Below are 59,591 nucleotides of genomic sequence, written 5' to 3' on the forward strand. Positions count from 1 at the left end.
TCATTTAAAAGGCATGTGTATAATTTTCCTTGATTTTATTTTATGTAGCCTAAAACGTTACCTAACCTTCAAATTCATACCAGCAGAAGTAACACGGTGCTGCCAATAACACAGGTGACGATGTCTTTATTATATGACTCATTCAGACTCCCATTAATATTCGTAGTGCAGCAGATGTTCGATTGCCTGCATGATAAAAGTCAAGTCAGGAATGTCTCGTGGGGATCTCTCTCTTCTCAAAGTGTGACATAACTTTTTTTCTGACAGCCAGCAATGTAACCGCCAGGCAAGACAGTTTGAAATATGGAGGAGAGCTGTTAATGCATTCTGGAGGCGTGATTCAAAAAGCTGGTCCATTCGTGCGGCTCTGACATGCTTCATGGGCAACATTAGGGCTCATCTGGTAATGAGAACTTTACAGAACAAAACAAGAAGAAGAAAAACAAACAAACTCCCATGAGGAGTGCTGTAGTTTAAGAGAAATGAATGAATCCATTGTCTTGTTGCCTTGGCTTCATCGCTCATGTACCCTTTGCCCGCTGGGTAAGAGGGAAATCTTTTGAAAATCAAGAAGATGTTAAAGATGAGTACACAGTGACTCCAGCTGGGTGGCTCAGCTGAAGCTTTATTTAGTCTTTATTTGTGTTGTATGTTTTGTGAGGAACATTATAGCAAACACAGCCAGGCTTGCTTTTGTCCACAGTCCTGCAATAAACTGACGGCACATTAAGTGTTAAGAAGTATGCTTTTTTTATTATTATTATTATTCTCACAATGCAAATAATTGCAGACAAACAATAGTCACACCGAAAGAGTAATAATGCAATCAGTAATTGTGTGAATCATGGCAGTAAGTGCAATCAAAGCAATAAAGTGAAGTAAAGCACACATGCACCAGTGCTTAATGTGCACAGTCTTTTGTGTGGCTATTGATTATGGGGCCGTGATACTGTGTGGGAACAGGGTACTTAATGGTCTGACAGCTTGGGAAAGAATCTGTTAAGGGCTTTGATACCTTAGATGGGAAAGCGATAAACAAACTGTGTTGTGAGGTGAGAGGGGACCTTTGTCATAGCTGAAGCTCTCTGTATGCAGCGTGTCTGGTAGACGTCCTGAGTGGGAGCAGCGTGACCCTCAGTGATCAGCTGTCCTCACGTTTTCAGGGACTAAAATCCAACTCTTCACAGATCCTAAAGCACATGGTGATGCAGCTGGTCTGGATACTCTCCACCACTCATGTGGTGAGGATTGGTGGTGGGACACGGGCTCTCTTCCGTTTCTGCAAGGAGTGAAGGGTTGTTGAGTCTTCTTTACTGATAGGGTAAGGTCATCAAACACTTGCACACTTGCACACACATAAACTTGATGTCTCCCTCAACCTCAGGGCCACTGATGACTAAAAATCCACAAAACAGCACCACTGTTAGTCTTTGTAGTGACATTGTAGTCCGTCAGCCTACTATATGCCCTGCCACATCTGGGGTTGTGGACCTTCTGGCCATACAGGTTTTTTTGCTTTCCTTAAGGCCTTGGAAAGATGAGTTCTTGCTGATGTGATCACCCATGACACTAGGTTGGTGCATCTGGATACAGTTTTCTCCATGTATCCTATAAAAAAGTCTGTATATTCTTCCAGGTACAGTAGCTGCTTCTCTCAGCACACTCCATTCTGTGCACTTGAAGCAGACCTGCAGGGCTGAAGTGGCTCCTTCTGGCCATGTAGACACTTTTTTACCCACATTTACAAACAACATGTTATTTGACATTCTCCGACCTAGAGGGAGTTAATTATCTAATTATACCAAAGATGTTTTGCCATTCACACATCTGCCGGCTTCCTCAGCACAGTATTTAAAGTAACTGTCATCAAAATTCTAGTCACGGCCACAGTTGCTTATGAGTTAAGAGGCTCATGTGCAGCAAAGTTGAACTGCTTAGAGTGACTGCAGAGAGAGACTTATAAAGGACACACTATATCCCCTTACAGAAAGGTGTGGCAAGACACTCAGTATGCATGGGAAAGATTTAATCTTACCCTCCGATTATCATATTTATCGGCAATACGTTTCACTTTTAACTTGTCAAAACAAAATTCACGAGCTTGTAAATCTTGATAAATAAACTATGTGAATGAAATTTAAGATTTGAGCACCCAGAGCTGGTGAGTAATCGTTGTTGGGATTTTAATGTCTGCTTAGTGGTGTGCCCAAAGACAGCAGACCTGCAATAATTGTAATACATGTGACTCTGGATGTGTACATTGAATGTGCAGAGTGTCAAACGCTCAGGATATAAAGTGAGATGCAACCAGCAGAAAATTAGCATGCAAATCAGTGTGCAGCAGGGGATTGTTAACAAAATCCAATATTCATTCATGACGTAAGAAGCTGTGAAACTTGTGTATTTGGTTTTCCTGCCATGTACATTTCCCTAAATCTGGATTTGTATATTAGTATGGTAATGCAACACTATCTCCATTGTCAGTCATTTTAAGAAAGATCTTTAGAGCTATTATTTAATCTCCCTGTGGTGGCTATGGCACATAAAGAAGTGTGTGTGCGTGTGAAATGTTTTAGTACCTAGCCTTAGATAAAGTATTTAATTTGGTTTTCTTATCAATGTGGAAAAACATGATTACCTGCGCTGGATTTGGAAGAATTTAAAGTGAAATAAAGTTAAACTTTACTGATTTCTTCCTGTGTAACTGTCCTTAGTGCTTTCGTTGTCAGCCCATCTTAGTTTTATTATTTATAAATATCTGTTTTGGGAAATGTTTAGTTGACACTTGACAGAATGAGGACTGCAGATATTTTGAAGGGAAAACAAGTTTTTTGAATCTTAGAAAAAAACTAATTATCAAAAAAGTTGTCATTCAAATAAAAGTGTAAAACCTTCACACTCAAAAACATAACTTTGTATTGAAGACCATAACAAATCCCCCACAGACATATTCAGTTTTATGCCAGAAAAGTGTTGTTGCTTTGTTTCCTGTCATTAAAGCGACTGGTATTTTTATTTTTCTATCTTTTTCAAGAGTGACCTGGCCAAGATGGCAGCACTACCGCAGAATGTTACTCCAAACGCACAAGACACAAGTAAAATACAAACACACACTGGTGATTGTGTTGTTCTACAGGTACAATGTGTTATACAACATACAGTATAAACAAAAACCTCTTGGAGACAAATAGGAACAGCTCTAATGATGGTCTAGGTCATCCATTCTCTTCACTATGAGTTTGTCCTTGCAATTTTCTTTTTTTAATCTGATTCTGAAATGTAACACTTGTCAGTCGTGTAAGCTACTTGAATGTTTCTTTCACCCTGACCATCATATTTTCTTTGATTACATGAAAAAGCAATTACTTTTATGGCTTCTTTTTCCTTACTTGACATGCCTTGTTTGACTCTGCATATTCTTTGCCTCAGTTCACCTTTCCTGAGAATCTCAAACATCTAGCCAACGTCTGCTGTTATATCAGAACAATTCACTAAACAGATTTTCTTTAGTATGTGTTTTCTAAATCTTTTTCTGTGAATAACAAGAAAGTTACTGTGGAAAAAAAGATGTTTTTAGCAGAAAGAAGTATGGCAGAACTCTGGCAGCCAAAGAAAGTATGAACAAATACAGGGTTTACTGAGGGAGAATTAAGTGTGGCCTGTTGTTAAACAAAGTCTAAATCAGAATATATTTACAGAAATCCAGTACTCAGTTCATTACAGGTGTAATGGAGCTGTGTGGTGCACTATCACCCACTATGCCAGTTTGTGTGGGGACTGCAGAGAGGAAAGCAGTGCCAAATAACAAGATCTGAGAGTCTGAACTGCCAACAGATATATCAGGTAGCTGACCTTATATTTAAGTAGCACAACTGCAGTGGCCATCAGCCATCTACTGCACTTAGTAAGATGACAATGATCATGTCTCTGCATCTCCAACTCCTCTTTATCACAAGGTGCATTTGATTATCAGCAACAAAGGGGCAAATAAGGTAACTTTAACTTTAGGGAATGTGAGGGTGAAAACTACATTATTGGGACACATGTTATGACCGGATATTATTTATGATTTCATAAGATCTAGAATTTCATAGAAGAAAGGGCTGATATAATATATAACAAACACGTTGTGGCATATCTTTTTATTTTATTTGTTGTTGTATTTAATTGATGGTATGTACATATATATCTATATATATATATAGATATATATATCTATATATATATAGATATATATACATATATATTCATGCCATTTCTGCTGATATTTTGAACATAATAGTAGAACCTTTTTAGTTTTTTTATTGTCACTCTTTTTACAAAACAAGCAGATTCAAATATTCATTGCACATGCAGTTACAAATGAGAATGAATTGTTTATTCGACTTAGTGATTTTCAAGTTGTGATTGGGGTTCATTTTTCAAGTGAAAATGTATCAAGAAACGGGAGTGTCACTTATGGAACCTTGTTACGATAGGATTTGTTCCCATACGGGAATCTTTGTAGAGACACAATTTCACTTCCTGTAAGAATTCACAACAGAGCCGAGAAGCTAGTTAATTTTAGCAGCTTTTTTTTATCAACAAACGTGAATGTAGCATAAATACTTACAAACAACAATGATTCCTTACACCGTCAACATCAAACTCGCGGCTCGAACGTTGACTGGCACTCTCAATTTGCAGAATAAAACCGCGGTGGACTGGTGAGTAGTGCACTGTTGCCGCTAGCAAAATAAAGCAGGATAATTCAGATGCAAGACTAATACAGAATGTAAACGAACTGTTAATCGCATTATTTGCGTTTCATTGTGTGCTTTCCCTTTGTTGTTTCCTAAAACGATGACAGTGTTAATTTGAGCAGGTAGTGTGTATTTTTTCCGAACAATACAGAGATCTGCAGGATATCTTGTGTCATGTGATGTGATGTGATGTGACATTTCTGGGCCTGATGTATTTCACAAGGCTAATCTTCCAGCAGCAATCCGGCAGAGATTGTGGCTTCATCTAAGAATTTAAAGAGAGTTTAAAATCGACTAACGATGGTTGCATACACGACTTTATCCCACACACAATGCTAGGATTCTTATGATGGTAAGCACATAAATGTTAACTAGTGTGACCGCCTGCATGAATACGTTTTAAGAGGAATAATAACCCCCTATCTTCCAGTGGGATTTCAAATTTTTATGTGGATTATAATAATGATTCCTGTGAAGTTGGGATTGTACTGAAGTCACTACTTTTATTAAGCACAATATAAATAGGGTGTTGTAAATAAACTAGTACCAGGACATATGATTGCTTTATTTCTGCTATCGTATTGTGTTCTGTTGGTGCTATGGACCACTCTCTTGTTGTGTGTCTAATAAAGAATTTATTTGAATTATTTGATGTTGTCTCACTATATCCATAAAATTAACTTTGTGTTTTTGCTCATGGTATGCTGCTTACGGACACTATATTTAATGTGCTGTCGAAGTAGTTCTTGGCTCCCCCACGTACCTTATTCAGATTTTTGACTGTTGTACTCCTCTTCTTCCATGTGACCTTCATTGTTGTAGGGGTTGGCAGGGGCTGATAGCTCAGGGATGTCACTCAAGTATTCTCATCATTGATCCGAAAACAGCTCAGACCATCCAGGTTCTGGAAAGGCACAAAGCCAACGTGGTCAAGGTGAGTTTCCGAACCTAACTATAGTAGCGTGATTGTTTAGCTCTGTTGTAGGTTGCAACTAACAGCAATTTAATTTTTTTTATCTTATCTTATTATTATTTTCTCAATTCTGTGAACATTCTGTGAACATTCCCATTCCAATTTCCCACAGCCTATAGCAATTTTACTAATTCTCACAGATAAAAGAATATAAAAACACAAACAAAATCATCCAATTTAAAAAGGAACTAATAAAAATGTGGCCCGCAAATGGTGTACAAAAACGAGTTCATTATAAAAGTTTGTTTTTTCAACTACTGGTAGCAGCTCTGCTCTGTTGGCTGCAAAATATAATTTAAAGATGTCAATAAGTTAAAAATTTGGATAAAAGCAAACAACCCACAGAATATACACAGTATATCCTGTATACTATACATAAATGAATTTTGGTGAATGTCTTTCACCAAAATGAATTTATGTTGAATGAAGAGTGATTAATTCAATTAAATTTTTTTGATATCATAGTGATATTTTCCACAAGTGTTGCACAAATCATTATGTTTTGGTGTTTTAGTACGTAGGCTTTCTTTTGTATTCTTAATTCTTTTTGCCTCTTTATATTCAGATTATTGATGCTTTTGGAATTTCCAGGTGAAATTCAAACACATGGTTGCTGATGGAGAATTATTGCACACATTAATGTTAATTGTGTCACCTTGAGATAAGTTATTGACATATTTAGCTCTGCTTCAACTCAAGTAACACGTATAATGGTTGTACTGATAGAGAATCCTTTTGTTTCATTGTTTTTTTTGTGAGTGTGTATGCCCACACGCGTGTGTGTTTTGTGGAAGGGTAAATAATGGGCAATAAATTCTACAGTGATTATCAGTGCCTGTGCTCAATCCAAGGCTCCTATTCCTCACTCCAAAGCACACTTTAATCTTGTGAAGCACCACTGCCACAGCAGCAGGTCATTCCTCACCCTGCAGCCTGACACAAGAAAGCTCACTTAAAAAAAATAATTAACCGCAGTAAAGGACACGTCTATTCGGGAACAGTTTCAGAAAGATAATTCATTATTTAAACTAAAGCTTGTTTGTGGAGTTGTAGTGTAGACCTTGCATTAGCCTGATTTCAGTGTTGCTTGTTTGGGTCTTTCTCCATTAAGCCCACATTGCATTTGCAGTTACCTAAAATATTACCTGAATTTATTTCAGAAAAAGCTGAAATAGACACTTTAGACATGGACATGCTCTGTTGCCACTTGGAGAGGTAGCAAGAAGACTACTGTAAAATGCATCATCTTCTGCAAAAAAGATACATTATGCCACATAGTTACATTTGTTTTGTGTTTGGTAGGTGAAATGGTCTAGAGAAAACTACTATCACAACTTGAGCTCACCGTACTGTCTGCGGCTTGCTTCTGGAGATGCCTCAGGGAAGATAATAGTGTGGGATGTGGTCAGTGGTACTGCCCATTGTGAGATCCAGGAGCACTCCAAACCTATCCAAGGTAAACCAGGCTTGAATTTATTTATTTTTTCATACCCATCTCCACACAGGAATGGGACAAATGGGACTTGCCACTGCTGCCAAGAGGAATTTTCGAGTTGTTGCTCTGCTGTTAGCCATTTATTTTCATTAGGATGCTCTTACCGTCACTCACTGTCCTTCCTTCTGCTGCATTGCACAATCATTTTCTATCCTCTTCATTACCTCTTTCTCTTCTGTTTTTCTCCCTGTCAGATTTGGAATGGCTGTGGAATCAGGATGCGTCTCGTGATCTGCTGTTGGCCGTTCACCCTCCCAACTACATTGTCCTGTGGAATGGAGACACTGGAACAAAGCTGTGGAAGAAGAGCTATGCTGAAAACATCCTCTCCTTTTCTTTTGACCCATTTGACCCATCCAACATGGCATGTAGGTGAAAGGCATACTGACCAAAAATGTGGCTGAAGCTATTAAAGCCTAAAGCTTGTTGAAGCCTAGAATTCTTTAAACTCATGCAAATTTCGATGCAATATCAGATCATATGTCTACAAATATATATGACATTCCATTATTCTAACAACTAAACTGTTATTGTGTTATTTTCTATATTTAAGACAAACATTTAAATATTTTTTCATGTGACAGGTCAAAGTTTTTTGTAGAATACAGACAGTAGCCACCTGTGATATGTAAAAAGTCTTTACCGTCTTTTCTCTCCTGTAGTGTTGACCAGTGAAGGAATAGTCTTCATCACAGACTTTTCCTTCTCCAAACCCCCGGGCAGCACTGGCAAAAAGGTCTACATTGCCAGCCCCCATGCGAGCCCTGCCCACACCAAACCTGCTCCTGCCACTGCCCCAGTTCCCACTGGTGCCAAGAAGGCCCTCAACAAGGTCAAAGTACTCATCACCAATGAAAAGCCCACGTAAGAGCAACTAAGTTATACTCTATTTCACTGGCTGGGTTCATAATATTTTTACCAGGGCAAACTGAGATGCTCTTTATTAATGCATACCCAGAAGACTGGTATTGTTGAGCATTTCCCCTGTTTTGTTTCATATTCAGTCACACACATGTTGCAATTCTTGTATATATCCCTGTTGGTCCAGATGTTTTGTCACTGACACTAAAATGAGTAAATTTGACTAATGACAACAATAGTCTCTAGTATTTAGAATATCACATATATTATATTCATGTAAATGTTTACATCAAATAATATATTATTTCCTGTTTCTATTTCCTAAATTCTTAAATATACATTTTAGACTAACCATTGGTGGTGGGTTTTTAATTCTATCTATTTCTTATAAGATAGAGCGCAGAAACGAAGTTTCTATTGTAGGATAAAATAACAGGCTGTGTGTGAGTTTATGGTGAATTGAATTATTAGGGTTCGAGCAACAAGGTTGAAACTGGAAGGATTATTATTTGTGATTGAACTGCATAGAATGACTTGTCTGTCTGTGGTGTGCAACTGACTGATTAAGTGATAATTAAAAAAAACCCACAAAAAAACCCACAAAACTGACATATCTTTTGCACAAAAATCTTGTGATAAATGAAGTATCAGGAAAGGAAGGTAAAGACGTATTGCTTGTGCTAGTGCTTTGTTGTCCTGAAATGCATACAGCGTATGAGCCAGCTTAATTTTATAACATTAAAAAGGTGAAAGATCTTGTGAAAAACTACACAAGGCATTACTTACAAAAAGTAGCAATGGATAAGGAAACAAAGACTTATTTGATGTGCTGGTAGCTTCCTGCCTGAGCAGTTGTGACTGTCAAACAGGCATATTTATAGCAGCAGCACTCCGGCCTCTCTGTCCACCCACCCAAGTATCTCTAATAACACACACTTCACTTTATTTATTTTTGTATTTCTTTATTTATTTGATTTGTACCCAAATGTTTAAATGCATTTATTGTAAGTCGCTTTGGATAAAAGTGACTGCTAAATGACATGTAATGTAATTTATTTCTCTTGCCATGTCCATCCAGTCTGTGGCTTCTAATACTAGTATGTGAAACCCTTTAACCTTACCTTGGTTTTTATGTTTCTTCAAGCCTGCTTTGTCTAAATATCAAGTTGGGTTTCAAGTGTTCATCGTGTTGGGTGCGACAGTATCGCTCCTCTCCTGTTCTGTCTGGCTCAGGTTAATCATTGTGCTCTTCCAGACTGTCAGAAACTCAATGAATGCACTACTATATCATATACATTAGTGTCTGATTGGGCAGCTATTAATCTTGTTGTTAGCCAGTACAGATTTGGGCCCTTGTTCAAGATGACAGAAAGACATTGGGGGCTGTTAATACTTCTTGAGTGGCTGCTATGTTAAGAATGATTTATAGTTCTTTAAAAATAATTCTTGAGAGCCAGGGAATTATCTCTTGATTATGTCCACTTGATTGGATCAACATTGTGTCATGGCACATGAGATAAATGGCATGCCCAACCTTTGAACTTGGATAATAATTTAATAATTTACATAAGTGATAATGTTGTTGATGAAATGAGAATCTGGTTTTGAGTAGCCTGCCCTCGACAAAGGACTTTCTTTGTCGACTGTTGGTCGTCATTTTAGGCCATTGGTAATTAATCGACGACCTTGAAGATTTTAATGTAAATATTTAAATATATCTATATATATCTATATATATATCTACATATATAAATATATGTATACTTTTGGCAACACAAAAGTTTGAGCTCCAGGTCCGAGAAGGGATCTTATCAGTAACATTTAAATCAACCTTAAAATTAACCCTTAATTAATTAATAGCCAACATTAAACAGATGCACCATGCACGGAGTGAGCTGTTTATCAACAGCTCTGTAATGATTTGGAACAATCAGCAAAGAGGATCTGAACATTTTGTCGAATTTAAATATATTAGAGCATCATACTTAGAACTTTTAACAATTTATAATAATGAGCTTTTGAATGATTAATTTTAAGCAAGCGTAGTAGCGCACACCCATGACGCACACCGCAGCAAATGTAAGATCAACCAGCTAGTAGACTGAACATTTAGTTGATTTTCAACACAGTACTTAATCAAACTGTAACACCACCACAATAAATTATAAATAGTTTCTTAATGATGAATCTTACAACAGTAGAGCACGAAGCCTGCGGCTCGTTAACACAGACGAAGCAATTAAAGAAGTAACATTCTGATTCTGAAAGTGTCGGGGAAACACTGTATTTATGCAACATTTTATGAATTTATTAGACTTCAACTGAATAACATTACCATCAGTCATCACACAACTTAGAACTTGCAAAAATGTTATTGCAAATATCTGCTTGCAGAACTTGCACATCACCTTCTTGGGATCATCCTTCACTCTCTCAAAATGTTCCCAGACTGTGAACTTCATTCGATATACTAATTATTATTCTGGGTGACCATAAGGGGACAGTCTTACTGTTAAGTTAAAGTAGAGAAAAGGATTAGTGTTTGTTTACTTAACTTGATTAAACAACAGAGGCTGGGTGATTCTTTGACACTTCAGTCCAGTGAGGTTGTTTTCTGTGCTGTCCAACTGTTTGCACTTGTATGCATTGCATATAGCTGTGTATAATTATGTATGATTCACTGACTGCTCTATCCTTCAGCAGAGAGAAAGATGGGAGTCTGTGATGTTTTTAAAAATGGAAATTGGACAGCTGCATGTTTTGGAAGGGTGTGGGTTGTATAAATATTTTTTTTTTTACTTTTTCTCTCTGAAGATCCTTTGCTTGCATCTAAGTCTTTGACAGTTTCATATTGCCACTTTGGCTTTGCTGGCTCAGTCATCACAGCCTCTCTCCCTCCCTTGCCTGACTTCAGTGAGCTGGTGATTCAGCTCAGCAACTCCTAAAGGTTTCCCTACTGAGTCCATTTTTCTGCTACCCCCCTTAGATGATAATGATCTCCATAGTGATTTGAAGTTAGTCTTCTCTTTTACTGTATTTGATCTCACTGTGACCTAGTGGAATGGATGTGTAGGAATGAGTTATGGCTATGAACCCTGCTCATGGATTCTGAGAAAATCAGCCACTTATTCCTTTTCAACGGAGCTACTATGTTTTGAGAAATCAGGCAGCTGCCATGGATAATAATAGTTATTTAATTAAATACATAACAATGAAGCAGCAAACAGATTTGGCTAAACAGTTTTTTTGGTCTCTACAAATTATGATTTTTGTCTTCAATCTACTGCCTGCTACTGGCCTCCTTAATTAACCAGCTTCCCACTGTTAGCCCAGATTCACTTCTCCCTTATTTGCTTATGACACACATATACCACAACAATAATACTTAGATTTATTCAGTCTTCTGTTTGGAAAGGCACAAGTAAAGATTTCTGTCTTTATACTGATGTCAATCATTTCATTTTCATGTTGTTGTTGACAAGGTGTTGTCATTATATGTTAGATGATGTGTCCATGTGTGATGATGTGTTTTAGTCAATACACATTTTTGTACTAGCTTCAACATACTTAATTACTATGCTAAATCTCTGGAATTTACCTTTCACATACAAGTTCAACTACCTACTGATTACTTTTAGAGATGCAGCTGATGCCCTGCTAAAGCCTCTGTAGAAACGGTGCTTCATTTCAAAACCTGAGATGAATTAAAATGGCTTACCCTCTCTGTTTCACAAACCAATTATTTTTCACCAACACTGACTTGAATTTTCTTTTTCTTTTTGTGTGCCTTGTCATCTCTGTTTCTCTTTGTGGAACTGTAGTGCAGAAGCGGTGACACTGAATGACTGTCTGCAGCTGTCGTACCTGCCCTCTAAGAGGAACCACATGCTGCTGCTCTATCCCAGAGAGATCCTCATCCTGGACCTGGAGCTCAGCCAGACAGTGGGTGTGGTGGCCATTGAGCGCTCTGGGGTCCCTTTCATTCAGGTAAGACATAGTTATGTGTACAACTAATTTTGCATTGTAACAATCACCGCAAACCTTAAAAAAAGTGTTCTCTGAACTGAAAGAGGTGGACCTTAGCTTGGAATGTGAAGGATGAATGCAAAATGTTTGCACTGATGTCTTAGTTGATCTACAATAGGTGAGATGAGATGAATGAAAAGACAGCTGTGCTGTCTCACTGTCATGCTTTCTATATCACTATCATGCCTCCCTCTCAAATGAGGGCTGTGCATATTTGCTGAATTCATTGCAACCCCTGATTCATTTTTAATCTCCATCTACCATTGATCACAAAGTTTTCATTCCTGTTGATCACCTCATCAAGGTCTGATAACTGAACAGCAGGGCCATGAAGTCCTTGGTTATAGCAAAAAAAAAAAGCATGCTAACCTACATATTGCTCTACCTCTGCTCCTCTTTATAGTGATATTCAGCAGCATTGGTGGCCTTTAGGTGTCAGTCCACCTCTTTTGGAGTCTGGATTTCTAATCAAAAATTGATAAATGGTGTGGGTGTATTACATAGATAATTTGTCACAGTTCCAGAGCCAGTAATGGAACATACAATAAATATACAAGTAAAGGACACTTTGTTCACTTTACTTTCATTCTTAACTCTCTGTGAAGTTCTATTTTGCCGGCTTGTTTGTACTAAGAAGATCTCATAGTTTTCACTGTGGTTGTTCTACTGTATTTGAGCCATGGTATTCTCCCCTGAATATAACGTGTTTAAGTTTGTGTCTTTATACTAGTATGCTGTTCCTCAGTATATTAAAAATAGACATTTTCCTTTCTGTGATTTGTATATTCTATTTCCATAAATCATTCCTTGTTCGGGTTGTCATTGATCCTGTATTATCCATGATTACATTGTACAAATGTTAAGAACAAGACTTTGTAAGTGAGAAGTAAGTTAGCAGGAGAACAGGAGTATTATACAGCCTCCCAGGGTCTGTTCGACCATTGCCTGTCTTCCCTAAGTGTTATGAAGTGCTTGTCACACAGCCAATTTGCATGACTGATGACACAGGTTTAACAAAAAAAATCCAAGCTGCAGTCTGGAAGCTCCAGTAGCCGAGGAAAGACGGGGACCTATATAGACAGACGCACATCTGTACTACACACTTTCCGAACGAGAGGTGCAAGTTTTGCACCTCAAGGTTATGTAGTCTGCGTGAAAACCATCAAGCACTGGTCTGAAACTAGCGAGGACACTTGTGCTGTGATTTCTTACTTTACTTAGGGCACTGTCAATGATAGGGCCTGTCAAAAAGACAGCTGGCAAACTTGATTACAAACATGTGTAGTCACCCGTTTCCCCGACTCTCCTTTTGTTAAGGTTATTCCTTGTGCTCAGCGGGATGCTCTCTACTGTCTCCATGAGAATGGTTGTATCACCCTCAGAGTTTGTCGCTCCACTACCACCACAGAGGAGGCAGCAGGTATGAAACACACACATACAGCACATACCAGAATGTACTGTACTCATTCACAAACCACTGCTACCGCTGTCAACATTTATTCAGTCAAATTATAGTATTGTCAGAGCTTGTATTTTCCACGCTCCACTGGCCAATTGCCCTTTTATAGTCTCCCTTATCTTATGTATAGTGTTATAGTCCAATGGGAGTCCATTGTCTCACCCGAATCTCTTTCTCTATCTCACGTAATCTTTTTATCATCTTGCTTGTCTTTTTTGTATGCATTATCCTTTTGTGAGTCTGTAGTACTCTCATTCATTCTTGTATGGTCTTTCTTCTTCTCTTATCTCTTTAAATCCTTTCTTGTATCTCTTGACTCTGCTGTAGCTTGTACTTACAAATTGTATACACTGGTCTCTCAGTTGCACTTTCTATAAGTCTTGTCATCTGCCCTTTCTCTTTCTTATCCTCTTCCCTTTTAATGTTAACATCTACCCAATGTTCTCTTCCATATATTCTCCTTCTTTTTGTCCCATGTCTTGACCTATTTGCTCCGATTTCATCTAACCCATTTTTATCTCGCAATGTTCTGTTTTCCCACCCTCCCTCAATGTCAGCCAACCAACCTCTCTATAACTTTTATCTCAGTTCCTCAGGTTATTTCTCCATCTCCGCTTCTTTCTCTCAGACCCAGAACAGAGTGTACAGGAGCTTGTGTATGACCTTCGCTCTCAGTGCGATGCAATCCGAGTCACCAAGACAGTCCGGCCTTACCGAATGGTTATCTGCCCTGTCAATGAAAACAGCGCTGGGCTGATGGTCAGCGACGGCAGAGTCATGATGTGGGAGCTCAAAGCCCACACTGGCAAAGCTGCTGCCAATCCTAGGTATACGCAAACACACATGTGCAAATGTTTCTGTCAAGCTACAATTAAATTCTCTAGGTGTTAGCTAATGGTAAAACACTTGACTACTCTGTAAGGTGACTTTAAACTACATAATCCTCTGACCTTAGTTTGGTCCTGTTATGGACAAGTCCATGTCGGGGTGCAGAGAGTTCATTAGGTTTATGAGCCCTGCTTTGCTTTGATGGGACACTCCCCATGTGTAAGGCTATGTGAGGCTTTTCTGCCTGGGAGCAAATAAGTTTGATTTGGGAAAACAGGTCTTAATAGAATTTATTTGTTTGAAGTTTCAGACTGGTGGGATTTCTGTGTCTGAACTACTCAGATGATAGCAGTTGTTTTTCACACTACATTACACTGATATTTGAACACTTTCTTGCACTCTGGTGCACAGTGTTCCTACCAAAGTTATTGTACCCGTTTTAAGTCAAACTGCCAGCATGTCAAGCTGTGTCAGTGGCCATGAAACTATTTATTTTAGGAAACCTCTCTTTTCTTTTGTCCCCCTCTTTTGTTTAATGAATTATATCTATTCAATACAACAAATCAGTACTCACCTTATTTTCTGCATTTGCTGCTCTTTCCCTTTTGGGTCAGTAAAATTGATTGAAAAAGCACATCACATTCATCATTTGAACAAGCAATATCAGTTTATCACTCCTCATAACACTTGCTTTCAATAATGCATGTTTGCCATTTCATTTGAGTAAAAAAGAAAAAAAAAAAAAAAAAGAAGCATTTTTAATTACTATTCCCTCTCCCTCTCTCTGTCAGTGCGGGTCTATCACCACTCTACTCTCCTGTGTCATTCTGTGGAGCTCCACTGGGTCCAAACCAAAAAAGTATTCAGGATCTCTCTCTCAACAGCATGATCGGTACGACTATACGCATCTCACTCAACACCATCAACGAGTAAATGAAAATGTCACAAAATATACATGTCTCACATCAATTATTTCTTAAAGAAAAGTGAAGAAGAAACCAACTTTTTTGCCTGAAGAACAGCAATGCTTCTTCAGGATGTAGCCAGACATGTTGCTTTGTCAGAGATCAAAAGAAAACTTCATGGTGGCAGCGTTAGAGGATTTAACACAAGATGCAAACCTCTGATAAACATCAAAAACAGAAAACTTGTGACTTAAAACCATCTACTGACCTGTCAGGCTTGGCAGTGGGACTGTAATGGCTCCATGGAGGCCATTTTAACTAGCACATTGGTATTCAGTGATGATGGTGCTGATTGAAGCACCATGTTGAATGCAGAGGTCTACAGCATCATTGTGTGTTGGTATTCAGCCAAATTAGGAAAATAGATATTAAAGCATTGCACATGATTGGATTCTAGTGAGATTGACGGCTGGCTCAATAAGAGCCCGGTTGCAGGTCTGTCAATTTCTGCTTTCAAAAGCTGATATTACAATGGTCAAGAAAATGTCCAGTTTTATATAGAGTCTATGGTCCTAAGAGACTTGATCAAATGTGGACACAGCTAAGTACATATGAATGCACCCAGTTTGCAAAGAACAAATCAATGAGCGTAAAGAACAAATCGGTGAGTGAAAAAAACAAGTGTATTTTCAAACAATAAAATACAATATTTTGAATGATGAAATCGATATTTTATTTGCTTCTTAAAAAGTGTTGTTTGCTTCATGAAAAGTGTGTTTGAAAATATTGACACTAATCTAATACCATAATCCCTTTGCTTACTCTCTGTCTCTCTCCCTCTCTCTCTCCCTCTCTCTCTCTCTCTCTCTCCCGCTCTCCCCCTCTCTCCCTCCCTCCCTCCCTCCTGCCGATCAAAAGATCAATGTGGGTGTGCAGTAGAAATGGCTTTCTAGAAATACATGTTCTGCAGTTCTCAGGGAGAGTAAAGCTACCAGTGATTGGAATGCCTTGGAGAGGTGGAGCACTAGTACTTATCCTGGCACTAGAGTGGGGTTTAGCTCTTTAACATACAGCCTACAGCAATATGTCTGTCTGACAGTTGGCAAATTGAGTTCTGTGTCACTGACCTTCAGAATGTTTAAATGAAAAAAAAGCCTTGTTATTATGACCTGACTGGTTGACATAAAGAGAGCATCCTTGTTGCTACCTCCTAGAAGAATATTTTCCACTTAATCTCTTATTTCCATTTGCTCCACATGGTCTATGGTTTGTTTTGTAGTAATACTGCATAATGGCTATTTTTTGTAATTATGTCCTCATCTTATTTAGTTATATTTTTTAAGCTGTAATGAAGCTCATTTAAAAAGACAACACATATAAATGTTATGCTATTATGAGGCGTGAAATTATAGCAAAATTACGGCTACTAATAATGTCAAGGATTTTGCACCCTCACAGAATGTTCCATACTTCTGCAGCAAATATGCAAAAGCAAAAAAGGTGTTGACAACCACAAATGGGTAAATGTCAAACAGTCTAATTATGAAGAGCATGGTTACCAAACCTAAGCTCCGCTAAAAAAAATAGGGTGGCATCATTTATTTTAAACATTTCGGGACCTGTGGGGGCATTTTTAAGTTCATACTGCTGTTAATTTTTGACTGCCTGATATTAGAAATGTAATCAAATTATGAAGGTACATTTACCTGAATGAAATCTGTAGATACTCCTGTGTAAAACCTGGTCTCTGGCATAGTTGTCTCAACACACTACTACATCATTGAGTAGTATAATTAGAGCTGGGAAACCTGATAAGAGGCTGCAGCTTAATGAAACAAACAACTGGTTGTTTTCTGCTCGCTTCAGGCTGCAGTAAAAATCACTAAGTTGCTGTGTTGAAAGTTTCATTAATTAATGAGCTCTGCAACAAATATCTACAATTGAAATAAATAACTGCACACTTAGCTCTGTGCTGAAACTTATAAGATCTATTCCTCAGCCTATGTCTCAGCTACATGAAAGTACCAATAACACACCAATTTTAAGATTTGCATTATAAAATAAATCATGTCAAGTCAACACTTTTATTTAAATACTCTTATTTTCAAAGTCAGATGCCGCTGTGGCATCAACGAAGGGGAAAAAAAAGACAGCTTGCGCACTCACTGCATGGCTCCATTGGTATGTGCAATGAATGTGGAATACTGGAGCGGTACAATCATTGTGTGTGAGGCATTCCTTTAACTTTTTCATTTTAATGTCTTTTTTATATTTTGTGTGTATACATATATTTATTTTTTTCAATTTGTGTTTTTTATTGTCGGCTGTAGTTAATTGAAATTTGGATTGTCGGCTGTAGTTAATTGAAATTTGGATTACAAATGTGCAAGTACAAGAAGCACGTTAATATAAGAGGCTGTGTGTTTGTAATCACAGATATGGGTCGGGTCGCAGGGCTTTTATTCATTGGTGTGGGCGGTATTGAATTAGACATGATGACAGTTAGCGGGTCGGTTGCGTTTACGGAGCTTCAGTGGACTGTGGACTGGTGTGGTCAACTAATAACATTATTCATGTGGGGTGAGTTGTACTATTATGTATAATATTCACCTAAAATGTTGTTGTTTCACCTCTAGGCCAGACCATGATAGCTGGAGAGGCTTTTCCTCCATCATTCAACCAGCAAGAGGTCCAGTTGAAGTTCCTTCTGACTGGCCTGCTGTCTGGTCTGCCGCTGCCACCATTTGCCATTCGTATGTGCCCACCACTTACTACCAAAAACATCAACCACTACCAACCACTTCTGGCTGTAGGTAGGTAACAATGCACCGCTCACATGCTTCCCACACACACACATACAGCTACTAAACTTACTAATGAGCAAGGCATTGCAACTGTATGGGTTTAGGAATCTGTATTAAAGCTGTGGTCTGTATTATAAGAGAGTTCTGGGTGATATCTTGAAACATGACAAACTGTGTGGATCCCATAATGTGCCAGCATTCTCATCAGACTTTGGAGCTTCTCAGTGTGTGGAACAAGGAATGGTTTTAAATGTAGTTTCTGTGTTGTCACTTAAATCTGCCAGAAATGTTTGCACTTATCTTAAGTTTTTTTTGTGTGTTTTTTTGAGAAAACGTGAATACAATGGGGGTTTTTTTGTAGGTCAACAAATACAAAAGTTAGATAAATTCTGGCTGTAAGTCTTAAACACTGGACCTGAACATAATGTAACACACTGCTAATTATGCAAAGTCTATGTAAACTTTTTGGTTGCAGTTAAAAAAGGGTTTTCAAACCTGCTGATATGTTTGGCAAAACCCCTTGATATATTTGAAATTGTCTTCTTCTGCATTGTCTTTGGAAATTGAATTGATTCTTACTGTGTGGTCCCAACAAATGATGCAAAAGGCATTGACTTAATCTGAAATATCACCCTCTGTTATTACTCCCCCTAGACAGCTGCTAGGCAACAGCAAGAGGCAGTGAAAGTTTGGATTTATTTGATTCAGATCAGCCAAGCAATTTTCCTCAGAAGCTGTTCCCTTATCTTCACACAGTAATGATGCATAACATTATGAAAGTCTGAATTGTATAAAGTGTGTGTGAGAGAGAGAGAGAGAGAGAGAGAGAGAGAGTGAGTGAGAGAGAGAGAGTGTGCGTGCGTGTGTGTGCAATCACACAGAGACATTAAATTCCATTTAAGGCCCTGTCATACTGCTGTTCTCTCCCCAATGTAGCAAACCTCCAGTTTAGATGTCAAGCTGAAAAATAGGGTGCGCTCACTCCCCTTGACATAGACCACGTAAATTAATCATACCTTGGATTCATTGCCTCCTTTAGACTCACATAAAAGCAGTTGAATAATTACTCCTTCACCAGACACATCTTGCAACCATTTTCTCGATTAACAGAGATCTCTTAAATTATCTTCACAGTATTCTTTCATAACTGCAATGTCTTCAAAAGTCCTTAAGGGGTGACCACCACCGTTATTCATCACTTGTTTCAAATTAGCCCTGTCAAAGATTGAAGTACATCTGTAAAAATAAATCGAAAAAGGACAATTCTGCCATTAGAGCTGTGGTTGTGAGGATGTTTAAGGGTGAAGAGATAATAAGTTAACCTAACTGTTTTGTTAATTATTATGTTAAGGACCAGTGTGATTTGTTCTGATAGTTTTGGGTCCGAAATCTAACCAAACCAAAAAATAATAAGATAATAATGAAAATGATAAAGTGACAATAAATAAAAGGGGATTTGAACCACAGTCTCTGGAGCAGGTAGGTAGTAGGAGCACATACTGCTGCATATGGTGTGGGGATCACTTGGCACTGCTGGTTCCCAGTGGCCTTCTGAATCTAAGTAGAACATGACATCCCCACTGTAGTCTTGCAGAGTCAAGTAGTTTAACAGTCTCTAGCAGCTTTATTGAAATATCCCTTTTGTTGAATGTTCTTTATGCCTTCCTGTGAATGTTTGGTTTGGAGAACTGTCTTAAGATAAAATGTGCCTTTTATGTTGAAAAGGGAAGAGTATGTCTTGGCATTTCAAAAGGCGAAGTGTGTTTAACTAAGCTGGCATCTCAAGGGTTGTATATTTCTTATCCAGTCAATGTCTTAATGTTGTTGGTTATGAGTAAGGCCTGCATCACAGCAAGACAGTGGAGTTACAATAACATGTAAGGTACAGTTTAAAACAGCCATATTTAGAACCTTAAAATGTTACACTTTGCATTGCAAAGTGCATAAATTGGATATGTTCCTTGGTTACAATGGCAAGTGACACCTCCACAGTAATGATGCCTGGGTTGGTACCGTGACAGGTGCAATTGATGACACCTCTCTATCATAACCTCTCCTGTATATCAAGGCCCAGATCATACACATTTTCAGTAAATCCAGATCAATCCATGTCCAATCCCTCACAGTTGCAGCTCAGTCACTTCCTTGGCCCCGGAAACACACTGCATTAGGTTTTTACCTAATCCTTAGGTTTTTACCTAATCCTTAGGTTTTTACCTAATGCAGGTTGAAAGTGTCTGCACCAGGAAGAAACTTAGTTAGAAAAGGGATCTATTGAGTCTCGGTGATGCAATGCCAGTCAGAGGAACAGCCATGGGAAACCAAGCTTTAACACCTTCTACTAGGTGCAAATAAAGCAAGACATGAGCTCAATGCTGAAAGTGTAAAAGCACTGGGGGTTGAAATTGCCATCCACCGTTTCATTACAATTAGAGCGAGAGGGCTGGGATTCTTGTCTCAGTTGTCTCCATTTCTGTTTTCCACACTTCCCTTTCCTTGGCTCAAGCAGAGAGGTTACAGAAACTGAGAAACCTTCCCATCTGCCTACTAACACTGCTATCTGGCCTCCTCTCTGAATATCTGCACGAGATAATCTGTACTCTGTATGAGACCTGACAGCACTATTACAGATCTGCACCCAGACCAAGACCCAGAGCTTTCTTATTCAGTGACCTGCACATATTCAGTGATTAACCAACATGCATTTCTAATATTCTGATGGTAATATGCGAAATTCTTTCATTCATGCTTGCTTGACAGCTATTCTTTGCTCCATTGATATGTGGGGAATAAGTTACAGCAAAACGTATATATCCAAAAATATACAGTGCATACGTGTGTGTGCGTGTGCATGTGAGTAAATTATGTCATTTGCCAAATGTGGGAAATAAAAACAGTGTGCTGATTTGATTTTCTAATAGCCAGCCGAAGCATGCACTGCAATAAACAAAACAACAAACACATGGACTGATTATAACAGCTTTGTGACAGCTCCAGTAGGCTGTCAGTGGAAATTTTAATTGTATTTTTAGACCACAAAATAATATATTCAAAGCTTCCCTTTTAAGATGCACTTTATGATTGCTAACTCACACTTACCTGTGTTGCTGGGTTCAACTGATTGTGTTATCAGCTGTGGTTGTCTGTATCAGCTTGGTTATTTTAACCAATCAGTTACTTGTCTAGGTTCCGATTTAAATGTAATTCAGTAAATGATGCAATTTAATGTTTCTTATACTTTGTAGTGATTTCTGACTGCAGTCTTAACATTAGGCTAACTTTAAGGATGAAAACATCAGTATCACTCTTAACACTAATTGTGAAGCCATCTTAATTCAGCATATAACGGGTTAAACCTGGGGCACAAGAAAAGGGAAAAAAAACAGACTAGTTATTTCTGACTAAATAAGTAGATATATCTGACTACTAAATATTACCGTTCTAGTCACATAAGCTTTCAGGCCATATGAAGCGGCGTCTTCTTGATCATCTTCACAACAAATGTTTAGGGAGAGGATTATGTGCTTTGTTATCTATCTTTCTGTTTGTCTAACTCCTGCGGAAATATTCAGACTGCATGCCATCCATTGGTTACACAGGGTGCAGGAGAACAAACACACACACAGACAGACATGCATACACATAAATAATCCATGCCCATGTGGCATTGCCTGTGGGCATTGGCTATCACCACCTCCAGATGTGGTGTCAGCATGTGGTTGTAATGCTTTAGCCAAGAGCAGACTGAGCAATGTGTTGCATAGAGTAATATTTCTGCACCTGCTCTTAATCATCACAGAAATAAAAAAGAATCCCCAAAAACGCTTGAAACCTTACGAACATTATGAAAATGAACATATGAGTTGCTTCCACAGCTGTGCAGTTTACTGCAACAATTATTATCACTGTCATTTTTGCATTTTTCAGCTTCCATTATAAAGTTGTAACTTCAGCTGTTGTATTTACACGTGCTTGCTTTTCCCATTAATGGAAAGAAATGATTGTGGCATTCTACAGAATCATAAATAATAAAATCCTTCCTAATCATTTAAGGGATTTATTCAGGGAGATTTCTGTGCTTAAGTGCTGGAAGATAGTAAGCAAGTACTTTTTTTTTAGCATTTTCTTAAAAAGTGGACCTCCTGAGCTCCTTAGTAAGGATTTGATATGACTGAATTTAAACCAGGCCAATGGATAAAACCATCCCCAGCATATTTTTAGTTTTTATAGTTACAGTATAGTTATCTAAATTATAGATATACAAATCAAAATTTAGGTTTTGCTCACATTTTCTCTGCTACAGTATGAACAAATCTGTATAAACATCACTGCAAAACAGGATGAGATTCTGATCTATGTCATATGTCGCCTGCATCATGTCTTCTTCTTTTTTTGCTGTTTCCTCAGCATTATATGAAATGTTGTTATATTCTGTGGCTGTGAATTGTCGTATGATGTGCTGTCTCTCCGCCTACTGTGTTTCTCTACAGTGCAGGATCTAAATGTGTGGTGCAAGTGCATTTTTTTTGCTAGTTATACTGTATGTCACGTAATCTCTGCAATAAGTGAGGCACACGGTAGTATTTAGTGTTTGAATTAGTCGTAGTTGTGTTTTGGGTATAACATCAATTAAGCCAATCAGAATTCCGCTTGTCATTCTCTTTAAAAGCTTGTTGCACCTGTCTCTGGCACGTGCAAGAGTGAATCATTCTCTGCTGTGGAGAATGCTTGTGTGCCTTCCGTGTGGCTGAGGCTGGTTGGACAGCAAGCTATTGGGACAAATTCAGCAGAATAAGAAGTGTTTAAAACAGAAAACTCAAGGAACTTTAAAGAAATGTGCTAAAGTCAGGTTTGAAGTTAAGAACAAGGGCCAGAAGTTAATGATACAGGTGATGATACAGGAGTGCACAGAGCATCCCTGTTTGTTTAGTGCATGCATTGCATTGTAAACCCGCTTTTGTTGGCACATCTAACGCACCGTTTAATTAAGCATGAAAACACGGCACCATTGACTGTAGACCGTGTTTTTGTTGGTCAGTGGCTTACTGCTGCCTCAAGATAGCAATCCTCCAACAGTGTCCTGTGCAATGCTTTGTGCCAGGTGTAAGATAAAGCCAGTTTTTTTTTTTTTCTGATGCTGCTGGAGGTGAGATGCTGCAAGGATAATTGAACATTTATGGCTTGTGACCTCTCGTCTCTCTCTTTCAGGCACCAGTAATGGGTCTGTACTGGTCTATAACCTGACCAGTGGTCTCCTCCACAAGGAACTCAGCGTTCACTCTTGTGAAGTCAGGTAAGGCCTGGGTTCAACAATGCAGGACATTTCCATTCTTCCCACTTCACTTCTTACCAGGTGAAATATTTATCACATGACATGTTAGATTAAACAGGTCAGTCAGCTCAAGGCAAATTAGTGTTGGTGGAGGCAAGTGGCACTTACATAATTAGAGTTGCATTCACATCAGCCCTTGTGTGTTTAAGTGCAATAATTCCCTGGCTTGATTTATAGGGGTTGTATCTGAATATTTTAGTGCTTCAGCTGAGTAAGCTGCCTTGACTTGAATAATTATAGAAGAATCACAAGAGCTAATGAAAACAAAAATCTAGACTAATATCAAGATTGTTGTTAAATATTTATATATAGTGATATATGTTGGCAAGGGTCACAGAAAAATCTCAGCACCATTTTCAAATTGATCAATTTCAGAGGGTGGTTTTAAAAGACATGTAGGAGCCAAAGAAAATACTGCATAGTTGCCTTGATGTGTTTACCCCAACAAGAAGAGTTTAGCGAGTTTAGATGCAGTAGAAAATGTGACCTTCTTTGCCTACAGTGCAGAACATTGTGTGTGTGTGTGTGTGTGTGTGTGTGTGTGTGTGTGTGTGTGTGTGTGTGTGTGTGTGTGTGTGTGTGTGTGTGTGTGTGTGTGTGTGTGTTTTATGTACTTGGATTAGAGAGAGGAAGACAGTGTCCTAGATAAGTGATATTCAACCTAATGTGTGATATCTCCCCAAATATGCTGATGTAAAACTGACGATGCAGTAAGTGGTGTAATATTTTCCCAGTTTGCAGTCGCAAACATACTGTTATTGCCAGATTTGCCAATTCACAAATAACTGAGAAGAAATCAACTGCAAACACAAGCATAGTTTATAATGTAGCATGCTTTCTCACAGTAAACATGTCAGACATGTGACTAATGTGACATTACATCAGTGTCGTGCTCTGGTGTTGAGCATGCTACTTCACTGTAACAGCGCAGCAGAACAGCATCAATGCTATTAGTTACACTTGTGTACTTGTACTTGTTTCCTGCCATGACAAATCAAAATGTCTTCAGGGATGAAAGTCTATTTATTTCTCTGTGAAATGCGTGCTATATATACATTTCATTTCTATTTTCACTTGAAATAAATTACTTACTTGGTTTGTTTGTAGAAATTAAGCCAAATGTCTTGTAATATTCTAATAACCTCTGATTACTCCACTATTCTCCCAAGCCTAATTGGCTAATTAATGAACCTGTCAGTCACAGATCAAATAGACCATTCAGTGAAGAGCAATATACTATATTAGGAAGGGTTTTCCTTCTGTTTGAGCCAACACAAAGAGTATTATTGAACAGTTTTTGATGGCATTTCTAGGAATCAATGAGAGGACTGCCACTACAATTAAGAGCCGTTTAGTTTGGAAAGTCTATCTGATACAAATTGAAGCAAAAAAATAATTATGGGATTTGTGCTCAGTACTGCATATTAATGGATCATGAATAGATCAATGCCATGACCTATGAAAACTCCCCAGTGTTTCTCCTGCTGCCCTTGATGTCAGCTGGCAACATCGACAGTGACTGTGATTTTTATTAACCACGATCACAACAGAAAGTGTCAGAACGAGGGATAACTCAGAAATTCAGATGGGACGAGACAATATATCTTGTCTAATTCAATTAGTCTACATGTGTGCTCCTTCATTTTTAAGTTGTAAGTATTTTTTGTAATTTTTTTGTTATCGTTGTTTAAAGTTTAATTAAGCTTACACGATTAATGTCAAGAATGTGTACTTTCCTAATGAAACAGGTTCAAAAAAATTAATTGCATTGGTGTGCTCACGGTTCGTTTCAGGGCTGTTTTGTTAGTAGATTCCTTCGTCTCATTTGGCCTCTGCTCAATGTACTGGTAAATTATGGTGGTAAAGGTGGATCACACTGAAGGGGCATGAAGTTAGAATGCAGTCTCCCACAATGCAACAACAAAACAGCAGCAAACAACAGGCTGTGCTTCATTAGTTAGTATTCTCTAATGAGCAGCAAAAGTATTTCACCATGATTAATTAGGCACGAGATTGAATCAATTAATGTTGTTCAGAGATTGATTGGAAGCAAACATCATCTGTTCGAGCAGAGTTATGCTTTTTTAATGAGTGAAGTTGGTATACACAAATGTGAAGCTGCAACAAACTTAAATGAGCTGTGCAACATGAGATACTTGAAGTCTCACTGCATACAGTTTTCTGTATGTGTGGATTAAAGTGAGTGATTAAGTCTGGTTTCTGAGGTCACTGTAGATTTGCTTTGCGGTCATGATGCGGAACGGCTGCATCTTCCTCAGCTTGTCATCTTTCACTCGATGCTGCAGAGCGGTGGAACCTTGTGCTCACACTTGTTAACGCGTGCAAGTATTTACACATGGTGTAATTGCTTGGTGTCGCAAGCTGCTTTTGTTTACTTGACCCTTCATGTTTAAGTATATGCAATCGTCAAAAGTGGAGCACTAGGACAACATTTTACAATAGATGAATAACACAATCATATAATACATGAACCCACCAGACATTCATATCGTTACCATTAGTGCTGTAATATCAAAAATATCTCTGTAGAGTGCTGTTATTTCCAGTGTCGTGTGAAATAGTTCAAAGCTGTGTGTTGGGTAGAGCAGAGGTGCTTATGGAAATTAGCCCAGCAGACCTTGCCCAAGCACAGCGATGCCAAAAAAGAACTGGCTTTCAGCATCTCATTTACTTTTAGCGGTGAAATTGACTAATTAATCATGTGGCTATTTACCCTCTCATTACAGAGAGTTAGTGGGTGGGGTCTCCCTGAGCTGTACCCACTTTAAAAAAATATTAATATCTCATTCTCATATTTGCTGACATGATTTTCTATGTATTAGTATACCATTATATAGAAGTAGTCTCAGATGTACTTTGCTAGGATGTAGATTATTTATTGAAGTAATACATATCTCTCTCTTGCTCTCTCTCTCGCTTTGTGCGCTCTCTCATTCCTTAGGGGGATTGAATGGGTGAGTCTCACCAGTTTCCTGTCCTTTGCGACTTCTGCCCCCAATAACATGGGCCTGGTACGAAATGAACTGCAGCATGTCGACCTGCCCACTGGTGAGATGCTCTCTCACACACACACACGCACGCACATATGGCCTGTAATCGCTTGGAGGGGATAACTTCAGCTACAAAGGAATAAAATAAACAATAATGCACACAGAACAGTGCATCTGCTTTTAATCTACCACTTCCTCCTTTTAACTGTCTTCCTGTGTCTATGTGGTTCACTGAAGTACTGGTGGCATTGTTGTTCCACCTTCTTGCCAGCGCTGGGGTAGCCATAGAGCTGAATGGATGTCTGTGTATAAGGGTGACCAGACATGTGTGACGGACATCGGTGCTGTTGTGAAAGTTTCTCTAAATCACACACTGGCATAGCAATATGTCATCTTATTTGGTTCACTGTAAATAAGCAAAGGCGGCATAATAAGAGGGTCTTCTTAACAACAGTATAGTTAGATTGCTGGTTAAGAAAAGGGCTTAACATACTCTTTTTGTTTTCCCCAAGGGCATACTTACACACAACTCCAAATTAGGTCCAAGCTAAATAGTGTTTGGGTACCACCAAGGGACAGCAAGCTCTGCAAATGAGATTCTATGCTGAGTTCCTGCAGAGTGACTTACAGTATACCTTGCCAGAGCCTCTTGATGGGTCTATAGAATAACTGCACCAACATGAAAGTGTCTCTGCCTCCTCCAGGGATTAGAAATATACAGTGTTACATGTTATACTATATACATGCTATACAGGGGACTAGAGTTGGAGAGTAACTTTATTGTAATCAGGCAGAGTTGGTTAAAGGATTTTCTTGAAAACATGTTTTTGCATACAAATAATTAATGAGCACTTTCTCAAAGCTATGTAGTATGAACATTTTCTACCGGCACAGTAAAAACCATGGTCATTGTAATAACTGGTCACAAAGCCTTTATACCCAGTTCTTTCAAGACAGTTGTGAGGAGAAGTCACTTCTTCAAAGAGTCTCTGTAGCAGTCATCAAAATTAACAGCCCACGGTAATAGCCTTGGTTACAGACACACATTCCTTCAAACACACATCTACCTAATTGTTTTTCGTTTTAGGTTGAAGTAATTGAGATCCTCTCAGGCAGTGATTCTCAACCTGGGGTTAATAATAATTTCTGGGGTTGCAAAGAAAACAATGAAACCAAGTATTAAATTAGACAGGGAAATGGCACTTACTAAGTTACCTAAACTTACCTAAAAACAAAGTTTGTTTGTGAGTTTCCGTACAGAAATAAAACTGTTGACACGTGCTTTTGTTCATCATCATGTTTAAAGCTACATTGTGTAATTGCTGATGATTTTTGCTTATGTTGCTGTTAATATTATAATGCCTCCATATAATATAAAACTAACATTATATATAGGCAGTGTCCCTCATCTGAACAACAGGCTCTGGCAAACAATGCTATTATATGAGGAAATGGTTGTGCATGCATCAGTAGTGCAGGGGCTAACAGGGGCAAGAAACTTTTATCCCATCTAACAGCTGAACAACTGGTTTTTTTTGTGCAATTGTACTCAGTTCTGAAACTTCTGTGTTTCAACTATACTTCAACTTGTTTGCAGCTGTCTGTTTTCATTGGCCATTGTTTCTGTTCCCCCTCTCTGTCTTCAAATTAAACAAATCAGTTCCAGTGTGCGGCGCAGGAATGTTGAGATCTACTGAGAGAGAGAGAGAGAGAGAGTGTTGTGTGAAGCTGAAAGGCTTAATCAACATTGTGTGAACTCATTTTACAATGGTGTGAATCTCATGGACTTTTGTTTATATTTTAAAGTTACACACGGTAGTATTTCACATAAACTGACACTATCTTCAGCATGTATTATGCAAACCAAGGGGATCTTAAAACGAAGTGTGTTGTTCTGGTGGGTCAGGTGTCTCTCTCTAACACCCCCAGTCCTCCCATCTCTCCACTGTGTGTCCCTTGACTTCCCTTTTGCCTGTGGATCTACTGCAGAATAAGATTAAAATTAAATTAGGACAGAAAGTTCTATTATAGTCTTGACAAGCAAACAAGCTGAAACCCCGACATGTTCTGTCTGTTTATCAATCTTCTCTCCTTTGTTTCAGCACTAGGAACAGTATCAAATCTCAACATGTCCTATTAATAGGTGGCTATTTATACCACATGGAGAAATAAAAACAAGATTGAATTCTGATTGAACAAGCTACATGTTGAGGCTTTTCATAGATGAAATCAGCTTGACACATGTACAGAGCCTTAGTTGATCGAGAGTCTGAAGAGTTACATGCCATAATTAGCACTTTGTAATCAGGGCATACAACCCCATCCACTGTGTATGACTGTGAAAACACAGGAGGGTTGTAAAGAATTAGCCTCTTATAAGCCACAGGTCTCCAAAGTTTTTCACGCACCATATGCTACCTTATGCCCCACTGGTACACACACCAACTGTCTTCTCAACTCAACTGTTGGAGGTCACCCCCCTTTCCCAAATCATGACAGACTGCTCTTTTACTTGGACATTTAAAACAGACCACCTTTCCTAACTAAATGTGCAACACAAAATCAGATCAGCATTTTCCAAGGCAAACATGGTACAATACACCTGAAGGGCATTCTTGTTTTGTTAAAAGGGGCACCTTGACACTCTGCATATATTGTGCTTCAGTGGGTGAAAAGCTTTCTCCCTCTGGAGAAAAAAGGTGAAATCATGATGCACCATGAACTTAAAGGAGATGAGAAGAATCAGTCTTTTCACAGGTGTAAAGAAAGATAGTGTCATCTGCTTTCCATCACCACCTCCTCTGTCACCTTTTCTCTCTCCGTGTCTGTTGTGTTTTCTAGGCAGATGCTTTGCATTCAGAGGCGAGAGAGGAAACGACGAGCCACCCATTGAGATGATTAAAGTGTCCCATCTCAAGTGAGTTGTGCCCCCACCTCCACAAAAAAAACAAAAACAAATACGAACATCACAGCCTGTCTGAAGCTCTCTGCTCTTACCTTAGAAATGCGCTTATGAAATGCACCTCTGAATGCACATTCTGTATGAAGTATTTGCACCCACATAGAGCATTTCTTACCTGCCTCAAGCCACCACACTGCTTACCTTCATTTGTCTGTATACATTTAATTCGATACCTTTTAAAGTTTAAAGATTCCCTGTTTTTTCCCCTTTTGTTCTGGAAATATGGTTATACCCTGATCTGAAATTTTATTGGTAGTCTGCTAAAAGACCGAAAGCACATGTCCACTATTACAGTTAGGTTGTTTATTCATGATTATCCCTAAAAACCTTTATATATTCATCCTTGGTATGCAGTGTTCCTGCTCATTAATTTTCTATTAATACTGTGTATCCTAACCAGTTTGTGATATTAATGAGAATAAAATAGCATTTTTTTTTCTGCTAATATTTGCTTGCTATTGATATGATAATATGTTTTGTTTTATGTTGAAGGGCAACATATTCTAACAACAATCAATCCGTCTCTCTCGCTCCTCTCTCACTCTCTCTCTCTTTCTCTCTCTCTCTCGACCATATCTTAGTTTTGCTCGTGGGCATTTTTTTTAACTTCGAGTCGCAAGACTGAATAAATGATTCAGATGTGCAAGAAAATGCTCGTTTTTACTTCAGTACAAATGAGATAATCAAAAACAAATAAATGATTGTTGCAAATATTAATTCTTGGTGCATTTAGGTTCTTGTGAAAAGGCGCAAATAATGAATCAGTGTACCAAACATATTGTACTATATAAACACAAGGTTGGCAGTTAATGTTGACAGACATGTACGTTTGTGGTGTCCATCCTCAGACAGTATTTGGTGGTGGTCTTCAGAGACAAACCCCTGGAGCTATGGGACATCAGGACAGGGACACTTCTCCGGGAAATGGCGAAGAACTTCCCCACTGTTACTGCACTGGTAATGATAAATTTACCTACCAATAACCTTCACTTGTCCTTAAACCAAAGGTGCCGTGCACTGTATTAAATGAATATATATAACAGAAATTGCATTTTCCAGCCGGTGTTTTTGTGTGAATCCACAGCTGGATATCTACATATCTCCATTTTACATTATTACTTCAACAAAACACAATGTTGGTGTTGCTGACTTCTTCCCATTGGTTATAGTCCCTTATACTTGTTGACTCCCTCCCCTATCTTGTGTTTGTGTGGACCATTTGAAAGATTAGTCTGATGTTTTTTTCCTAAGCTCAGCAAAGAACAGTGGCTTCATTAGGCCAGAGGAATACTCATAAAAAGAGAGTTATGCTAGGCAAACCTACCATTGGGCTGTAAAACCCTGCACAGTATGAATAAAAATGCCAGGAACCTTAATAATACATGCCATCTCCTCCAGCCCCATGTTGCTGTTCATTTCCATATTGATTACAACCTTGAGTTAACTAGACCACAGCCACAGTGCTCCAGCAGTTAAGAAGGCTTAGGGAAAACCGCTGTTTTGCATGCTAAAGTTTAACTTATGTACGCATCTACTGTAAATGCTGTACATTTGTGTGATTTTTGTATCTCTCTGTATAGGTGTGTTGTTATGTCAACAACTGAAAATGTGTCTGATACTTCATGGGTGTTTATCACCGTAAACGCCCACACATCATACAACCGTAACCTTGCGTGTTTTTCTGCGTAAAACAGGAGTGGTCTCCGTCGCACAACCTGAAGAGCCTAAAGAAAAAGCAAATGGCAGCAAGGGAGGCCATGGCTCGGCAGACTGTGTCAGATGCTGAGCAGTGCAGTGTTGAATCCTCAGTCATCAGGTCAGCATCATAACCTATAAGAATTTAGTTCTTGGTTTTGTTTTTGCAAGACATTTTGCATTTGTTATACTTTGAAGTGAAGACATCAATAAAATCATCAGCAGTTTTACACCCATGTAATATAAACTCAAGTGTTCTTTACCCTCCATATAAATTAATATATATTAAGGGAACAATGTGGCTGTAAACATTTTCATAATGTTGGACAGTGTCTCAGTTTGCATTTGTACTGTTGTACACAAGTTGCTGTTTCTGTTATGTATCTATTATTGTAAGCTTTTTTGGACATGTATCCATCGTCTTTCCATCTTTTTTCAAATGATACCTTTCTGTTATCTATTCTGTTATATATTTTTCACAAACTGATTTGTAACACAGAGTTACAATCAGACAGCTAACACTATATGTGGATATATTGTTTTGATGAAGTCATAATTTACATTTTCCAAATTAATTTAAACAATCTTTGGTGTATAGCAGAAGACAAAGATATCTAGCCAAAACCACTTTGAAAAGGGTGTAAAAAAAAAAAGAAGACAAACGTCTATTTGTTCGGTTTCTTTGCTACAGTCTCCTACAGGATGCCGAGAGCAAGTCAGAGACCAGCCAAGCCATCTCAGCCAGGGAGCATTTTGTATTCACTGACACAGACGGACAAGTCTACCACATCACTGTAGAGGGCAACACAGTCAAGGATGGTGCTCGAATTCCCCCTGATGTGAGTCTCGAGACTTCGTATCTTTTTTTATGTCTCTCTAACTGATCCTTGCGTAGAGCTATTCCTTCCCGCTTCTCTCTCCTTTCAGTTTAATGTTGGGTAGTTTCTCTCCGCACATGAGCTCTAAACCTTGTCTTCTTTTTCCTGTTCACCTTCTGCATATCAATACTTTGACCTTTTATCCTCTTGTCTCTCTGTACATGTTATCAGTCAAATCTATTAATCAATACTTTGTCTCAGAATCGTGATGTACACTATCACCTTTACACACCATCATCAATCTTTTTCCCGTTTTTCGTCATTTACTTTGCTTTCTTTTTGTTCATACCCATTTTGTGCTTGCATCTTTCCACCTGTCGTCTTTTTATAGTATTTACTAGACTTTTTTACTCTCAAAGAGGATGCAGGATAAGATCCTGTGCTGTTTGTTAGATCAAGCATCTGCATTCAAAGTTCTACTTCTGAAACACTGCTTCCTGTTTGCTAGCCACTCTTTCTCCTCTATATAATAAACATCTTTGTGTGTGTGGTTATGGCTTCCTAACAAATTGTGGTAAAATTCTCTGCAGTAGCAAAGTGCATTGAATCAAGGTGAAGTTTCATCTAAATCCTGCTGCTTTATGTTTTTTTTATGAGAGTGGGAGTGCTTCTTTGGCCATCAGTTTGTCCCAGATAGTGTTTTTCATGTGTTTTCTGTACAAGTTAAGAGCATGACTCGGGCTCAGCGAAAGAGAAACAGGTACTACATCTCAAATGTACTTTTACGACCCGGCTCGTTTTGGAGAGCAGTAACATGTGATTGGAATTAGAAATAAGGTGGAATACGACAACTGGAGCGGTTTAGGGGAAAGTCAGGAGTTTAATTAAACAAGGAGTGTGCACTTGCACGAGGAAATATAACAAAAGGAGGCTGTACAGGTGCTGACAAATGACTAATACACAAAGTAAAGTCGAATAAATGAACGCTATTTAGCTCTTGGCTAAAAAAAAAAAAAACACTAAAGAACAAAAGCACATCAGCACCCATAAGCATACAAAAACAAGAGAGTGACCGGTCAAACCCTGCTTGAATTTGCTTTAGAAGCAGATTCAAGCTGGATGCTTGCATTCAATTGTTTGTGTTACAGTTGATTACATTTGATTGAGGTGTGTTTTGTGGTTAGTCCATTGTCCTTAGAATAACATGGAATCAAAGCTGTTATCTGGCCGTTTAGAGGTGTTGCAGCCATTATGAATTATTGCACCTGAATGTATTTGTATGGGTGTTCACTGGAGCAGGAAAAGGTGATAGGGGCCAGTGGTGAGCACACAAGTTTTTGACCGTGAAGCCATGAGAGGCAGATGTTTCATTTAAAAGCTACAGTGGAGTGCATACATCTAAACATGTTTACCGACCCTATCAGTGGCTTTGAATAACATTAGTCACCACAAGATTTTGTCTCATTGTGACTTGTTATTATGTTGAGATGAGTTATCTGTTCACTATTTCTGCCAAATTGATTTTGCTCCATAAAGAAATAAGAAAAGATAAATAAATACAAATAAAGCCACTTTCAATTTCTTAAGTAAATTTTTGAGCGGTGGGTAGAAATGTAAAGCAGTGCGTGGTTTCCTACCTTCAGTTATTCACACCACAAAGACACACATTGGAGGCTTACCTTGGGATTTCAAAGCTTTATCTTTGTGACAGCTGCAGATTCATTGCTCAAAGACTTGCATATCCTAAAGCTTCAAATATTCTTTTAGGAAGATGGATGATCTTCATACTTTTGCCTAAAAAGTGCACAGCGAAGGGGGATCTGAAACATAATATGTTCATTTTAGTGCTCCATCTGCTGGTTTGTGCAGCCCTGCTCAGATGTCATGTTTGTTTCATATGATAATCACACTTGACCTGATTTCGAGATGAATGTCTCTCTCTTTCCTCCTTTTGTCCTTTAACAGCTTAAATCAGTAAAGATGATTTCTCTTGTTGTAGGGAAGTATGGGCAGTATTGCCTGCATCGCCTGGAAAGGTGACACCCTGGTGCTCGGAGATGTGGATGGCAATCTCAACTTCTGGGACCTCAAGGCTCGTTTGTCCAGGTGAGAATTGAATATTAGGATTTTGCTTTTAATTTCTGGCAGAGTGCAATAATCTATGTGCAATGAATATTAAACCTCAGCAGAATGTCTGTGGGTTGATGCTTGGTCTATGGGTGTGAATGTTTAACCTCAGTACAAGGATCGAAACAAATAACTGGACGGTAGAATACAATTTGTCGGAAAACTGCAAACCAAGTAAAACAATTGATGAACACCGTGACGGTTTGGATGTTTTCAGGGGAATACCGACACATCGTGGCTGGGTGAAGAAGATTCGCTTTGCACCAGGGAAGGGTAACCAAAAGCTGCTGGTGATGTACACAGATGGAGCAGAGGTCTGGGACACCAAAGAGGTGAGGATCCGTGCATCATCTCTTGCAAGTTGATGTTGGTTTTTATCAAAAGGCAGCAGCATAACAAGATGTGTAAAAAAACAAAGGAGTCTAAATGCCTTTTGAATGCACTGTTAATTTTCAGCATACTTCATCCCACCACGCTGCATAACTCAAAGAAAGGCACAGAGGCCGCAGTGTTATATATTTACTGTGAGAGAAATGATGTGTTTCTCTAGTTCTCTTAATTAATCAAGCACTACAATATTTCTCACTAATATTCTCTCAAAGCATTTCCAATAGTAATAATTGTCTTGGTGTGTTGAACAGTTACGTTGCTCTGTGAGTGCACATGCACAGATGCTGCACGAATGCTTTTTGATGACATAAGTAATCCACAGCAGGACGGATGATTGTGATTTCTGTAAGCTCTGTGTTGCCTCGCTCTCTCCTTAACTTTGTTTACTGATGTTACCCAGAAGGTCCTGTCTCTGCACATGTTTCATTACACTTCATCTGAGAAGCCTTCTGGCTAGTTTGCACTTCAGCTCGTAATTTCATCTCATGTCAAAAGCTAGAGTGTTTTTATTCCCCACTGAAATATTTATTAGCTTACCCAGCAACAATGAATGTTAAAAACTGAAGAACAGATGAATGTGGACGTCCTCTGGTGTATTAAGCAACATGCAAGGGTGGAGGGAGATGGTCTCAGTGGAGCACTATTGTCTGGATGGAGGGATGTACTTTCTTGGGAGAAGCTGAGATAAGGCAGTTTTCACCAGTACCCAGTTGTTAAACCCAGACAACAGATGGATGAAACTGCAGAGGGAAAGGAGCAACAACAACAGCAGCAGCAGAGCAGGAGAGGGGGAAGGAGAGGAAATGCAGGAGAGATTTACGAAATGCTTCAGTGCCCTGCTGACAGCTGGGTTGTGTTGACTTGACTTCCATACAGCTGCATTAAGTGCCAGAGAGGGGGTTTTGGGAACACCTTGTAAAAAGGTTGAAGGTTGGAAAAAATGGTTTGTCCAATGAGTCTTCCATTGTGTATCATTTTAAACATAACATAAATTAGTTTACAGTACCACACGTTTTTTTGTTCATCCAGCAGGTTTGTACTGAATCCAAAAATCTTCCAATTTTCCTTCTTTTATTTGAATAACCTTTTTATTCAGACTCCTTGCAGATGCTGTTGAAGCAGCTATTAGGTGACAGCTTGTGTTGAGCCACCTTGGCCCTTCTGTCTTACAGGTCCAAATGGTCAGCAGCACACGAGTTGGTCGCAACGTGAACTACCGTATCCTTGACATTGACTGGTGCACATCAGACAAAGTCGTTCTGGCCTCTGACGATGGCTGTATTCGTGTGCTGGAGATGGCCATGAAGTCTGCCAGCTACCGTATGGATGAACAAGACCTTACTGGTGAGCCAGGGTGAAGTGGAAACTTTAAAATAAAATACAAAATATAGGAAAGAGAAATTGTGATTGGAGTTAGTAAATTCCCCTGTCATAGTATGCTTTTTAAATTACATAATACATAATTTAACACCAACTGTGTTGTTATTTACGGCTTTTTACAACTAACTGTTCTATCTGTCTGTTCATGGGGAACATGTCCAGATCCAGTGTGGTGTCCCTACCTGCTAGTGCCCAGAGCTGCTCTAACCCTCAAGGCATTCCTGCTTCTGCAGCCCTGGTCAGGAACCTTCACCATGGACATAACTCAAGTGTAAGGCCCAACTTTTGAATACATTGCCATAAATGAGTCCAGCCTACTTAATTGTGTGACAGTGGGCGGTGTTCTTTTATTAGTGTATGTTCTACAAGCTTTGCCGTTAGGTATTTACACAACAACACAACTCTTTGCTCTATGACTGTCAGATTGAGTAGCTACAGGATAATCGATGCAAAAGCGAAGGCAAGCATTGTGTATCTAGCGCTTGTGGTGAAAAAACAATATCAACCAAAGAGTATTAAAAAGCGAGGCGATAACATCCTGGCACATCCTGGTGATATGTCAGATGTCAAGATATATGTTGTCATAGAAACCCATGTTTTTTTGATAGTGCACTCTCTTCTGTTGGAGAAAAGCTGAATGTGTACACCCTCAGGAAGCTCAGTGAAGGACTAAACATCAGGATGTAAATAGACTTTTTAGTGCTTGAGTTGCCCTGTGCCAGTTTGCAAGATGAGTATCGGCTTACCAGTGCCTTCTTTTATTTTCTTGGCCCAGTAAATTCTAATCAAGCCCAATCCTTAGTTGTGTACACTGGCTGTAAAATAAAAACATAGATATTGGTGCATATCCCTACAGCCAAATCTAGTGTGCTGAGAAACACATTAATAGAGACCTGTAGTTTCAATTATTCATGTCCACACAGTTTGCATTAGTAAACAAGCAGAACTGCTATGGTTTTAAGTGCATTTAAACTGGCAAAATGTGCATTGATCAGCCTGGAGATTAAGACATACTATGGACACTTTTAGTACAGTATCATTTTAGATTAGAGGCTATTTTTGTAACAAAGTTTAGCTGTGAGTACACTAATTGTATAAATATCTAATGCACTAATGATAATGCAGTAATACAATTATAATATTCTGTATGAAATAGAGACTTATTGCAAATAAATCCATTTCTACTAGATACAGAACTTGCCTTGGTGTATTTTCTGATGTCATTACATTTTTCCATAGTATTGTTAGAGCATGCCTCTGCACACAGGTCATTTGTTGTAGTTCACTGTTTGTTTCTAGTTCCGGCCATACAGTAGATGTGACAGTGCTCGGTGCACAGATGCACAGTAAAAATGATTTACAGAGCAACTTTATTTCCATGATAGGGATTTGGGATTTAAATGACTCCATAAAGAACAGCATTTGGAAATTGATAGGCATTATATTGCACACAACGAGCTACTTAGGCTTAAGACATGTGTGTTATCTCATGCAGCAGCTCACTAGATGTATTTTCCATCACAAGACTAGCATAGCATGTGAGCGGTGGAGTTAATTTGCCTTTATTAAAAACGCCTTTGTAGTACATTTTTGTTTTTCTGGTGTAAGAATGCTCCACTTAACTTGGCGCTGTTTCCCACTGCTTTTATTCATTAACCACACATGACTGCCTTATCACGAGTCAGGCAGCTATATTAGCAGCAGTCGTAAGGTGCTTACCTGACTTCAGCATAAATGCTGTAATAGAGCTATCTATTTCTGCCTGACTCCGTACATTCTCTGAACAAGCAGCTTTTCTGCCGCCAATTTAATTTCAGGTCGGGTTTTATTTTAGGGAGACATAATTGACTGAGTTTGATCCCTCTGTTTCAGAGACTACAATGAGAAAGAGGAGATAAAAGGCCTCATCCAGGAGCAGCTTAACTCCTTGTCTAAGTGAGTTGTTACTCTATTGCTGTTTTGTAGTTGTAATTATACTCTGCAAACTACAATATTTGATTTTGTCATTATGCTGACACCAGTAATGACAAGTTGGTGCATATACTGTTTATGTGTGTTTGTGTGTGTGTGCTTGCCATTGTCTGTTGTTATGTAAAGTTTGATAGTAGATGCAGTCTGAGGGCTCTTTGCATTTAGACAGCAGGCCTTCTTATAACAGCCACATTGTGCTTGCTGTGTTTGAGAAGCGTATTTGGCTATCACTATATTCTGATTGTAAGTCTGTAAATCCACAGTGATATGAAGAGTGTGCTACTGGATCCAGAATTGAGTCTGTTACAGCGATGCCTCCTGGTCTCACGGTGAGTCACAACTCATGGATGCAGGACAGTTTGTTGTCTATGTAGACGGCAAACAGATCTGTGTGTCATTCACATCTGTCTAAGGCCTGAGGACTTGACCAGTCGGTCATGATGTCACCCAAAAGAATCCGAACTCGCAATTAGAAGTTCACCAACGTCACCTGCAAACAGGCAGTTTATCACATTGGTGTCCACTCATATATGCCATTCTTTCCACCTAAATGGGGAAATAATTTGCGAAATCATGTTCTTTTGTAGAAGAACAAAACAATTGATTTAGACCATTAACTCCTCAGGAAAATATTTACTGATGGAAATCAAGTGAAAAGTAGGCTCAGGTCCATTCAAATGTATTTCCTTTTCAACCAGTGGAGTTGCCCTTAGGTGGCTATTCATTATATCCTGGTTGACCTCAACCAAAACTTTTGTTTATAGAGTCTATATGGTAAAATAATACACAGCTGATAATACATGGATTCAACATCTGACTTGATTGATCTAATCTTAAGTGTGAATGCATCTGAGGAACATCCAATCAATCAGACTCAGTTAAATCTACTTCATTCTAGTACTGCAAATGGATTCACTCAGTCCATTCGTACTCATCATCTTCAAAAACTAAAACGCATTTGGTATTTCCAGATGAGCAATAATGTTCACTTTGATTTATACACATATAGCGATACATTCTAATGCAGGCCAGGTATGAACAAGGGTCTGAATGACTAATCACACTTCTTCAAGATCGAACACATTTTCACTATCTCTGTCATTTACTATGTTACTGTAAAAAAAAAGGAGCTGTTTAGCAAAGCATATGAACTTGTGTCAAATAACATCTTCCTGTGTGTTTGAATATCAACCTTAATCAGATTGAGTTTCTTTATTAGAATCTGATTAGTAGGTGAAATGGATTAATTGTAAGGATAGATATTGGCCTCACCATGGTTCACTGAATGATCGCAATATAATTCAGCCAAACGGGACATAATTAGGTCATTTTTGCAAATGATTTATCCTCAGTAACTGCTTGGTTGTATATTTTTTATATCATCGTTTTAGCTTCATCCGCTGTGTGTATTAATAGGGAAAGATAAGCATACTGATGCAAAATTAGGAGCCAAATGTGCTGTTAAATAATTTAGGTTTTAAACTGTCATGTTATTTGCCACATAACAGACTTTGCTGTGCTTTCACTGTACACCCATGACTTCTAAATTTCCACTAAAAAAAACATGATGTGAGAGCTTGTGTCAGCAACTCTGATGTCATCTCTGCTCCAGTTTTCCTTTCCCTCAAGCAATTGACAAATCTAGAACAGCCAGTCTGAGCAGAAATGCAGAACACTCCCTCTTCTGTTTGCATTATATTACCAAAGGCTCAATTTACCTAGAAAGTCCAAGGGAACCTTTTGTACCATTAATACGTAAGCTCATAATTATGTCTAAGGATTTGGTTTTCCTAGTTTCCCTGCTGTTGTTAATGTGGCAAAGAAGTAGCCTAGCAACAGCTGTGTGTCTTTGCAGATGTGGTAAAAGAAAAAGAGTAACATAAGAAAAAGCAGAGGGATGTGAAAAGTCAGACATAGACTGGAAGACCTACTGTATGTCCTATGGAACTAGTGGACACATTACTTAGAAAACCAAGTGGTGTTTTGATTCAAGCTGCGCCATTTGAATAACTGCTCCAGCATTATTACAAAATGTGTTGTGGTAAATCACAGGTTGTTTGGGGATGAGTCAGACCTGCACTTCTGGACAGTGGCATCCCACTACCTCCAATCATTCGCCCAAGCTCGTCAGCTCAGTGTGTCCACTGCAGAGGGGCAAGTCCAAGGTGAAGGAACCCTGTTGTCAGCTCACAACCACCTCGACATCTGCAACGACATCCTGTGTGAAAGCTCTTACTTCCAGGTGAGGGTGTCTCCCGATTCTTTAAAAGTTAGTTTAGATTTGATTGTTTGAGCGTTTTGTATTTACACATCACGGATATGGGAATGAGCAGAACTATGGCGTCACTGAGTTGTCTTTAATAGAGTGCACACAGAATTTAGACAATCACAGAGACAGGAACTGACTGCCTAAATTTGAGGGGTAAAATCATTTTGTGAAGATTAAAGCTGTTATAACTATACAAGATTTAGCACAAATATCAAGGTTACTTTGATGTCTCGGTCTGCTCACTTTCACTTTAGTTTTACCATTTTACCGTTTCTTGTCTCTTTGGAAATCCTCTTTGCTCTAGATTTATATTTTTTTTTTAATTAGGAACACATCATAGATTAAGGCGAGACAAGATGATTGCCTTGTATATTGATTGCTCAGCTACTATGACCATGCTTACTGGGCTCATATTTTCTGAATGTAACATCTTAAATTTGATCAATTTGGGGTCTTTAGCTTCTTTTCCTCTTCTTTTTTCTGTCTGTTTTGCTTTTTTCTCTTTGATAAGCAGAGAAAAATACATGATCGTGTCCTCTACTCAGTCGCACTCAAACACCAAAAACCTGTCCCTCGTTATCCACATTGTCAGCAACATGGCCCATCTCGCACGGTATATCATTAATGTCACTGTGCATCACCACTGTTGTTTCTCTAAGCCCTGGTCTTGAAGCGAGGCACCTCACTTTTTAAGCCCTAGAGGTCAAAGCCATCTTTCACTTCAACTCTCACTTCATTTATTTCCTCCCCCTCAATGATTTTAGTCCACACCAGGTTATTGTCAAAATAAATAAATGTTCTTTCTTGTTTGATCGCTCAGATCAATGCGTCGTGCTGGTGATGTTGCTGAAACAGCATTCGGAAACTTAGTAAACAATAACCCAAATCCTGTGTTTTTTCTCACTTTAATTATTGACCTATCTTACTCTTTGTTGCAACAGTTTCTTCAGAAGATGCTTATTGATTTGCCTTTGTCTGCCCACATCACTCTGCTGGTTGGCATGGCAGCTATATTGAATAAAGACATCCACCTTAATTCTTCCGCAGTGAATGGAAAGGACTTTCTTTGCTTGTAGATGTCCATAGTGTGTTTCTGTCTAGGCTGCAGAATAGTTCTTTGGACTTTACTTTAGAAAACTTGTCTTTTGGAAGAAAAAAAACAGTAATTAAAAAGATGCCTCAATATGCAAGTAAAGACAGGCATCCACTGGTTTGTAGTTGGTCTGTTTCCCCCCCACTAGATATTATATGGAGGGCACAGTGTTTGGAAATAATAATTAACCCCCCCCCCTTTTTTTTAAAGCATAATTTATTTTGAAATGGCCGAGTGTAAGCGTATTTATTTTTCAGGATATTTATGTATTATGCATCCATTTTTTGCAGGGAATTTCTCCTCCCTGTTAATTGGGGACCACACAGTGATCACAAAGTTGGGAGTTTCAAAGAGATACCCAGACAATCCACAGCTACATTCAGCTTCTGTTGTCATGAAATAGCTTCAATGGCAGCAAAATGACTGCAGTGACTAATATCCAAGACTCGAATACAGAACACACAGCTCTGCAGCTACGAAATGAATCTTCTATCTCTGCAAGGATGTATGCCCGCGGCTGTTACACACAGAGGAATTAATCTTTATAAAATGTAAAGACTCTGTGCCACATATAGATGTGCAAGCATTCACACTTGCATACGCGCACATACAATATTTACAACTGAACCCAAAGGTGCCATTATCAGTTTTTTCCTATTTATTGTTCTTAAAACCTGATAAACTCTCATATTTACTGTCAGTATCCATTGCTGTTTTCGTGTTCCCTTCACTCTGACTCAGACTCAAACGGACTGGTCTCTAGTGTAGTGAAATAATGAGCGAAAACTATTGAATATGAGATCTGCATTCCTATTATTGTATTTTATCCTTTAATGTCCTTATATTATCTTTGTAGATGATGTTAATAATCTATCAAGTATCAAGTCATTTTGTTGCTTTCTCTCTCACTCACAAACTTCCACATGCAGCTGAGAGGGGAAAGAGTCAAACATAAGCTTTGACTCTGTATGTTGACAGTGTTGGGGGGAGAAAGAAACCCACTAACATCATATCCACTGTCACTCAACAGAAGTTCCAGCTGGATCGAGTTCACCTACAGGAGGTGAAGCGCTCCAGTTATGAACACACTAAAAAGTGTGCGGACCAGCTCCTCCTGCTGGGTCAGGTTGGTACTACACTCACACTCACTTTTCTGTCACTTATTTCCTCCACACATTATGAAAGCATGTGCTGGTATGATAGCACTGCGTCACTACATACAGCATTCCTTATGATATGATCTAAACATCTGTCCTTGGTTACTACATGTAGTAGCACTCGGGCCTCATTTAAGAATAAGGAGAAGATTGTATTTAACTTGTGATCCATATACTGTTTTTTTACAGTAATGCTATGACTCTTTTTTTGTAGTCAAATTTAGTTCCATACTGTGCACACCATAACTTAAACAGCTGCTATAAACCTGCACTATAGGCTACACTGACCTAGACTGCCCACAAATATCTGTAAGGATTATACTGTATATAGGTAAACTATGTTTTTAACTAAATAAAAATATATAACATGTCTTTTTGACAATGTGACACAAATTTTGCAATCTCTCTCCCTACAAAATGACCCTCTTAACTCATGCTTACACCTCGCACTCCTTAGCTGTGTAAATAGCTCAGACTAGTGCTGCGGAGCCTAATGACGCAAGGTGGACAGTAAGTGCTGCCTCTGTCATCCTTGGTGTCTCAGCCTCTCTCTCTCCCTCTCTCAATGTCATCACCCCTTTCTGTAATCACAGGCAGCAATCAGCAGCCTGTTGTTTGGAGGTACAGTCCTCCATTAGACAGACAGTTAGAGGCCAGCCTGTGCTGACCGCAGGGTGATTTTAAGTCATTATCACCACCATCAGATGAAAACAACTATAATGTATTTTTTTCTGAAACAAATAGTCTTGTTTAGGTCACACAGTGGTCATCTGTCTGAGCTGCTAAATGTCTTGTTTCTCTTTCTTGATGCTCTCAGACGGACAGGGCTGTGCAATTACTACTGGAAACAAGCGCGGACAACTCCAGCTACTACTGTGACTCACTCAAGGCTTGCTTAGTGACCACCATCACCTCCTCAGGCCCCTCACAGTCCACCATCAAACTAGTGGCCACCAACATGATCGCTAATGGCAAGCTAGCAGGTGTGGGTGCTTTCTACTCGGTGCAAGTTGGCATTCGTATGATTGATTCTTTTGTATTATTGTCTCATGCATAAAGAAAATGCCCAGCCCAAAAGGGGCGTACAAGACACCATCATTTAAACAAACAGACCAGCGAGCCAGAGTAAAACACAAATTACAGATAACACTAAACAAATAACAATTCCTTGCATTTTTATGGGCTTTAGAAACAGAGGTCACCGACTTGTATACATTAAGCTTAAACATTCATTTCATTCTGTTCTCATCAGTACACCAGAATATTTCCGGGTTTTGAGAATGCATATCATTCAGTAAATTTGTTCTTAGATCATCATAGTGAGGATAACGCTGAAGAAAGTGTGACTCAGTTTCATCTCGTCTGCATAATTCGCACTGCATCTGTTTTCTTCATGGACATTTTTAAATCTGCCATCTTCGAGGGAGAGGGAAATGATTCCTGTTGTTTCCTGAGAGACAGAGAACGACTGCTGACTTCTTCTTTACTTTAACAGAAGCCTCAACACAATTATTATGTTTGATTTGAATATATGGACTTAATTTGGGCTTTAACGAAATATTTTTTTGCAATTTGCTTCCAATCATCATATTTATATATTCATGTAATTACTTTGTTTTTTGGACCTGTAAAATTGCTTTTCTTCTGTGTCAAAAAAAGATGACAGCAATTTTCCAGCTGAAATTTAAAATGCTGTCCCGCTAATCTGTGATTTACAATGTACAGAGAATCCATCACAACTAGGCAAGAGTTGGCACGACAGGTAATGACGGGCTCTGATTTCTTCATGTCACATCAGTGCACACATTCTATCCTTGTGCTATTCAACAGAGGGAGTACAGCTGCTGTGTTTGATTGACAAGGCAGCCGACGCTTGCCGCTACTTGCAGACCTACGGGGAGTGGAACCGAGCTGCCTGGCTGGCAAAGGTAACTCAGCATGACGACTTCCATCAGCAGGAAATATTAGATACTGTGTAATGTTTGGACACACACAGGGAGTGTGTGTGAGCATTTGAGGGGTATGATGGCTGGTGGTGAAGTTATGCATGTCGTATGTGTGTCTGAATTGTGAATTGAATGTTTTAGAAATGCAATGACAACGATTTCATATATGCTTTTAAAATACACATAAACATATCCAAGACATGCAGCTGCTGTTGAAAGACCCTGCTTTGTTGCGTTGTGTTTCTAGGTGCGTCTGAACCCGGCAGAGGGCTCAGATGTACTGAAGCGTTGGGCAGAGCACCTGTGCTCCCCGCAGGTCAACCAGAAGTCCAAAGCCATCCTGGTGCTGCTTTCATTGGGCTGTTTTTACAAAGTAGGAGAGATGCTCCACAGGTAAGAACCAGCCGATGCTATTATTAGCCTACAGGCTAGAAGCTGATGTGCAGAGCAGATATTTGGCTTTGTCTGTTTATACTTTAAATGGAAATACAGACAGGGTTTGTATGAATTATATTCATAGGACTGCGTCCAGAATTAGGATTTTCATTTAAAAAAAACAAAACTCTGCCTGTGACTTTTTTCTTTCTGCCTGACCTTACTCTTCCTTTGCTCCCCACCTTTTCCATCCATAATCATAAACATCTCAATTGGAAGGACACTTCAGTTTATAGTCTGACCCCATTTCTTTTACTTCGGCATAGATCTGCTGTTAGTCTGCCTCTCTCCTCCTTTCTGACAGCTCGTGTTCCGAGTTTTGTCTTGCAGCAACAAAGCTCTCGCAGAGAATTTAAGAGGTGTCATGATAACAGTTTGATGTCTGCGTTAAGATCCCAGACTTTAAGGAATGATTTAGGTTTCTGACAGTCACGCTCTCCTCCTTCTCCTCATGTCTGTCTTTCTCTTCCTCCTCCCATCTCCTGGGCAGTATGAGATACTTTGATCGTGCTGCCCTTTTTGTTGAAGCCTGTCTGAAGTATGGAGTGATGGAGGCCAATGACTCGTCCAATATCCTTTTTATAAACCCATGAATGTGCTTCGAGTGCATTTTAGCTCTGCTGCTAACGCTGTCTATCTCTGCTACGAACGCCAATGCTCCACAGATCACAGTTAGATTTCACAGGTTCCCAATAGGCAATATTGCGTTATTGTCACAAATCTAAGTTGCAACACAGACGTGTCACGCATGCGATAAATGACACCAGCAGTCCTGGCATCTGTTGATCAGTTTGTGTTTGGTCACAGCTGATCAGACTATTTCTGTTCGTCTCAGCTGTGACTGTGTTTACACTTCAAAGACAATGACAGAGTGGGTCTCACTCTTACTGTGACATACTGAAGTTTATCTTGTTCTACTCCTCAACAAAAGCTTTATGGCTCCCCCAGCTATTGAAAAGTCAAAATATATAAATTATTTGTAAACCATTGTGCATCCACTTAAATTAACACGGACCCTTTGGCTTGTTCGCTGCTCAGAACTGGCTTGTGGCTATTATGTCAATACTGATATATGGAGAATACACCAGCACTGACTATGACCTCAGAGTGGACATAATTGTGTGGAACACATGCTTTTATACACTATACACATTTCATATAATAGTCATTTTCCTCCTATAACGGGTATACTCACTTCTATTCCTTTAATTTATCGCCCATTATCCCGATCAAGAGCTGTGATGTAATAACAAAGTGTACACTGATAACAAACAGGCGACCTGTCCAGGGTGTACCTCGCCTTTCAGACTGTTTCAGCTGGCATTGACCCTGCGACCGTCATGTGGAGGATAAAGTGGTTGAGAACGAATGAATGAATATCTTTGGCTTAGCACATTTGCTATGCCACGCTAAATGTTCCAACTGCTCCTTGACCTGCATTTGCACATAAACTCATCGAGGCTGCATTTTTGGACTATGCACGGCTTCTGCGCTCGCTGGGCCTTCGCGAGGGTGCTGCTCTGTGGGCATCACGGGCCGGCAGTGCTGGGGAGCTGCTGATGGAGGAGCTGTTCCAGGGAGAGGGAGGTGTTCCAGAAGCCATTATTGGCGAAGAAGTGAAGTCGGGCCAGGAGAACACAGAGTGACCTCAAGGGCAGGTGCTTTGAAACAGATAGGTGGACTATTTTGGTGCAAATCAAGCATCAGCCAGTCAATTGAAATAAGTCAAGTAAATTCACATTTGTAAAGTAACTTTGTGTCGGGCATCCTTGGGAACCTTGGTCAGCATCTCCACATCAAAAGAAAGAGGTATGTGGAGTTATTAGTCGGTGACTAATGTCCGTCTGTCTGTCTGTGACTATACTGAGTTTATCATTGTTTGGTATGACCAGCGTGAGTTAGTGTGCATACTGTATGTGTATGCATATCACAGCCCTAAAAGAAACGTACGTGTATCCTTGTTCCCCTCAAACATGAAGTAATACACATTGTTGTCATTCACTTTGCTGTTGACATGCGATTTTTGCCGGTTAATGAATTTAGCTGCATTAATTTTTTAATGGTTGCTTGTTAACATTTAGTTTGCGTGCCTATATTAATAATTGCAAATTTACAGTTGCAGCTCTACAGGGTTTTATTTGCCTTTTTTAATTTAAATCAAATAAATATGTTCACTATTTGATTTTGCACTGCCATCACAATGGGCCTCCATAACCACTCCATGCTTATTCTGGGACTGAATTCCATCATTAGATTTTGTTTGTATCTTGAATTTAACCTAAAACTTGTCAATATGAATGATAATCCAAGAGACACACACCAGACTGGATGTTTCCACCACAGCAGATGATGCTTTTAAAGAAAGCCTCTCCAGATGCCACTATGGGATGGAAGTAAAGATTCTTAGCCAGGCCCACCTTAGCCAGCTCATTTATATACAAACAACATTATAGAAAACAGTGGAAGTTTGTGAGGTTGTTCATCACATTTCCAAAATCTGACACACAGTTTCAGAAGTAGTTGAGGTTTCCCCATTATGACACATTAAAAAGCTGTCTACTACTGATAGTGCATATCATCTGTACAACAATGCAACAGCTTTAATGTTTTGGGTTTTTTTCTGTTGTCCTGAGTGAAATGGGACACCAACTCCATCCACAGGACTTTAAGTGTGTTATTGTGTTTCATAAACACGTCAGTGCTTGTTTTTCTCCCGTGTCGCATTTTAACCCGGATATTTTTCGCTTCGGCAAGCAGGCCTATCTCTCTGGACTACATGTCGATCCTGTAGATCCATTTCACAGTGTTCCGCTGACATAGTGTAGGATCACGTAGAGCCAGCAAAGGATCCCAGCAGATAATCAAAAATAGTTGATCTGGTGCTGTGTATTTTTCTCTAATGTTGTGATGCAGTAGTGTGGACTGTTTGATTATCACTTGCTGGTTTTCTTTGTACAACATGACGTGAGTATTGAGGTTTAAAGTACAGGCATGTTAGACGAGTGAGAAGAAGACATTCCATACACAGTATGTTTTGTAAGAAGACGACAAGTAATTGTGATGGTGTCAGTGCTTAGTCTCCTTTCATTGTTTTGTTTTTGTTTACACGGTGATCTTGATGTCTTAAGATATACAAATATTTCAAGAGAAGAAAGTATATGTATATATGGAATGCAATAAAGTCAATATAATTATACAGGTGTTTTCCGTGTGTTTGTCTACAGATGGTGACACAAGGGGGAGCTCTTGCCCCTCTGCTGTGTCAAATTGCCTGCGGCTCTTTGCTGTTTAATTGCAGCCTCTATGAAAAGACCCGTTATATCAAGTGTTCTTTGCAATTATCCTCTTTCAGTTTCAGTGTCGGTAGATTGAATTTGAATGTTCACTCATTTATCAAACTCTCTTAAATGTGAATTAGCTCCTGCATGAGCTGCTTCCGCAATTAATTAGTCCCTTTCTGCTCAGAAGGACGGCCAACAGCTGGCTTCAGCTCGCTGCCCACGGCCAACCGTTTTCACCGTTTTCTTTGCCTCAGATTTATTCATTGTCGTGTATTCTGTTTCTCCTCTTGCTTTCTCTCCGGCAAGAAGCACAGAGCACAGCGAGAAGAAAAATGGCCTGAAACAGAAGGCCACACAAATGACTCAGTTGTGTTCCTTTAATGGCTTAATGAATAACTGCCGGAGAGATTCAGCCGTTACAGCCGGGGTCATCAGTATGCAGGGCCTCACAACAAGATTTCTCTTCTGTCCCACTGCTTATACAAGCTACCACCCAGTTAGCCAAATGGCTCTGATAACAACTCCCATCCAGACATCCACACTTGTCACCTAAATGTGCTTTATCCCTCCCTTTTCTATTAGTGCCTGCTTTTCTTCCACTTAAAGAAAACGGGCCGACACCATGCCAACTCATGTTCTTGCTGCACCCCAACCTTCACTAATTTCCTGGAAGACTTGTTTCCATCTGCTACTTGGCTTTCACCTCTCGGTAGCCCTTCTTTCAGTGAGACTCAAAGCTGCATTAAAAACACAAGATTAAGTGTGTTTGGTTTCAGAGCAGTGCGAAATATTTACGTTCATCTAACAGATGGAAGTCACTGGCCTTCACTGCTTCACGCAGCATATGGTGAGAATTAAAAGCCAGCTCCAATAAATCGACTTGTGCATTCTCTGTTATGCCTTCTTAATCAAATGTGTAAGTAGCCATTGATGTGTGTGTGTGTGTGGTATAGACTGTGACGTACATTAGGTCATCCGATTCCCATGAGCGTGTTCTGCAGTGCTGCTGACAGATAGCTTTATCCAGCAGAGGAGGCAGGTCCAAACCTGCTCTCTCAACTTAGCTGGGAACCCACTGTCTGTTTTGCACTTTGTTTTCCCAGTTCTCACTGAAGGTTACCGCTGAGTTCATACCTCATTTTCTCTGTAATTATCTCATCTTCTTTTGTTTTCTCAACACCTGCCCAACACCTTTTTATTTTAAACGCGGCTCACAACTCATGTAGAGGAATTATTTGGCTGGAGTGATGCTGCGTTAATGAGAATAATTATGTGCCTGTGTGTGCTGTTCACTCTTGTCCTTTTGACCTGTGCTGAAAAACACATTACATGGACATGCTTTCCTCTGTATTGACTTGCAGTTTCTCATTCTTAGATCCATGCAGTCTGTGCTCTTTACATTTCTAATTGTGGCTCACTCTTCTCCCCTCTCTTTGCTGTAAGTTTCGTATTGCTAGTACGCTGCTGTGAGTGTGTTCTACATTTGTAAAAGTAGTTTCCATTTCTCTCGCACAGTCACTGTCACCCCTGCATCACCTCCCCTCGCTCACATGTGCAGAAGGAACCCACAGGTCTGATACCATCTGTCAGTCGCTCCTTAGGGATGATATCCCTCCCTCTTCTTTTCAGCTCTTGCTGTTCGTTGAGCTCCCTGTTCCCCCTGACGTTTTCAGACTGTGCTGAGCAGTGCAAGGGGCCCCTGCTTAGGGGCTCGAGGTGATGTTTATGTTGAAAGTATTCAGGCTCCCACCTTTATCAGATTCCTTTTAGATGAATGTCACAGTGTTCAGCCTGCATTTTAAGAGAGACATGAGTGAGGGGAAAGTAAAGTGGGGACAATGGGCTGGAGAGGGACGGCACACATGGAGCAACAACAGGATCTATGGATAATAACCGTGTGATGACAAACTCTTATCGAGTTCCGGTAATGACTTGTGGACAGGAAAATATTTTAAAAAGCTCCTGGTATCTCTAGAGCAACTCTACTGTGGTTTGTACGTGTGCATGTAGCGGGCAGGGCCATTATTTACAAAACCAAAGAGGAATGAATGAGCATATTGTGTCAGGAGTGCGACGCTGCCTCTTGTCATTTACAGCAGTGTGGTGTGCGGTCCCCGCACAATGTTTTCCGCAGCTTCTACACAACTAATCCCCAGAGAATGATCACTGTTGTGCTGAAGAAAGAGACAAATGATCTGCAAACAAGGTTACAGCTTGCACAGACAGTGGGGCACCGGGGGAACATTTTTCAAAACTGGGAGTATGAGGTTTATCTCGGCGTATTATTAATAGGAAATCCTCACTGCTTTGTCAACAATCGAAGAATACAGGGTTGAAAGATCTCTTCCCAATCTGTTGTTGACAAAGCTTAAACCACATCCAAACCCTTTTGTGGTCAAATGTGTGTGGGTTTGTATGTGCAAACAACAACCAGACACAGCAGAGATCCCATTAAGGGCTGCAAAGTCAACTAGAAACAACTGAACAATGGCAGCGCTCAAAAAACGGGAGGGGTAATAAATACCTAATGAAATATTAGACATATCAGGGATGAGGAAAAAGTTGCTCTCGATCAGCTGTTATGCACACACAAGAGGAACCGTGGGATTCAGAATCTAAATTATGGCTCTTGTTAATTGGGGGGGTTGTCGTTGTTCTTGTGTGTGTCAGTCCAGTCAGTGACTGGTCGTAAGGTCATAGCGATGCCACAGATGCCCCTGCTACAGTGAGGCACTCTTTGGGCTAATTGCCACTATCCTTTGGGAGATTAGAGCAGGGGAAGGCAGGGATGATTATGAAGGAAATGGCCTCTTATAAGCTGAGGTAAGCTCGGCCAGGCCGGCCCAGGGCTGCGGAGACGACGGTATTCCCTTTCACTGGAGGACAGTGGGAGACGATGTAAAGGATACCTATTCTGCAGCTGACCCATTTCCTGTATTGTTGCTTGGGTATACAGTGCATTCATGGATGTGTGTTTATCTGGCGCTGCACGCTGCATGTCTGTGCATCAATGAATGTGTGCAGAAAAGTGCAATCACAGTTTTAACTGCCTCGGCCTCTTTCCTGTGAGCACTGAGAGACTACCCTGCTGTGTCGCTCACTCTCACCGAGCTGCGTGTTTTTGTCTCTAGTCAAGCAGAGTGTGTGTATTTCCTCTCTGTGTAGTGTGACCGGACACACTGGGCCTGTGTGTGAGAGCAGGTCTGTGGGGGGCACTGGAGGCTCAGGAGCACTGGGCTGTTTTGCCGTGGCCCGTGCAAGCCTACACCCCTGGGGATAAGCACGTGCTACATGAACCATGAACCAGGTCCAGGCCCAGCCTTTCTCCTGTGATTTTGAAAGGAAAACATCCGCTGCACTGTTAAGTTGAGATGGCAATTCATCATAGAATAGTGATATTTTACAGTATGGGGTAAAAAGGTGCATATGTTGTGTTTTTATGGCTATGATTTCTGATTGTGTTCACTGTGTATCTACAAGCTCTAACCATATGAGCATTAGTTTAGTGGGCTTCATTTGTAGTAAAGCAATGACATAAAGTGTTTTTTCTTCACGAAACAAGCAACAGTCACAGACTGAGGTCTTAGTTGCTCCTGACACAAAGTTATAAATACTTTGAAAGTAATTTATTGAAGCTGAGATGTGAAATTGGCAGTTGATTGTTCAAAGTAATCTTTTCTATTATTAACCATAACAATGATAGTCATTATAATAATACAAATAATAACAATAATTTTAGTTGTAGTAGTAGTAGTGATAATAATAGTAGTCAGTACACAACTAGTATCTTCAACATAATTATGTACATACTTTTTTATACTCTTCTGAGTGCTCTGTGTCCACTAGGGGGCGGCAGAGGTCTGGATACAGTTTCTGGTGAGGCCTCCAGTTGCAGCCACTTGGCACTAAAATTCACCCACATCAGCCTCCTGCAATGTATATAGACATATGAAGGTAGCTTGTACTGCAAATGGAACTAATACAGACGACAAAGTACAGAATAATGTATGTTCCTATCATAACAAATTCACAATAATACATTATCCTCCTTGTCAAAAATAAGCTGTATGCATTTTCTTAAATTATTGTTTGGTTGTCTTTCATTGATTCAATCAGCCTCTCAAAGTCAGCACAAAATGTGATTTTATTTTCCTGGGACTCAAGCGGTACAATCTGTCTGTATCACATTTGAAAAGAGTCGCATTCCACTGCGTCTGCTGTGTGTTTCTAGTTGGCTGAGGTGAGAGTTGGAGGGTCATGCAGTGAGAGAGCTAACCAGAATTTGCAGGTCCATTTCATAACAGCTCACTGTGTTTGTGCATGACGGCGCCATGTTCCCTCTATCACCGAGACGATCTGACACCAGCAGCACTACTGCATGTTGCCTTATCTGGCAATCAGCGTTGCATCTACTCCTTATAGCCATTGCTCACGTAGCTGTGTGGGGGTGCAGGGATAAGCTTCGCTCATGCCAAGTTAACACCTGGAGGTCACCAAACCCCCCCGCCTGATCTCACTGAGGACTATTAGCGATATTTTAATGCAACACAGCTGGAAGAAATGCTGGCACGCCGGAGATGGACAGTCAAACAACATAGAAACAAACTAGACAGGGAGGAGTATTGAAAGGTAAAGTGAGGAGGGGTAGATGAGGGAGGGGCCGTTATGTAGATGTAGTACATTCTGGTGGGCAGGCCAATATTGCTTGCTGCACACATGCAGACGTGATACACCCATACATGCATGAGCAAGAGGCATACCATGTGTGTTTGTGCAGGTCTGTGTTCATGCATGTCAGCTGAGCCCCTTGTTGCAATCTGACAGGGCCGTGAAAAGGGGAACAAAGGGGTAGATTTTCTTTTTTTACTAAAGCAACGAGGACCAGCCCACAGAGGAAAGAGAGATGGATCTTCTCCAAATGCCACCGTGGGTGTACTAATGCCTGCTTTGTTCACCACAGTAATTCTATTATGGTAATGGAGGAGGAATTCCAGCTTTCCTTCCCTTCTTGCTGTATCACAGAGCCCCCCCCAACAAGACACCTTCCGGCACAAGAAGACAACAGTAAAAATGCCCCCAGAGGCCCTCGAGAAAGGACTGTTGCACATGAAGTGGGTGGTGAAGACTGTGTCCAAAGCAGTTTAAAATTTCATAATGAAATGTGTCCATTTGTCACGTTTATTAATTGGTCATTATGTGCAAATCACCAGCAAATAAAATAATAATTATGTTCTGCCCCAGTGAGGGAAATAGATGGCAAAGATTTGGAAATCATCCATGACACTAATTTAATAACTGTCCAGGACTTGGTCTGCCATCCGCCGTGCCATGTTGGCGAGAGGGTGAGTGTGGGTGAGTGTGGGTGAGTGTGGGTGAGTGTCTGGCGGGACCTTTAGGCCGTGCAGTGACTCAGTGCATATTGTTCACTCCAGTGGGATTGTATTCTCTCTCCTTCAGTCAACACTCCACCACTTTACCCAGCAGCCCCTAGAGCCCCTAATCTTTCCAGCCTGGGAACAAACCCAACTTACAGTCCCTTAAAATGTCTTGGCTCATACACTAATAGATGCTATGAATTACACTTTGGGACGTATGGAAGGAAAACATGGCAACTGGCAAACATGGCAGTGATAAATCTGAAATAATGAAACAGGGCTCTAAGTAGAACCAGGAGGCCTCTGCTGACCCAAAATTGTGGTAACGTGATAGGCCTGTAGAGCTGCTGGAGGCGGGAGTGCTAGTAAAGCCCAGATGGACCTGTGGGTACCTAACCTCAGCACAATGTGGAGCTCATTGTAACGCGGTGAGATCTGCAGCAGGTCACATTCCTGGCCTGCAGAGTGACCCTGAGAAAATGGAGCTATGTGGTCATTCGACGTGTTTGACTACATTTTTCTGCAAATGCAAGTCTCCGTGTGGCTCCTGACGGCCATGCTATCTCTTTATTTAAATGTTCTGACTTATTAGCTAGTTATGATAAGCTGTTGCTCCAGGTAGGAGGAATGAATTACTTCCCAAAGACTAATATCCTATTGTCTTTATGTTCTTAAAGCACATTCTCCTCTTCGTTCCAATCTTTAGTGTACAGGGAAGTTTAATAGAGCCGACTTTTTTCATGTGTCCAGATAAGGACACATTACTGCTGTAATTCTATGAGTGTACCCTGAGTCTGGTGGTGTGTATGAGGGGCCTCACTACTGTGCAGCTGTAAAGAGCAGCCTGTGCACATGAACGATGGTACTTTGTTTCCAGACTGAGATGTAGTTGTTTTTTCGCTCTGAAGGCGATATAAATTCCCAGCCAGTAATATAACATGTTGGGTTGGTTGCTGTGTGTGCGTGTGTGTGTGTATGTATCTGAGCAGGAAAGAGAGCATGTGCATAGTGTGTGTCAGGGAGAGAGAGAGAGAGAGAGAGGGTAAAGCAGGGCAGAGAATGAATAGCCCTGTCACAGAGAGGCCAGCTAATAAAGTATAGTTGAAGTGGAGGGGTGAAGAGAATGCTTCTCGTCTTTCACCGTGGGTTGTCATCGAGGGTGAATTAGTTTTATGCCAAAGTGAAATGCAACCAATAAAGCTCCGTCTACTGGTCAGGTCCTTTGCTGCCCCCCCCAACCCCCATCGCTGGTGTGCTGGAAATTGCCTCAGCTATGGTTTAGGAGACGCATGTGGCTCAAGTTTCAGTGCTTTTGATGTTTTCATTGTCAATAAATTGCTAGATCAAGCAGATTTGTTAAGTGTATTTTGGCTTCTTTGCACAGATGGGAGGCCGTTTTCTATGTGTGTGTGGATGTGGGGTTGGGGGGGGTGGAGTGTGTGTGTGTGTGTGTGTACTAAGACACAAAGATGTGGTTGTTCTTGGACTTCACTTTTGCTTTTCCAGAGTAGTTCAATGTGTTGAGTGACTCAACAAAGAAAAGCTAATTGCTCAGAAATGAAAGTTCAGAAACACGGAGACATTGCTCGTTTGTATCACACCGTTTGCCTTCACTCTTTCTCTGAGGTTTCTGGCATTCCTTAACTTGCTGTTTGTCTTTGTTTATGCACCAGGAAGAGTGTTGCAACAGGATGCAAGTAATTTTTTTTTTATCGTCACAGCAGGTTCGAGAGATGTAAACATCATCAGGCGGAGGATTGTGCATTTAGGTGTCTGTCCAACAGCTCTGCTTCATTCAAACCACGGTTACATCTCTTCCCACCTCCAGCTTCACTCTTTCCCAGACTGTTCTATCATGAGGAGGGGGAGAAAAGGGAGGTGTTTGGGCTGATAACCCCTCTCCATCAGAGTGACAGTACAAAAAGAGCAATTCTGAAGCAGGGCCTCTGGATGCAGCTGCAGCCCCGTGCGGAGGTATAACTGTAGGAGTCGGAGCAGGAGAGCGATGGAGAATGATGGAGAGCAGGGGGAGTGGGATTGATAAAGAGTGAGAGTGAAGGATGGAGACTGAGCTGAAAGGTTGAGTCATCTGTTTGACAGACTCGTTCTCTCCCTGGCAATCACTCACCCTGTCATGTGATATCAGTTGGGCTGTGGCGCCAACCTGTTATCAGGCCCACAGAGGCCAGTAGGTTTGTGCACATTTGGGTTATCGTAACTGTGCATTACCACATACTGACTGTATGACTGCACTCGCACTATAGATAACGCTGGCCCTGCATGCTGACATCTTTTTAATGTACCCCATCAGCTTCTCAGCCACAGAGTACAGTGCAAACACGGGGATGTTTGCCTGGACATGTGAAGGAATGTGGGTCTCTTAGCTGTAGATACACACATGCCGCTTCTTTCACATATGGGCTGTGCTGACAGAGAAAGGGTGGACTCCCGGTAAGCCAGCCGCTGCACAAATAAACATTAGTGCAGATCCATAAACATGGAAAGAAACACCATATGTCACCATCCTGCATCACCTCCATCAGAGAAGGAGGAGGAGGAGGAGGAAGAGAGGAAGCATGGAGGGAAGTGTGAGCCTTAATGCAACCCAGGCAGTCACATGATAAATAACAAATTTCACAATGGGGAGTGAAGGAAAACCATAATGCAAAGCAGCCGTGAGAAGGTGGGGGCAGAGTGTAGCGTGCAGCTCCACTGGCCACTGCAGCCCCGGCATTATACGCACCGACCGCTGCATGCCCTAAACTCTGCAGCTGGAAAACTGAGAAATATCTTATGAGACAGTTTGTAACTTTTAACTTGGCATGTTGGAGCATGATATGCCCCGCAGTATCAGTGCTGCTTTAGCCATAGTAAGTCAGCGTATTGCTAAAATATTTATTGACACCCCAAAGGCTGATAAAAGTGGTGCATCAGTAACCGCTGCACACTGTTGTCAGCACAGTGCATGCTGGGACAGGTTAACGCCGCCAACATGGTACAGCATAATTGTGGGAATGTTGGTTTATACAAGGGATTGAGCAAGGCTACTGAACAGGGGAAGCCATTGTTAAAATTGGCTGTTGTGATTTCACATTTTGCGCCACAATTCCAATAATATCACGTTGTCCAGATGTCTTTCTTTTCCAAGCTTTTACTGGACGAGGGCTGGAAAATGCTTTCAATAGATGTTTAATTACAGTGAATTCTTTTCACTGCATCATATTCATCTTTTCATTCAAAATTACAGTAAATGTGGAGACCCTTTTTTTCTACAGTTACCACAAAAATAAACATTCGGAAGTAATAAAAAAGAAAAAGAAAAGGTAGACCATCAAATGTGCAAAATATCACGTCCGAATGTCTGAAATGGCCCAGTTGTCTTTTGCCACGTCTCCATGAATGTGTTTGTCTTATTGCAAATGTACAGGCTGCTAATGAAAAGCCGAAAGTCAATAAATAAACTGTGTCGCAGGGACACTGTTGGCAGCAAGCTCTTAGGGCCACATCACCAAGTGCTCTTGCATTTGCTGCTGCTCTAATGCGTCGTGCCATTGGAAATCCCCATTGTGTCAGGCCAGTGCTGACACACCAAGATTGATGTATTTTTTTACACTCGTATAACCCCAACACACCCACCCACCCACCCCCTTAAAAATGTTTTGTTAGAGGTAAACTAGTCAGCATGTGTGTTTTTGAAACCCACACCAGCGAGAAAGGACAGACTGATGTGGTCCAAGTTTGGATAAATATTTAATATTGCAAAGCCAGGCCGCAGCACAAGCATGGTGAAAGATCTCGGTGAAACAGAAAACGCATGCAAGGTCTAAATAAAGAAAGAAAAAAGAAATATATATATATAACTTTTATTAAAGTCATGATTTTCCCCCCTCAAATTGTTTCTTTTGTCTGGATTTGTCAGTTGTCAGCTTCAAAGCGTTTACATCCCAGCCAACCACATGGAGAACAAAGGAGTCTCTGCGTGTTGTCATTTCAGAGCAGTTTACTGCCCAGCTCTCGTGTTTGTGGAGATATTATTTTATGTCAAGGCCTGCGCAGAGTATTTTCTTTCATGGTTCCAATGTTGTCGTTTTCTCTGGACCCCGAGCCTCTCTTCAGCTCTCTGCTTCTGTTTGCTTTCGCCTGGCTCACCCCATTTCCTCACGTCACGGGCCAGAGATGCTTCTACAAAGGACACCCACCTTTTTAACTAAAGAGCGTGTTGTTATTGCTCCAAACAGGAGGACATATTCCTCTCTAAATACCTGTGTGTAATCACTATGTAAGAGTGTGGCGCTTTTACACAGCACTACCATTATCAGTGTGAATAGATGCAACGGATAAAGACTTAAGGAGGCTGAAATTATAATACCTCCCTCATGAACACCACCCACCTCCACCGTCACCATCATTTCCATATGTGTGTGTGTGTGTGTGTGTGTGTTGACTGTGGCATCTTTGAGCTCACTTCTTTGTTCATCTCTGTGTATCTGCTGCGGTCTGTCTGTCATAGTTTGAGAATCAGGGGTCTGCACATGCTTTTAATCAGACAATCCACAGCTTTGCCAGACGACTGTTCACTGTTCCCCCCTCTCGTCCTCCTCCTCCTCCTCCTCCTCTCGCTTTCTTCCCTCCCTTCACTCTGGATTAAAACCATTTTCTCTCACCGCTGCAAAAGAAGCAGCTCATTGGCTCCACCCTGTGGGAGAGCTACAGCTCGTACAAGCTGTGGAACTTTAACAGCCATTGGTTGAAATGTTCCTAAGCACATTTAGACTAACAGCAGTTGAGAGAGAAATATGATTCTTTCTACCTCGACATTTTTGCAGCAGCAGCAACAATGCCAAGTAGAATTGCTTTGTTACTCTTCACAAGAGGCAGTTTAGCCTCATTTCAGTAAAAACAAAAGAACGTGGAAAGAAATGCAGATTTGTGTCCTACTCAAATAATTATCCCATGATCCATCAGTCTCAGTCCCTGCCCCAGTTTGGCAATCGCTACACTTAATGTAAGTGGGATTTTAAAATGTAAGACTTCGACTTGAGTGTTTACTTTAAACTGTGGTATTGGCACTTTAACTTGGATCTTCTGAGGACTTCTTCCACCATTATATGAAATGGATATCTTGTTATGATTTCTTCTTTCTTTCGTTCTTTCGTTCTTTCTTTCTTTCGTTCTTTCTTTCTTTCTTTCTTTCTTTCTTTGTTTTTCCAATTTTTCTCTTCAACCAATTTTACTTTTAGGCCTATTACCAAATGTGAATTTAATAGCACCTGTCAGTCTTTCCCTCCCCTTTACCGTCTCTTGCTTTGTCTCCCAGGTGAGAATAAGTGACATTTGGAGTGACAGGCTCATTAGGGCTTCATTACAAGGCTGCTTGGACAGGAGGAGGAGACAGGCCCAGCAGATGAGCTATAAAACAGGACTGGCTGGCTCCACGACCCCAGCAGGCTCAGGGTTTCTGCACACACTGACCTGGAGGAGAAAGCACACCTGCACAGGTTAGGTGAGGTTTGCCATGAAATGCAGAGGAGGATTCATCACAGTCAGCCCAGGAGGTGACCCCCAAGGCACTGCTTCACACTCACTGAGCAAACAACATACCAACATACACATATATACGCTCTCTGTCTGCCAAAGGTTTCACGGCATGTTCAGACTCTTAAGCAGGTCTAGTCAACTATGAGATATAAGAAGACGTGGATTTACTTTTTCAAGCTTGAATAATGAGCATTAAGACAAGACACACGTTGTGACTCGAGAGTTCGTTACATTCAATGTTTTAGGCTGTTCTGAACAGTGCTGCACCTTTTGATGCTTTTTTTCAATTCATGAGAAGCCAGAGTTCATTAATCTGCCACTGGATTTAAGATAAACACCTGACATCAAATATCAGTCGGTTTGTTTTCTCCGGGAGCGCCTTAAAAATGTATCCCGAGCAGAGGTGATTAAGGCATTCAGAAATCATTAAGTAGTTAAAATAAGTGCTTCAATGGAAACCAGGTTGCTGCTGTTTTTGAGGATAGGATCAGGTAACAACTCCAAGTCGAGAAAGGAATTCGGTCAAATGATGTTTACACACGGTCCATAGTGTTTGACGTATTTGGTTTGTGGAATTGAATGCGGCAATGTAATAAAATAAAGTTATGTAGGCCTCTTTAGACTTCTATTAAAATATTTCCCACTGCTTTACAGATGCAAATGCAATTCAAGGGTCTGTAACAAAAAACGAAAACAAATGTTGTCCACTAGATTTCTG

General features: G+C 40.1%; 1 protein-coding gene across 1 annotated transcript; it reads left to right on the forward strand.

Annotated features, from left to right (window-relative positions):
• Positions 1-4,514: 4,514 nt before the first annotated feature.
• On the forward strand, positions 4,515-47,875 carry wdr11 (WD repeat domain 11). The gene is made up of 29 exons (XM_044028260.1): positions 4,515-4,706; positions 5,565-5,676; positions 7,018-7,171; positions 7,405-7,578; positions 7,873-8,074; positions 11,893-12,058; positions 13,415-13,517; positions 14,185-14,383; positions 15,176-15,276; positions 17,926-18,102; positions 23,302-23,386; positions 26,388-26,494; positions 29,278-29,353; positions 30,247-30,355; positions 31,093-31,214; positions 31,785-31,932; positions 33,911-34,017; positions 34,256-34,370; positions 35,601-35,772; positions 35,971-36,079; positions 37,681-37,743; positions 38,043-38,108; positions 39,832-40,021; positions 42,172-42,267; positions 43,116-43,281; positions 44,129-44,226; positions 44,492-44,637; positions 45,170-45,249; positions 46,126-47,875. The coding sequence occupies exons 1-29, from the start codon at positions 4,621-4,623 to the stop codon at positions 46,323-46,325; spliced, it is 3,729 nt and encodes a 1,242-aa protein (XP_043884195.1). The 5' UTR covers positions 4,515-4,620; the 3' UTR covers positions 46,326-47,875.
• Positions 47,876-59,591: the final 11,716 nt, after the last annotated feature.

The sequence above is a fragment of the Solea senegalensis genome, linkage group LG1 (genome assembly GCF_019176455.1).
Source record: "Solea senegalensis isolate Sse05_10M linkage group LG1, IFAPA_SoseM_1, whole genome shotgun sequence".
Classification (NCBI taxonomy): Eukaryota; Metazoa; Chordata; class Actinopteri; order Pleuronectiformes; family Soleidae; genus Solea; species Solea senegalensis.

What these genes read in the sequence shown, in the direction of transcription:
- wdr11 (XM_044028260.1), top strand. Translation starts at nt 4,621, where the DNA reads ATGATTCCTTACACCGTCAACATCAAACTCGCGGCTCGAACGTTGACT. An exon ending in GGATGAACAAGACCTTACTG is followed by an intron (nt 35,773 to 35,970) that starts GTGAGCCAGGGT and finishes GAACATGTCCAG; the next exon opens with ATCCAGTGTGGTGTCCCTAC. An exon ending in GGAGGCCAATGACTCGTCCA is followed by an intron (nt 45,250 to 46,125) that starts ATATCCTTTTTA and finishes CTGCATTTGCAC; the next exon opens with ATAAACTCATCGAGGCTGCA.